Source organism: Pithys albifrons, chromosome 3, assembly GCF_047495875.1.
Source record: "Pithys albifrons albifrons isolate INPA30051 chromosome 3, PitAlb_v1, whole genome shotgun sequence".
Lineage (NCBI taxonomy): Eukaryota > Metazoa > Chordata > Aves > Passeriformes > Thamnophilidae > Pithys > Pithys albifrons.
In genome coordinates, this window is record NC_092460.1 from 43334856 (window position 1) to 43405336 (window position 70481).

A 70481-nucleotide genomic window follows, 5' to 3' on the forward strand; every position below is an offset into this window, starting at 1 on the left:
GCTTTTTATCCCTGGGAAGCTTCATTTATTTCCCCCCCACACACACATGTGCACAGGTGAACTTTTCACACGTGTGTGTACACCAAGCCAGACTTCTCTGTTTGGAAAACAAATATTAAACATTAAAAATGTAACTGTATTTTGTTTGTTTTTCAGTATTTTCAAACTGGAAGGCAATCACTGTCGGATGATGCCAGGGCTGGAAGGGAGCTGGGAGCCCACGGAACACACCGATGGGAGGGAGTGAGTGGCAGGACCCCCGTGCAGTGCCAGCACCGGCACAGAAACGTGGGGATGGGGCAGGTACCGGCCAGAGGGAATTACTGGGGGGTTCCTGTATTTCACGTGTGTTTAGGGTCTGTTCAGAGCCAGAGCTCGGCGCTGCCGTGAGGGCAGAGCCAGGCCGGGCACGGCGGGAGGAGCGGGGCCGCCTTTGGGGCCACTCGGGACACCTCCTGCCGCCTTGGGCGACCCTGGAGCCCCCTGTGCCGCCTCGGGGCCGGAACCGGGCCAAGGCCATGACGGGGGCGGTACCGGCGCGCGGCCAGGCCCTTACGGAGCTGTGGCGAGGCCGGGGCGGAGCTGGGCTGTGACGAAACAGGGCCGGGGCGGGGCTGGGCTGGGCTGTGACGGGACCCGGGCCGGGCCATGGCGGGGGCGGTACCGGAGCTCGGCTGGGCTGTGATGAGGCCGGGGCGGGGCTGGGCGGGGCTGTGACAGTGCCATGGCGGGGGCGGTACCGGAACTAGACCGGGGCCTCACGGGGCTGTGACGGGGCCGGGGCTGGCCATGACGTGTAGGGGCCGGGGCGGAGCTGGGCTGGGCTGGGCTGTGACAGGGGTTATGGCGGGGGCGGTACCGGAGCTGTGACGGGGCCGGGCCATGCCGGGGGCGGTACCGGAGCTGGGCTGGGCTGTGACGAGGCCGCGCCATGGCGGGGGCGGTGCCGGGGCTGGGCTGGGCTGTGATGAGGCCGGGCCATGGCGGCGCTGTCGCCGGCGCTGTCACCGGGCCGCTTGCAGGGCCTGCAGGCGCTGTCGCGACAGCTGCGAGAACCGCAGCGCAGGTAGCGGCGGGGAGGTCGGCGGTGGGAGCGCTGCGGGGACACTGCCCAGTGGCGGGCACTGGTGCCCGGGCATGCCGAGCCAGTTCAGTGGGTGAACGAGGCGGTCTGTGCTCCCCCGTGTGTGCACGTGGAGCTGCGTGCGCTGGGCCCGGGCTGTGCTGGCTGTGGGCGCACAGCCATGGAAGCACTTGGTTTCCTTTGGTGCCATTATTTCTGTTAACCCACACCTGCCCCGGCCAGCGCTGCCCGTGGGTGCACAACGATGGGAGCGTTTGGTTTCCTTTGGTGCCTTTATTTCTCTCAGCCCACACCTGCCCCGGGCTGTGCTGGCTGCACAGAGCGCAGTATTGATGCTCTGCTGCCAGTAAGATGTAGACAGGCAGAGCAGTGCAACAAGTCTCATAAAGAACTTAGAAAATAGGAACAGTGAGTAGAGACTAAGAGAGCCAGTTTTGTTTAATCTGGGAAAGAAAACATGCCAGGAGCAGAGATGGGAAATGTTCTCTCTAGACATGCCTGAGGGACTATGGATAGGATGTGTATGGACATGGTAGAGTTGGCAGTGTTTGGTTCATGGTGGACTCAGTGATCTTAAAGAGTCCTTTCCAACCTCAGTGATTGTGCAGTTGATTTATGAATGTGATCACTTAGGAAGAGGAGGTAGAATTTCTAATTGTGCACTTCTTTGAACACTTGAGTGAGCAGCAGAGCACAGGTAATACTGTATTGGCCACAAGTGTTTGATCAAGAAAGTTTTAAATTCTCCTGTAGGAAGAGTTTTCTGTGTGAGCATTATTTAATGCTACTTTGCATTTGATCTCATCTCACTTTCTTGTGTTTGATCTTGAGGACATGACAAGTCCCTGAATTTAGGACTCGAGGAGGTGCATCTGGATTTCCTTTTGCTGACCCTGGTCAGCAGTATTGGATGAGCAAATGGATCGACCTTCCCTCTAGCAATGCCATGAACACTCTGATGTGGCTGCTCTTTACCAGCATATGGTGTCAGATCTGAGTTAGCAACATGTGTCATGTGTTTACCTCATCTCCTTTCTGGACATGAAATCAGGGCTGCAGTTTGGAAATGTGCATCTTTATGTGCCAGACCATCTGCAGCCTCTATGGAGCAGCAGCAGCAGCTCTCTCACCTTGCCCTGTAGGTTTGTCTCTAAGGGCATGTGTGGGTAGTGCTGTTTCCCTGTGTCTGGTGCTCTGAGAAGTGCCCTGGTACATTGTTGGGTGGTTGTCTGGTGACGTGCAGAGAGGTGACTTTCTCCCTTTCCTTGGATTCACACACTTCAGAATGATAGTGAAGCAGCCACCAGCTTTCTCATGACCTCTCTTTGCCCCTCTGGGGATATCTGTGGCAGGCTGAAGCTTCCAGTACTTTATTCTTTGGAAACATCACTGGACAATGTTCTCAGGGGCACGATGGGATTGTTTGGATGTCATTCACAGGGCCAGGAGTTGGAGTTGATGGTCCTTGTGGGTCCCTTCCAACACAGCATATTCTGGACATCTAAACTGTGTTCATTAATTAAAGCATTCTCTTAAAGCAACTTGCAGTGTCGTGTATAAATGTGCCAGACATGTGCATTGGGGAGACTTTTTTCTTTTATTGAGATTCCAGAGAGCTGTTGAAAAATCATGGGGAATATTATGGCAACACAACTGTCCTACAGCCCTTTTTCTGAAGAGACTGGTAGGAGGACTGTGAGGTGTATTTTGGTCTTCCTGTTTGGAAGGCTTTGTATACTATGACTAGTTCAAGATTGTTGCAGAAACACCTCTGGGTTTACATTGCCAGAGGCTTTTTGGCAGCAGTGCATTTGTTCTTTTTCACCACAAATGTGTTTGTTTCAGAGAAACAACAGAAGAGAGCACATTTCGGGACCTGCTGGAAATCCTGAGCGGTGCCTGCCGTGCCCTCGAGCAGCAGAGCTGCCAGGAGGGGCCCTATGGGCTGGCAGGGCTGCACACCTGCCTGCAGCTGGTGGCTGAGAGCTTCAGGTGCCTGAGGAACGCCTGTGTGCAGTGTGCTAGGAACCAGCACCTCCTCAGGTACCCTCGGGGCCATAGGAACCCGGGGGAAACACCACATTCTGCTTTGGGGGCTTTTGTACACAGATTCTTGTTTTACACTGCTGTGTTTGTTGATTTATTGTGGCATTTTCTGCTTGATATAATCACTTGAAATCAAATATGCAAGAAACAAAAACAGCTGACCTGTTCATTGGTCAGAGTGTGGGCCCTGCTGAATAATGGAACAAAGCATTTGGGTCCTTAATATGAGTTGATTGTGCTAATTATATAAGCCTGTTGGAAGCCTGACTGTATAAATATCCTGGGTTTGCTCTTTATTTTTTTTTTGACAAGATAATGAATAAGTAAACAGTCTTAATCATCAGTTACAGGATTAGCGTGTCTTTTCAGGTACATTTAGATGTGTGTGGCTCTCATGGCAAAGGACAGTGTGTAGAACTGTGCATATTAACCCTGACCCACACCCAGGCAAACTGGTATTACTGGGGAATAAGCCAGTTTGGCTCCTTAGGCTGCTCAGCCTGCATATTTTTTGCCTCTGACTCTTGCAACACTGAAAGGATGTTTGGGGTACAACCAGCTGTAGTTGGTGCAAACCTGGTAGTCTGGCTGCTGTTTTTTAAAAGCCCAACAAAAGAGGAACAAACACCTCCAGAGAAAGCAGAGTTCTTACACAAGTAAAGCTGTTCAAATTACAGGGATAGCTTGCTAATTTTTAACATCAAAAAGAGAGGAAAGGGTACTTTGCTCTGAAGGTGCCCAGAACTGTTAGACTGCAGGCTGGTGCAGTAAACCCCTTTGCTTTGCTTCTGAGGGCAGTCATGTGGCTACTGATAGGCAGTAAAGTAGGAGAACCTGCTTTTTGTTTCAGAGATCCTGAAGAGGTGAAACGTTTGCTGTTAGCTTTGGTGAAAAGCTTTTTAATTTTGAGTATATTTCATATTGAACTAATTGTTATCTTTCTTTCTCAATTTAATAATAGGAACTTGGGTTTCATCTCTACATCTGTCCATTTGATCAAATTGATTCATGGAATGCAAAGCCAAGAAGAATTGTCACTGACTGGTAAGACTGGGGATGTTGTTACAGGTGTAGCCTCATTGCCAGGCATCTGGAGAACCAGCAGGGAATGTCACTGAGCAGAAAAACCAAGGAGGGGATGGAACCCAGTCATTTGTGTCATCTGCTTCAGGCTCCTCTTCCCAAGCAGAGGGTGGTGTGAAATCTGTTTTTCACTGTGAACATGAGGGTGGCATTGACCAGATGGCTTTTAACAGTAGAAGTTGTTGTGGGACTGTTACTCTGTGTAGCCATTCAGCAAATACCTTTGAGCTGGAACTCAGATTTGCTGTATGGACCCAGGAGAGGTGGCCCATTTGATACTGTGAGGAGCATGGCTCGTGTTCCACGTGTGTTAGTGCAACAGCACCAACATTCTAGACTAGCAGGTGTTGCTGATTCCTCCCTGAGGGATGTGATGAGGGTTGTTCTGAGTGGCAATGAAGCTGGAACCTGGAGCAGCAGCCCCTGCTGCAGGGTGTGCCTCAACTGAACAGTTCCATTTGACTGTGTGTCACTATTTGCGCTGTCAAGAGCGAAGCAAATTGCTGAATTGGGCTTAGATGGCACTGTTGAAACAAAAGAAACCCATGAAATTAGTAAATGGTACTGTATTTATTAACTGTAATTCTGCTTCATGGTTCTCTCATGTTTCATAGAGGGAATCAGCTCACAGGGCTAGAGTGGCATCTGTGTTTTGTTCTAGCAGATAATTAGGTGTAAGTGGAGTATTTCAAGTTGTTCATTTGGATGTGTGTCCTGTTTGCTCCCTCAAATGGCTGCTTGGATTGGATGGTTTATATCCTTTACTTTTTTTAAAATACCTTCATATTGCTTGCAAATACAGGGAGAAAGGCAGTGCTGTATTGCAGAGTGAGCAGTACTAAATAATGTTTCAGATCATGTTCCTGTGAGAAAATCCCAGAGCAAATCACTGCAGGGTGAGTAAATTTGAAGTTCCAACATTACTGTATTTATGAAGATGAGACTGAAAATTCTTTTTGCAGACTAAAAAACTGGTTTAATCTGTCTGTGGTATTTGCACCCTTATGCACTGTTAAGGCTGGTAAGTCTGAGTGGTCTGGTAATTTTTGTAGTAAAGTTCAGTGTAGTACAATTTGAAATGGATAAAACCAGAAATGAAATAAAGTATATATTGTGTGGCCACTACTGTGACCAGTGTGGTGGTTCTGAGGAAGGGGATGTGATCCAAGCAGCCAAAAAGGAGGTGTGATGCAAAGTAGTGTGACTAAAAACTCTTGCTAATATTTATTCAATTAAATCCAGAGTCCTTTGCATCTTCTCTGCTCGAAGAAGTACTTCAAAAATAGTTTGTCTTGGGCCCAGGTGTTACATACATGGTTAACTTGGCTCTTCAGTATATTTACTGACACAACTCTACTGTGAGTTTTCAGCACAGATCTTCCTTTTTTTCCTGTTTTTAATGGTACAAAAGGTTAGATAAATGTCTGTGTGCTGGTCATGTCCCTGTGCCAGTCAGCTGTGGACAAAGCTGTTCTTTAGAGAACATGGTAAGGCAGTGGGCCAGAGAACTGGAAGGCGAGTTAGAATGCATGTCCTAAAATAGCCCTTTAAGGCTTTAGAAAGGTTTAAAAATAAAGTTAATTCTTACATATGGCAGATAAAGATTGTCCACTCCCACCTGCAAGCCAGCCATCTCTGGAATAATGTTCTCCTTTGTTCTTCATACTTACACTGAAAAAATTCCAAATATTTTTAGGCCTTTCTTGTAAGGTGTTGCTACAGTGAGCTGCTTGTCCCCACTCTTTGTCCCAGCTTACTGCCAAGGTTGGTCTGAGTTGCATTCCACAGCCTGGCTTCTCTTCCCCTGATGGCTTACAGTGCATGGCAGGAATCTGTTCAGAGCAATTGGTATTTTCCTGCTTGGGGAAGGGACCCTGCTCTGAGATGCTGCACAGGGAAGGCCACGGCTGGATGAGTGCAGAGGGTTCATGGACTCAGGGAATGACTAACATGGCAAAGCCCTCCCAGTCCATGGAGCCCACCCTGTGCCCGATGCCCACCTTGGCAAAGCCCTGCCAGTCCATGGAGCCCACCCTGTGCCCGATGCCCACCTTGGCAAAGCCCTGCCAGTCCATGGAGCTCACCCTGTGCCCAATGCCCACCTTGGCAAAGCCCTGCCAGCCCATGGAGCCCACCCTGTGCCCGATGCCCACCTTGGCAAAGCCCTCCCAGTCCATGGAGCCCACCCTGTGCCCGATGCCTACCTTGGCAAAGCCCTGCCAGCCCATGGAGCCCACCCTGTGCCCGATGCCCACCTTGGCAAAACCATGCCAGCCCATGGAGCCCACCCTGTGCCTGATGCCCACCTTGGCAAAGCCCTCCCAGTCCATGGAGCCCACCCTGTGCCCGATGCCCACCTTGTCCCCCAGCCCAGAGCACTGAGTGCCATGGCCAGTCCTGCCTTGGGCACCTCCAGGGCTGGGCACTCCAACCCTCCCTGGGCACCCCCTGCCAGTGCCTGCCCACCCTTTCCAGGCAGCAATTCCTGCTGCTGTGCCCCCTGCCCCTGCCCAGCCTGAGGCCGTGCCCTCTCCTCCTGTCCATGTGCCCTGGGAGCAGATACTCTCAATTTTTTACTTTTAAGTTGTAGGGAAAAAATGAAGTCTCTGCAGAGTATAGATTTAATGGAACTTTCATAGTACTCTCACCACATGCGTTTTGTTTTAGTTATTTTTTTAACTATAAAAAGAAAAGTCTCATCATAACGACCTTTTTCTTTTCTCTGCTCTGGTACAAAGACAAAAAGCACTTGCCAGAGGAGCAGCTGATGAGGCTGCCAGGTGAACTTTATCTGAACTTAAGGCAGACCCAGCTCTCTTAAGAGCTGAGAAGTAGTTCAGTGTGTTTGGGATTGCAGCAGAGAAAGAAAATATCCTTGTCAGAAGCCCAAGTAGAAAATCTCCTTCACTTCATTGCATGTGTCTTGTGGGTTTAGGTTGGGTTTTTTCCTCTTTTTTTTGCTATGGCAAATCTTAAGCTTTCCAGCAGACCTTTGGGGAGGAATGTTGAAGTTTGTCAAGGTGATGGATCTTTAAATTCTAGAGTGAGAGATCTGCATTTAGGAATCACCACTGAAATCTGGAAAAAAGGAAAGTATAGGAAGTTGCAAGCAAAGGCAGGTGTGTTTTGCAGCAAGCCTGTGTTCTGTAGGCATGTCCTGTTTGATCCTCTCATTTATCCCCATTCCAGCTTGTACACCAGGACCTTTCATCTTTTTGTTTGTAAATAGGACATCTTGGACGTTTCAGCACCTCAAAATACTGCCCTTTCTGAGGAATGTGCTTTGAATTCCAACATAATTGCTTCAGACCAATTCATCTGCCAGAATGCTTGTCTGTCCTCTCCTGGACAGGCTCTGCATGGCCATGGCTGCCCTGTGAGACACTTGGCCCTGAAGGAGGGGTTTGTGCTCTCAGGGCAGCTCTGAGGTGGTGCCAGAGCGTCGCCCCAGCAGTGCAGGCTGTGGTGAAGCAGCACCAGGCTCAGGGGTTGGTGTTGCTGTGCCAACACCACGGCCCTGAGGTTTGCTGGGGTTTGAACCACCCAGGGTGAGCTGCACCAACATGTGCTAAGGAGGGAATCACACCGGATGACGCCGGAAATGTTTTAATACTGCTCTTATTATATAGTAACTTCAGCATGTTCTGGTGGGCTGTTCAGCAACATGGTTATCAGGTGTCTGACCCTGTTCTTGCCTCCTTTCTTGAGGGAGAGTGTCCCTGAGATGAGTTCAGTGGGTTAAAACTTGGGTGTAATAATGCCAAGGTCATGGCTTCAATCCCCTGTGTGGGCCATCGACTCGAGAGTTGGACTCGATGAGCCTTGTGGGTCCCTTCCAACCCAGAATAGTCTGGGATTCTGTGATGTGTGGGAAATACGGGTTTTCTTGTCTTAAACATATTTCAAGTACTACAAATTTCATGTTCTTACAGGAGAGCTATAAAAAGTGTGTCTTGCTTTGAGCCTCTTTTCATCCTGCCTTTTTTTCCCTCCACCTTGTTTTTCCCCATGTTTTTCTCTACTGCCCTTTTTTCCTACCCTTTTTTCCCCACCCTTCTTTCTCCTCCTTTTTCTCTTACCATTTTTCTCCACCATTTTCTATGTGTTTTTTTCTCATTCCCTTTTTACATGTTCTTTTTTCCCACCACTTTGTGGGTGGGGGGCCCCTCCGGCCATTTTGGGGGTGGGGGGCCCCTCCGGCCATTTTGGGGGGGCCCCCCCCCCCAGCCCCCCCATTTTGTGTGGGAGGGGCCCCCCCCCGGCCCGCCCATTTTGTGGGGGGGGGCCCCCCCGGCCCGCCCATTTTGTGTGTGGGGGGGGGGGCCCCCCCGGCCCGCCCATTTTGTGTGGGAGGGGGGCCCCCCCCCCCCCGGCCCGCCCATTTTGTGTGGGAGGGGGGGCCCCCCCCGGCCCGCCCATTTTGTGTGGGAGGGGGGGGCCCCCCCCGACCCGCCCATTTTGTGTGGGAGGGGGGGCCCCCCCCGGCCCGCCCATTTTGTGTGGGAGGGGGGGGGCCCCCCCCGACCCGCCCATTTTGTGTGGGAGGGGGGGGGCCCCCCCCCGGCCCGCCCATTTTGTGTGGGAGGGGGGGGGGCCCCCCCGGCCCGCCCATTTTGTGTGGGAGGGGGGGGGCCCCCCCCGGCCCGCCCATTTTGTGTGGGAGGGGGGGCCCCCCCCCCCGGCCCGCCCATTTTGTGTGGGAGGGGGGGGGCCCCCCCCCGGCCCGCCCATTTTGTGTGGGAGGGGGGGGGCCCCCCCCCGGCCCGCCCATTTTGTGTGGGAGGGGGGGGGCCCCCCCCCGGCCCGCCCATTTTGTGTGGGGGGGGGGGGGCCCCCCCCCCGGCCCGCCCATTTTGTGTGGGAGGGGGGCCCCCCCCCGGCCCGCCCATTTTGTGTGTGGGGGCCCCCCAGCCCAGCCATTTTATGGGGGCGCTCCTGCCCTCTGGCCATTTTGTGTGGGGACCCTCCCACTCTGGCCATTTTGTGTGGCCCCTCCAGCCATTCTGCAGGCCCTGCCATTTTCTCTCCTGCCTTTTTTCCTGTCTGTTTTTTTCCTTTCCGCCTTTTCTCTTTTTTCCCCTCTCAGCCTCCTTTTCCCTGTGTGGCCCAGCAGCATGAGCAGTGCCCTGGTCCAGCTCAGCCATGTTGTTCAGGTGCTCCAGCTGCCTTGGGCCTGACCAGCTCTCCTGCATATTCTGGTAATGAAACCCAGTTCCCCTCATCCCTGGTGCTTTGTCAGTTGCTCCTTTTCCAGGAGGCTCCATAAGTGTGTTTTAATCTATCAGTGCAGAAGAGACAGCAGTGAGTTTGTCCAAATAAAAATATCACTCCTCTGTAGACATAAAGATAAGAAAATAGCATGAGGGAGGGGTTGCTTCAGAAATAAGATCTAAGGGCCCTAGGCCTATATATAGGTTGAAGAGATTGTGTTTCTTGCAAAAGCCAGATGGGTGGGAGCGTTTCATGTTTGAGGCAGTAACAGCAGCTCTCCTGATGTCTGCGGAACATCCAGGACTGAAAACAGAAGGACACTGGGTTGCTTTGTAAGCTTTCGAAGGTTAAGATTTGCTGTGTTTCAAAACGAGCTGTAGTTCATGTAGTACTTGGAAATCACACTGGAGTTTTGTTACGAAAATGGATGGGCAGAGGAGATAGGAAGGTCTCACTAGCAGCGTTGGGTACCTTCTCCCTTCTAAAAAGTTGTAAATTCGAAGTCATTGTCAGAGGTTTACAGAAAAGGAGGTGTTTAAACAAATGTCCTTGTTTGTCTCATTAAAAGTCTGAATAAAACAGGGTTCAATTGTTATGTTTGCAAAATTATTCCTGAAAGCAAACATGGATAGATAGCAGTGAATTGACTGCAGTGATTTCTATTTCTTCAAGAGAGCCTGGCAGAAATCAAGCTTTGGTTCTGCCATCTCTCAGTAACCCGGAGGTGTTTCTGTGCCCTTTCCCAGTTCTGCATTCAGTCTCTGGCAGACTGGAAGTGCAGTGGGACACTAATCTGGGAGGTGGGAAGGGCAGGGAAGGGAGCTGGTCTCACACCTGCCAAGCACGCTGAGTTGGTTTTCCTGTGTCCTTCCTTGCTGGGCAGCCACATGTCCATACCCTCTGCCTGCCTCTGGTCAATATTGATCAATGTGTTTATTTTCTTCCCTAGAAGGCAGTGGCCACCACAGCACTCCTACTTTAGTCCCCCTAAAAAGCCTACTGTGGCAGTAGGAAAATGAGCTGGGAGTAAATACCGAGACCTTTTTGGAATGCATTGGAGTGGTACCTTTGCACAACCAGGTAGCTGGAAAAGCTGCACATTTAAGGCTTAATTAGTTTGAAAATCTGGGCATCTGCAGCTTATCTACTGGCATTAGAGTATAACTATTTCTCCCCATTCATTTTTGGTACTTTTCTGTGTACTTTATCATTTGAAATGCCTGGTCGTTCAGCAATGTGTTTCACATCAACAGGAAAGAGAAAGAGTGGTCAGTGTTGGAACCAGAATGCTCTTTAGTGAATGCCAATATTGACCAAAGGAGTCACTCTTTTATCTTTTGTGCTTCTTCTTCATGTCTTGTCCAGTAACTTTCATTCTTCTATTTTATTCTTTAAAAAAATTGCATTTTTGTGGTCTCTGCTTTTTGTAGTTCATTAATCCAGTTGCACTGAATGGTTTAATTTCCAAGTTACCACTAATGATATAAAAAATAAACATGCCTGGGAAGTGTGATGGGACACCCTTTGTAACTTTTGCCTGGACAGACATGGTAGTTTTGTGTTTGGGAGTTTCCTTTTGCTTACTGCTCCTGTCATTACAACTGGTTGTGTTTCAGCTTAAATAAACCAGGTGCTAATTTAAACAGACTTCTTTTGGCCATAGAAATAAGGGACACAGGAATAAGAGTTGCCAGTTTCCTATGTGTGCTCCTTGCTTTGTCTCTTAGGCTTTTTGTATGGGGGATTGGTGCCAACACTTTGCTGCCACTGTTAAAGTAAAAACTATAATTACATTGTCAAAATAATATTTATAGTATTTTCGGGGAATAATTGTGGGAGTGTGACGAATATATTATACTCATCAAACTTTTATGTAAACACAAGCATGAGTTTTTTATTTGAGTTATTGGTGTTGTTTTTGGCCTTTGTGTTTTTCCAATCTGTAAAAATAATATTGGGATTTTCATGGTCTCTGTAGCATTTGCAGACTGCGTGCCCTAACAATCAGTTGATACACTATCTGGTAGGAGTAAACTGCTGGTTGCACTTCTATTGGGATTTTGGTTTCATGTTTCCATAGCTTAAGAAAATCCTCTGGGTTTTTTTGAGTTTTGCTATCCCCTAATTACTATAGCTCAGGGCATTTTACTGCTTTGCCAAACAGGAAAGTTTTAAGTAATTGGTTTGTTCTTTTGTACCATTTGGGATTGTTCAGTTGGGGTGGGTTTTCTGTTCCTTTGTTTACTAATCTTTTATTTTATTTTCTTTAAATTTTACTGTGTTTTTAAACAAGTGTGAGCTCCTTAAGAGCGAGGTGAGCCTCTCCCTGCAGCATCTCCGATGGGAGGGAGCGCCAGGATTCCTGCCCCTTGGTGGGGGCAGTGCCAGGACACAGGTGCCCCAGGGCTGCCCTGCAGCTCTCAGTGTGCAGCTGCTGTCCCTGCTGTGCTCTGGTGGGTGTTGGCACAGCTTTCTGGGCTGCCTTCAGCACACCTGGAGCGAGGCTCACAGCCAGGGGAGAGCAGGATTGCAGCCCCAGCATGGCTGGGTCGCCATTGCACATCCTCCTCTGGCCAGTTTGCTGGGCTTATCCCTTAGTAGAATCATAGAATGGATTGCGTTGGAAGAGACCTCCGAGATCATCAAGTCCAACCCTTGGGCCAACTCCAGTCCCTTTTACCAGATCATGGCACTCAGTGCCACGGCCAATCTCAGTTTAAAAACCTCCAGGGATGGGGAATCCACCCCCTCTCTGAGCAGCCCATTTCAATGCCTGATTACTCTCTCTGGAAAGAATTTTTTTTCTGATCTCCAACTTCAATTTCCCCTGGCAGAGCTTGAGCCCGTGCCCCCTTGTCCTATTGCTGAGTGCGTGGGAGAAGAGACCAACCCCCACCTGGCCAGAACTTACCTTCAGGTAGTTCCAGACAGTGATGAGGTCACCTCTGAGCCTCCTCCAGGCTAAACACCCCCAGCTCCCTCAGCCTCTCCCCACAGCACTTGTGCTCCAGTCCCTTCTCCAGCCTCGTTGCTCTTCTCTGGCCCCGCTCCAGCCCCTCAATCTCTTGCCTGAACTGAGGGGCCCAGAACTGAACACAACCCTCAAGGTGTGGCCTCCCCAAGGCAGAGTCCAGGGGAAGGATCACTTCCCTGGGCCTGCTGGCCACGCTAGATTTGATCCAGGCCAGGATCCTATTGGCCTTCTTGGCCCCCTGGGCACACTGTTGGCTCCTGTTGAGCTTCCTGTCCCTCAGTCCCCCCAGGTCCCTTTCTGCCTGGCTGCTCTCCAGCCACTCTGTGCCCAGCCTGGAGCGCTGCAGGGGGTTGGGGTGGCCAAAGGGCAGGACCTGCACTTGGCCTTGTTGTACTTCATCCCATTGCAATCAGCCCGTCTCTCAAGTCTCTCCAGATCCCTCTCTGCAGAGCCCTCCTGCCTTCCAGCAGGTTGACACTCCCTCCCAATTTGGTGTCCCTCTCATTCTAAAACCTTTTCCTGGATCTGCTCTAAGTGTCCTGCTGTGTTTGAATCCCGTGGTTCTTGGTAGTGGTTTTTCCTTCTGCAGGCTCGATTCTCTACTTGAATCCCTTTGTTCCTGCAGGGACTGATTTAGAGTCACAGAATGGCCTGGGTTGGAAGGGACCAACTTCACCCCCTGCCACAGGCAGGGACACCTCCCACCAGCCCAGGCTGCTCCAAGCCCTGTCCAGCCTGGCCTGGGACACTCCCAGGGATGAGGCAGCCACAGCTTCTCTGCCCAACCTGTGCCAGGGCCTGTCCACCCTTCCCGGGGAAGGACTTCTCCCTAACATTTAATCTAAACTTATTTTGTCAGTTTGAAGCCATTCCGCCTTGTCCTGTCTCTCTCCATTAAAGCTGTGCTGAAGTATTTTACTTACTGTAGACTGTGTTAAAATGTTCTATTGCAGCACCTTGTCAAGGTAAAATTTGAACCACAGACCAGATCCTGCCTGGTGAGGTTCACCTGCCGGGTACTGATGGCACTGGGAGCAGGATTTGAGGCAGGGACTGAGAGGCTGCTGCTTTCCAGCAGTGTGGTGCGTGTTGTCCTGATGATCAAGGCTGGTTTGGTTGCTGTACTGGCAGGGATGTGTCAGTGTAAATGGCTTTGCTCCCTCTGGGACACAGACTAAGCTGAGGAACAGCCCCAAGGCAGAACAGTTAGCAGGTCGGGGGCTGCCCTGGGGGCTCCTGCTCTGTGGCTGCTGTAGCTTTTAGACACTGTAGAGCTGGTTGGGTTTTTCCTGCTCCTGCAATTTGGAGGCTTCCTAGTACAGCCTGCCAAGATGTTGCTGATTTATGCCACATGCACAGTGGTTTTCTAATGTGGACTGATACCCACTTGGAGCACAAAGGAAATAGGAGTTTGCTGATGTCTATTTAATTAGAATGGTTTCTAGTTGCTTTGGTTGAGGCTTGAAATGAACAGTAATGCCTGTATTTCTGTGGATCTCTAAATACAGTGTGCTGTAAGCCCTTCCCTTCCTTCCTTCCTTGCTCTGTACTGTCCCCTGTCAGCAAGAGTCATTATGAGGCAGGTTTCTGACCTGCATAAATATGTGTGAATCAAACCTTGCAGAAAAACTCTGTATTTAATATGCTATTTTTCCCAGCAGGGACATCAGGATCTCAAGATAAAGGTGGGAAAATGGGGTAGACAAGCCTAAAAGGTTCATGCCAAAAATGTTGTTGTATATTACTGGGGATATGCAAGTGAAAATATTGAATGTGAGTGTACTTGTCATTCTCTGTCCTTGCAAAAGGTCAATTTATTAGTTGGATACAGAATAGAAATGGTACAAGGGAGGGGGTAGGTCTGACACCCTTTCCACAGACTTACAGGAAAAGACCTTTTAGATTTTTGAGGGAAAATAGAAGCACTTAGGTGGAAGTTCAGCGGTCAGTGGAACAACATTCACAGTATGCCATCAAAAATAATTGGAGAAATTTGCTCATAATTTTAGTTAGTGTTTTATGTGTTAATAATTTCCTTTTTTCTCTTCGGGCCTGTACAAGGTCTTGTGTAGGAGTGTGTCATGGGGTCAGACACCACGGGTAATGCACAGTGGGTGGCTGGTCTGGTTGTTTTTCTTGGTTTCCTGGCATGGTTTAAGCCCAGGTTGAGACTCCCCAGTACTTCCAACCTGCTGATTGTGCTACAGCAGGCTCATAAAAGAGACACTGTGTGTTAGTTTGAGGCTCAGCTCTTGGGCTGGTTGAAGAACAGGATTTTAGGTGCTGCTGTGCGCAGGAAGCTTGTCCGTGCAGTTCCAGGGCTGCAGGCACTTGGCGTTGTTTTGTTTCACATGAAGGGGCATCCCAGGCATGTGTTCTTGCTGCTTGTGTGGATGGAACAGCAGTCCCATTTCATATGCCTTGGCATTTTATTAGATAATTTATTAAAGAAGTGAGCACACTTATGTTTGCTTTCTAAAAGTGAAACAATGCAATTAAAATAGGAGATAAAGAAAATGGTCCTATTACTGTATTTAATAAGCCTTGATGCTGTTTGAATGAGAGTCAGTGTGAACCTCATCTCCTCAGTGCTCTGTCAAACCAGCTCTTTGATAGTAAACACACAACCAATTTTTATTTAATCTCCTACTAGGAAACCTCATTAGAACGTAATTTGCATCAGAGGTTAATTTGATGCATGATCTGATGGTTTATTCCAGGTCCCTTTAATTCATCTGTAACTGCACATTTTTAATAGCATGGTGGGGTTTTTGCTTGCCTTTGAATCAAATTCCCCTGTTCAGTCAGAACACAGTGCTGATATTCTGCCTGGACATTTATATTCCAAGAGCAGAAGGACTGTGCAGTCAGGGCCTGGAGTGTTCTGATAATATTAGAGTTGGCTCTTCTGGAGGGAAAGGAAAAAAAAAATCCAGAGTCCCACTTTGTTGTGGACGTGGAGGACATGAGGATTGGGAGGAGAAACTTATTAAACACAACATTCCTGGTATTCCACAGGTGGTAAAAATGGGTTACTGGTCTGCACTGCAGCAAGTGCAGTAAGATCAGGGTGGAAATACAAGCAGTAGCTAGACATTCATTTTATTTACAGAAATAAAACACTGAGCTCTGTTTTAATGCCATTAAATGACAGAGCCCATATATGTATTGTACATTCAATTTGAGTAGTCTAGACAGACTGTTTTCCAAGGAAAATACATTTTCATCAGTATTTGTGGTATGATTCATGGTGGTGAAGAGGCAAATAACTCTTTTTATGATTGGAAGTTGCTTTAACTTGCAGCCACAAGAAAACAAGTCAATGACTGGACGAGAGTGGTGGAAACTCACATTTTGTAGTAATGGAGGCCTACACGTTGTGCTGAGTTGGAGGTTTTGTTCCCCAGGGTGGCAGTGTGGCACTCTGGGGTGTGTGCAAACCCCAGGGTGCTCTGCAGGCTCACAGGGGAGTGCAGGGTGTGCTGGGCTGTGCCCCAGTTCTGTGAGCCCCAGTGCCTGCCCCAGGGCAGGGGCACCCAGCCCTGCCCTCCCTGCCTGTCACTGGGGAGCACAACTTTAAATGACATGTGCAGGTTTGCAGGCCTTGTGGGTGCAGTCTGACAGGCCATGCTGTACAGCTCTGAGTGGGGTTGGTTTATATCTGTGTTATAGTTGCAGTAAGGGCAGAGGGTCACAGCTATCCTGTGCTGCCTGCCCAATACAAAGGATGGAAACCTCTTAGGCCTATTTTAAGCCTCTCCAGCTGCTGTCAAGGTTTTTCAAAGTGATCAGTGAGCAACTTGAAGGGAAGCCTTTCCTGTCCCAGCACCGGTAAGGAATTCCCCAAGGGAAGCAATACCCTGTTCCCAGGATTTCCCACCTCGTTGTTCTCTTCCAGCAGGGAAGTGTTTCCATAAGGTGTCCCCTGGTGTGCCTGTGCCTGTCCCTCAGGAGCTCCTGGGCCAGCAGGGTGGGCACCAGATGAGAGGGACAAGTGGCAGCACAGGGATGAGCAGGAAATAATAAAGCACTGCAGATGTGCAGGGAGAGAGCAGGAGTCATCACCACTAGAGGAGAATACAGCTCAGCATGCATTATGGAGGAGACATACGTGTTTGGGGCTTAAAAATACATATGGAGGGAAAAGGTACTATTCCCTAAGCCCCAGTGACCTCATTTTTGCCTTGCCTGCTGCTTGTTCCCAGGAGGATGTGTGGCCAGACCTCTGTAGGAAATCTGGCTGCCAGCTGGCACAGCACCTTTCCAGGAGACCTAATTATAGATCTGCAGAACCTGGCCATGTCAGCCACCTCCATCTGCAGCAGCCTGCTGTTGGTAATGTCTTTGAAGTTTAACCTTTAATTTGAAGTTTCTTTGCCAGCCTGTTCATGAGGGCCAGCCTATTGAAAGCTGTCAATAGGGCCAACAAAAGTGTTTTAATTTTGTGAAGTCTCTGGGTTCATGCTTTTCTTTTTTGTGAATTTACACCTTTTGGCTGCTCTAGGATATTAACTTGTGTGGTGAAATATCATCTCTTGTTTAAATCTGTATTGAGAGGAGGCTGGAATAAATCCTCTGTAGTAAGAGCAGAAATCTGCCTGATTAAATTCACTGTTAAAATTGGAGGAGAAGTAACTTGGAGTGCTGGCTTTGGGTTTTCTGGGGTAGAAGTTAGAAAGTATTGAACAGATCATCATATTCCCAAATGGTTTGTCCAGCTAAACAGAATGTCATGTCAGTAGCAAGGAGCTGTCAGTAAGTTCCTGTCATCACTAGTGGCCAGTGTTTAATAACTCAAGCAGGCCTGGTGTGTAATTCTAAAGGACTTAGTAAAATGGTTTGCATTAGAAGAGAAAATGCAAGTACTTATGTACAGGAGCAGAGAAATACTGCACCTAAAGCTTCATGAAGGTGATTCTGCGCCGTGTGTCTGTAACACTGAAATGTGTCATTTACATGTAACTTAACAGTGTTGCTTTGAATTCTTGCCAATATTAGTGTCTGTTTTTTTCAGCTCTTCGTTGTAGTCTCCAGTTCCTTGGAAACATTGCAGCAGGAAATGGAGATTCCCAGGATAGCCTCTGGAAGTGTGCTTTCCCAGACCTGTTACTGTAAGCAGGGTGTGGGGTTGGTGCTGGGGTCGGTGCTGTGGCTGTGCCTGATCCTTTGTGCATGGTGGCTGTGCCTTTGCACCACAGGGCTCTGAGAGAGAGCTCTGGGGGAAAGGGGGTGGTTGGGACCAAGTCCTGTGGGTGTTTTGTGTTGGTCAACCACAGGGGTCAGCAGCTTTAAAAACCTGCTTGCCCTAAACTAACCGTAAATTGATTTAATTTAGCAGGAGCTGGGAGAAAACTCTATTTGGAATGATGAGTTTCAAACATGGGCCTTGTTCCAGATGTGTTTTCAAGTAATTACATTCATTTCCAAGAACACATTATTTTACTGCTGCATCACATGGAATCTACAAAAGTTCTCGAATCTTTGTGTCTTCCACCAAAGCTCTTTTGTCCCACTCCAAAGCTCACCAGAATGTCTTCCTGGAGGTTTGATGTATGTGTAATGAAATATTACATAAACTGTTCTGTGCAGACACGGGACAGTGGAGTTGATGTGTTTGCCCAGATTTATCACAGTGAGCTGGTGACAAAGGCACTTCCATTTGATTGGATAGTCATTGTTCTGCGTGGGTGTTTGGAGCCCCTTTATCAGCATGGGGTGTAGAAACATCTTGTGACCAGAGAAGTAGTTTAATATCATTCCACCCAGTTCTTCTTTCCAGCTCTTCAGTTAATTCTAATTGGGCATTAAGTTGTTAAATTTCCTGTTGAGTTTGCCCTTCAGCTGAGCCCTGGGGTGTCTTTCCTTGCTGGTCACTTGTGTCCCCCTGAGGGTGACACCCTGGCTGTGTGTCAGGTGAGCCCTGGGCTGTTTGTCCCTGCTGGTCACTTGTGACCCTCTCATGCAGGGTGATCCCTGGCTGTGTGTCACCCAGCCCGGCGACCTGTGTGTGCAGGCCCGGCTGTAGCTGCTGTCCCTCTGTTACCCCGGGCAGTGTGTGCGGGCTCACCTGCAGCCGCTGTCCCTCTGCTCTCTCCGCAGGACGTGCCTGTCGCACGGTGACCAGCGGGTGGTGTCGCACACCTGCACGGTGCTGTTCAGCTGCCTGGCCCCGGGCAGGGTGCGGGCCCTGCTGCAGCCTGCCGGCCTGCCCGTGGCTCTGCGCGTCCTCGGGCTCTGCAGGGAGCAGCAACAGCCGGACTGGCCGTGCGTATCTCCGGGCTTGGGGTGGGTTAAAGAAAATGGAGATATTGACGGTACGGCTTGGCCATGGCTGGAGACACGCAGGGAGCTCATGTCCCAAAGCACGTGTCTACCGTGTATGAAAATGAGGCCATCTTTAGACAGGTAGCTTTGAATATTACCTGTTTCAGACACTTGTTACGTTTACATATGTTTCTAATATAAGAATGTTACATAATTTCAATTTAAACATACTCTCTTCTAGTCCTCTACCCAGTTTTCCACCCTCCTGCTGTGTTGATGTCAAGGTGCTTAACCGGCCTTCACTTACCAGTCTTTTATTCAAGCAAACCTCTAATTCTCCCTTATGTCAATTGTCTACACTTAAGGCACACCTAAGTCCTTTTTACTTTGCCTTCTAGTTACTTTTTGCAGTCACATAGTTAAACATTTTTATGCTATGATTTTTGTCCCTGTTTCAAGGTGTTGTGCTTTGCAGCTCTGCATGGACATGTCTGTCTGTGACACTGCTTTGTGGGGACATGGAGATCTACTTACAAATTGGCCACTTAGAGAAAATTTTCATCATAATTCCAGTGACTGGAGTGTTTTCTAAAATAAGACTACATTTTTTACTAAGGATATATAACAGAATTTTCAAACCATGGCCTGTTTTTCTTTTTTAATGTAATAGTGTTCTAGAATGCAAACTAATTTACATTTGTGTGCTGTTTGTGGAGATATTTCAAAGTTAGCACAGACAGGTCCTGCTGGAAGACTTGTTTGAATAATGAGCTACACCAAACCTGGGGATTTCTTTTCTTTTTCCTTGTTAACAGACCTATTGTCTAGTGCAACATGCCCTCATTTTTATACCAAAACAGAAGTGTTGTCTGTGAATCTTTATTTTCATACTGTAAGAGCACCTAATCAGTGGTTTTATTCTACTGAGCTTTTGTATTTTTTTGCTGACAGCCATTCTTGTAAATAATGTTATGCATTTAATAAATGTTCTGTCCTGCATGGCAAAGATACACATTCAGCTCATTGCTGCAGGATTTATTCCAAGGGATAAAATTGTATGGATGTTTTTGCATCATTCTTTTGAAGGTCATGTCTAAATTCAAAACTTAATTAGGAAGAATTACTGGTGTTTTAGTAGGTATTTGGAAAATCTCTAAGCAGAGTTAAAGTAATTGAATGAAAATCAAATGTTGTTTAATAGTTTGCGTTTGTACTGAAAAAATAACTTCAAATTTGTTTGTGGCTGGGCTATTTTATGACAATGTCAATTTGCTTAGGACATAAATAGTTTTCAGAAAGCAAACTGAATTTCAGGGTGACGAGACTTCTATTGCAAAAGTAACAAACCGAGTCTAATTCTGTCATCTGTCAATAAGGTAAAGGTTGGTTTGCAGATAATTATCCTGCTAATCCTTAATTTTCTATATGTGTTGAAGGGAGGCTGAAATGTGTTTTGACTGAGAGAGGGAAGCTGTGGTGGTAAATTTATGTTTTGGAGGCAGTTGCAGAGTTAAGTGCAACACGAAAGCCAATGCTGAGTGATCCAGTTCCCTGAACTCTCCAGTCTGAAGTGGATTCTGTGGGAGTTGTTAGGAAAACGTTTTGCCTGCACTGTGGGTGTGTGATGTGGGTGGAAAACTGTCTCTCTTCAGGGCAGTGTTGAGGTTAAAAGGGGTGAACGTGTATGCAAGGTAGAAGACCCTGATGAAGGAAAAGACAGGAGTGGAAAAGGATGATCCTGGCCCTGCCATAAGGCACTTGCAAAACGTTTGCCCTCTAATTCCTGTCAGAATTCTGAGTTCCTCATATAGGTAAAAGTGTTGGAATTTCTTCCAGCCCTTAAGAAAATTAAACAGTTTTGGTTTTCTTTCCTAGTGTTTTATTGGCTTGTAAAGTCTCAGCTCATTACCAGGTTGTCCAGTTGAAGGAAAGAGTGATGAGTTTGTAGTATGTTTCTTGGCATTTTGTGCAGTCTGAATTATAAATGGGAATCTTTCAGGAATGTTGGCTCTGTTTGCAAGTCAGCATGGGTCAGGGGCATTCACAAGTGCAAAATCTAGACCAAAAAATGCATTGCACCAGTGTAATCCCAAACACTGAACAGGTATTCAAACAGCCTTGCCTTGAAAGGAAAAAATCTTTGGTCTGAAGGGGCTGATTTTTCTGAGTCTTAGGAGTTCTAAAGTCTTTTTGTGATTTATCTTGTACCTATTTCCCCCATTTCCTGATCTTCGTTTGTTCTTCTAATACTGCATTTCCAGGGCAGGTAATGATATCAGTAACTTCCAGCTTGCTCTGCTCATGATCAGTTCTGGGGTTAGCACTCCCTCTAAAATGCTTTCTTGGACATGGGAAGTTTTTAAACCTCTTACTTCAGTTCTGTTGTTTCCACCCTTTTTAGATCTTTTTTTCTTTTCCCTTTTCTTTTAGTGTCAGTTCCCAAAAGCAGCAGAAGGCACCAGAGGTGTCGTGTGTCCTGCTGCAGTGTGCTGGAAAGCCTTGCCAAGCACTGCCACTGCAGCTGATGTGTCAATAAAAGCTGGTTTTTAATATATCCACAGCTGTGCCTCAGGCTCTGCAAAATCGTGGGGCCTTTACCAGGTGTTTTCTCTGTGTTCCCCCAGACTCCACTGTCGCTCCCTCTGGGATTTGCATTCAGCAGCAGCAAAGTCTGTCACACGACACAGTAGAGAAACAAGCACAGAATGCCACATGAGATCTATTTTAGAATCTTGAACCAGTAAACATATGTGTTTTGTAGAATAATTACAAAAAAGTAGTACAAACTTATAATTTATAAAATTAAAATTTATAAAATTATAATTTCTCCTAACAGAGACCAATGTGTATTCTAAAAGCTGTTTATTTTAGAAGTATTTGGTGTCTCCATTGGAGCTGAGAGTATCCCTTGTGTCATCAGTTTTTCCAAGTGTGTGCATGGGGCAGTGCAGCTAATCAGGAAGGGTGGAACAGATTGTATTTTTGATTCCTGAAGAGCAGGGAACAAAATTCTCCATTTTAAAGTAAGAGGCATCATGTGCCTTTTGGCTTCCAGAAGAGAGGTATTAAGAGTGTGGTCAGCTGTTTGGCATTGGTTTGTTCCTCCTCTTGCACAGTTTAGGATGTTCCTCCTCCTTCTCCTCCCCAGAAAGTCATTCCTTTTTTAATTCCGGGAAAGTTGGAGTGATGTTGCAGGTTTCCAAGTTCAACTGTGGTTTTAAATAGTACTGACAATTGGGAAAAGTTTCCTCAATTGTAGAGATCTGGGTAGCTTCTCCTTTCTATTTGCAGTAGTAGTGAATTGGCACAGATTTCCTCAGCCTTCCAAAGCCCAGCCTCACATCCCATGATCGTGTCACCTCTTTCTTCTTGAGCACACTGTGGGAGAGGAGCAGGAAGTTCTTTTAGCACAAAGGGCTATTAGCTATTGCTCATCATCTTCCACTCTTCTCTTGGTAGCTCTTCAGAAAAAGTGATTCCAGCTTCACATGTAAGTAAAAATACATCTGAGTGCCTTTCAGAGGTGTATCAAACTGAATGGGAGTGTCTTCTGAATGACTGTTGCCCATGCTGTGGCCTCTCTGCCAGAGCTGAGGTGACAGGTGGGCACTGCCATGGCCCGTGGGGAGGGCGCTGTCACTGTGGGAGTGGCTGTGGGTGCTGCAGGGACAGGCATAGCACACGGGACAGGGCCTGGGATGGCTGAGCCTTAAATGTGCTCCTTGTTCTTCCCTTGAGTGAGCAGTGCTGCTGGTGGAGTGGGTGAATGACCTTGTTTACTGAGGTGTTATGGCAGCACATGTTCCGTTTGTTAGTCATAACTTCATACTTGTAATTCATGTTGATAAAATATTTTTGATAGGGTTCCTTTCTTTTGCAAGGACAAAATATATCTCTGCTTCTAAAATATGCTCTGGTTCCAAACAATTCCTCATGAGCCTTAGTGCTTTTTCAGTATCTGAAAAGGCTTTGGAAGGTTAGCTCTCTGAATTTTCTACTTTTTTCCTTCAGAATTTGGGTCATTTGTTAATTTGTTTGCTAAATTGCAGTAAAACTATATCAGTTTACTTCTTACTAAATATTTTGGATAGTGGCATTATTGTAGAGTGATGAAAAATGCTTTTGGTTTTGAGATTGAAAGTTGCTGATCAAGTTGAGAATTGCCATGTCTTGTTCTTTGTACTGTAAAAGATTTGTGAGGGTTTTGTTCCTGGTTTTCTGAGGCTGAGGAGGCTGTTCTCTAATCTGGCTAATGGGATCAGATCAGCTTAGTGTGGAGCATGACAGTGATGGTGAGGCTGATTGCTCAGAGCCGGGATACCCGAGTGCAGATGCAGCTCAGACCACTTCTCCTTGGCTGCCTCTCAGCTGCAGTCTGGTACAATACAGCCCTTGTGCTGTTACAAAGCCTCTGAGCATCTCCTCCTGTATTTATCTGCCATGGAAGCACTGGCTGCTTTGGGATGTTAGCCAAGCAGTTTTTAAGAAGTCAAGAAAATTGGCCTATTTGACACTGTTCATTTGTTCCTGTGTTACACTTGCATAACAGCATCAATTTTCCCCATTTCCTTCACTAAATTACAGTGGTCCTCAGTTTATCCCAGTGGTTCTGCTGTGCGCCCCCAAAGAGGGTTTCAATGTCCTCCCAAAGCCTTTGTGTGCATCTGCCATGCCATGTTCAGTCAGTAACCCAAAACTGAACATCTTCATTGCAGGCTTGGGGATGGGCTTACTTTTCATCTTCTCTTCTCCTGCCCCAAACAAGAAACAGGAGAGTGAGGACTGAAGAGACTGGGTTGAATTTGCCCTGTCCTTGCTTGGCTGCCTCCAGAATCTCTGGACATGGTAGGAAGAGTTCAAAGTGCTTTCCTTAAGTCCTAATTCTTCTGTTAGCTCTTGGTGGTCTGTAAAATGTGCTTGTGCTCTTTTCTTCATGGTGGGGTAGTGCATGGAGGCGATCAGGTAAAACAGACATTTAAATACAGAAGCAGACACTTCATGGAATCCCAGAGTGGTTTGGGTGGGAAGAGACCTTAGAACTCACCCAGTGCCACCCCTGCCCTGGGCAGGGACACCTCCCACCAGCCCAGGGTGCTCCAAGCCCTGTCCAGCCTGGCCTGGGACACTCCCAGGGATGGGGCAGCCACAGGTGCTCATTTCTGAGGTGTTACATCATGTCCTGAAATCAGAAGGGTAAGAAGCAAAAACTTTAGTCTGAAATACTCCAAGCTGCTCCTCAAGCAGGAGGGTTCTAGTCCACAGAATGTGAAAAATGTGTGTGAGTAAAAACAGCAGTGCAGAGCCAAGGACTGACTAAACTGCAGCCCTTGCACTTTGCAACAGTGATCAGGGATGAGCTCCCTGGCAACATTACATCTTTTCCATGATAATTATCAAACACTTTTTCATTATGAGGAAAACGGTGAAGAAAATTTCCTCAAAATAATGCTAAACACGAAAATTGGGATTTTAATTCATAGTCCGTACTGCAGAAAAAAAAATGGGCTTCAGGCTGTCTGCTTAAATGCACTTTGACTCTCCTGAATTGCCAGCTGGAATTGTCAGTGTTCTGAGCAGTGTAATTTGAAGAGATAAATATTTTTACTTTGTTTTTTTGAGACAGAAAACTCAAATATGATAAAATACCTAAATGGAAGAGGGAAGATGCTGAAAGAAAAAGCAGAGCTTGATAATTTATTGCTCACTAAGCATGTACTTACTGTATTTTGCCTGTTAAGGTGCTGGAGTTCAAGCTGGGGTTGTCCCGTGCAGGTCCAGGAGTTGAGCTCAAGGATCCTTGTGTGTCTCTTCCAGCTCTGATTCTATTCCCACCTGCCTTGGAGAGCAAGGAGTTAGAATTGCTTCCCAGTTTAGGTCTCTGTTACACAAAGAGGGCGTTTTTCCAAAGTTGAGAAAAGTGTTTTCCTGCCTTGCATTTGACAAAGAAGTTTCCCTTTGCTTTGATGCTTTGTTAATTACTTTTTAAAACAAAGATAAATAAATTATTTGGGCACTTGTTTCACTGTTTGGGCTTCCAGATGGTGTTGTGATGAGAAGAATAATAGTTTTGGATCTTGACCTTTGGCTTTTTGCTGAAATGCATAAAGGATTGGATGAGTGTTTTCTTGTTTGAGTTGTGGTGTGCCTTTTGTCTAACTGGCTGAGGACTCTGCCCAGCTTTCCTTCAAGCTTGTGAGTGCAGGTGTGTGCTGAGCTGCTGGGAAATGGCCATTGCTGTGTTAGGAGCTGCAGAGCAGTGCACAGGTATCTGTGACAGGTGGTATCTGTCAGCAGGCCGGCCCCCAAACATGTCCCCTGTTCATCTACAGTAGAACTGACCAGCACTGTGTGCAATGAATGTCCATGCTGCTCTTGCAGCACCAGTAACACTTTGCTTTTTTCCCTCAGGTTCCTGATTGTTACAGAGCATTTGCTGCGATGTCCAGAGCTGGTAAAAGCCCTCTATGCCAAACTGAGCAATCAAGAAAGGTAACCCCAAAACCCAGTGTGGCTTTGAGTATTTAGCATTCCTTATAGAGTATCCTGTTCGCATGATTGAAAAACTGTGTGGTTTCAGAGTTGGCACAAAATCTCTAAATACATGTTTCTATGTCAGTAATGGTTTTAAATTGGTTGGTTAGCATTACAGCTTAGCCACAACTGGCAGTGATTTATGTAGGGTTGCAGAATCCAGGTTGGCGCCATTACTTGGTAAAGAAATCCTGCACACACAAAAAAGGACAGGATTTCATGTCTGGGGCTGGATTTCAGAGGAGCACCACACCCTGCAGGGTTTTACAGCTCCATTGGAAACATCCTCAGCTCTTCCTGCTTCTCTAGTAGTGACACATTAAAAGGAAGCCTTCACTGAAGCTGGAAGTGAGTGTGTGTAATACTGGTTAGCAGAGCCTACAAAAGCCTTGGTTACTTAATCTTTTAATATTTCCACTCTTGAAAAGCTTTAATGAACCTTCACCTTGAGGAAGCATAGCTGGTTTTCCTTCAAGTGTTTCAGTAAAGGTGTACTGAATTGATAGGAAATGTTATGGTGGGAAAATGCTCATTTACAATTGCTTTAGTAGAGAATTGGGGAAGATAAAAAAATTATTTTAAGACAATCAACTTTGGGAAACCTGGACTAGAATTCTACAGCTCCTCCAATGCTTGGACATCTTGTGGTGTGGTTTGTGTGTTCAGCATGGCTGCTTTGCTCCCCCTCTGCCCAGGGAGGCTGTAAGTGCCCCCTGCATGGGTTTTGCAGGTCAAAGAGAGAGCACTAAACAAACTGTGCCTTAATGTGTTTCCTTCTGGGGTTTGTTCCGTTTCCAGTGTTATTACAGTGAGGGTACAGGCACTGCTCGGAGAGTATAGGGGGAAACAAAAGGAATAGCAGGCAAAGAAAGTGTATGTGATAGGTTTGGACCATAGATAAAATACCACTAGTGTGGAGAGGTGAGATGGGAATGGTAAGGAGGGAAATGGTGCCTGCCTCCATAATTCAGGATGGCCAAATGGGAACAAATCTGAGCTGTGCTGGAGCTGGGGGCCCTCACCAGGTGATGGCAAAGACTGCTTTCAGTGAACGAGCTGGGTTTAAATCTCTTGGGGAATACCATGAAGGGCAATTTGTTTGCATGTTTTCATATTGCCCTTGAGTCAGTCGGGGCACATTCACTGCATTTATTATCAGTCCCAAGAGTTCTGCCAGTCAGGTAAATTCCATTCAGTTTTTCAAAGACATAATCACAGTGCAATGTGTTACGAATTTAATCCCGCCTAATTTACTGACAAACACATGGAAGTGGTGCAGAAAATAGTCCTTTTGTAGCTGAACCTGCCCTGGCATTTTCCTAGGTAGTTCATTTTAAAGAACAGCTTAAGGAATCCCAGGATACGCTGGGTTGGAAGGGACCCACAGGGCTCACTGAGTTCAGCCCTGCACAGGACCATCCCCAAGAGTCACAGCACCTGCCTGAGAGATGCGTGAAGAGAGAAACCCAGTTCAGATAAAAACATTCTGATTCTTGGGTTCCTTAGCAGATTTGACATTTCCTTGCACGTGTGTGCAGGTATTTGGCAGAAGTATTTAGAGAAAGCCTGCTTTGCTTTCATCCAAGTTAGCCTTGAGCATGGACAGTGTAAGTTAATGCCTTGATTGTCTTAATTACATTGTAAAATGTTCAGATTGAGTACATCTGGGTTGCCCCTTTCAAGAGGGGGTTTTACTTTAATTAACAGCAAGAAAAATGCAGTGGAATAGCTTCAGGTGTTTTTAGGATGCTGAACCATTGCAGCTGTAGGTTTGGTTTCTGGGGAGTGTCCTCAGTGAGGGATGGATGGAACTGTCCCCTGGAAGGGGGCATGGCAGTCCCCTGGGTGGCACTGTGTCTGCTCCTGGCAGTGCTCACGGGCACAGAGCAGCACTGAGTTAGAGTTGCTCACAAATTTACCATTTTTCATTTAATGCAATGCTTGCAAGTGTCATTTGAAGACAAAAGAAGTGGAAGTTTTGAGTAAGGACCTAATTTGTCTCATGGAACCTTTGCTGTCAGGAAGATATTTCAGCAAAGAGGAACCCCAGTCAGAGGAACAATGTCCCACATGTCTGGCACTTGGTTATAAACCGAGCACACTTCTGGGTGATCATAAAATCAATAGCATTTTGCACTGTTAATTTTAGGCTTAGTAAGACAGCATTTCATTTTGTTATAATGAGCTTCTGGATTTAAATTGCACTTGAATGCTGTGGTTTGTTTGCAGGCCATAGGAGAGAGAAGTTTGTGTTACTGATGATTGCAAATACTTTATCATAGCTGCTCTCAGTTCATGCCAGTTTAGTCAGCATTGAGAAGAACTGGTTTAAATTTGGCTGGGGAAAAAAAGCAAAATAGTCACAAATAAACTTCCTCAGTGGTGCCTAAAGACACAGGAAGATGACATGGCATGACTATTTCCAAATAGAAGTATAATCATAAATGTAGTGTACAGAATTATATTTTAGATACCGAACTGAATGTGACAAATTCAGCTGGTACCAACAGTGGTCATATTCTTATTTAGCTCCAGGCAAAGTAGGAACAAACCCTGTCATCTGAATCGCTAAAGAGTTGTGAGATCATCTGAAGGAAGTGGGCAAATTGCATTGTGTGGGAGAACTAGCTTGGAAAAGTTAGGGCGAGTCTTGGAAGAAAATGGAGAGACTCAATAGAAGAAAGGAATGTAAGGGAACTTGCACCCGAACAAAGCAGGTCCCTCTCAGGAAATTAGTGCCTGAATGGCAAGGCTTGCTTGAAATTCAGGGAAAGATGGGCATGTCCTGAACGACTGTGCCTGGAAGAAAACTCAGGAAAACGGTTTGACTTGAATGGCTAAAGAGAACAGAAAACTTTAAAAGCAGTTACATGCAGGTGATTTTTTAACGTCACTTCTGTTTCTCTGGAAGGATTATGGTTGTGGAAAGGGGCACCCAATTATATTGCAAGAGGAGGAGTCATGCAAAGCATTTCCCTCCTGGCAACCATTTAATGTGTTTAATGGAGTTTGTGGTGACCCTGCAGCTTGTTCACAGAAGGATTGCCTGTCACTTCCTCAGGGGTGTTGTGTGGATCACTGGTGCAGGAAAGGCTGAGCAGAGCCCAGCCAAGCAGAAGGTTCCTGTGCTCAGGAAGGCTGTGAGTGGGCTGTGTTCTTAGCTGGGCACAGCCTTGGCAGACTCTGAACTCAGTGCACACTGACCTGCCAAGCCCAGCCCTGCCTTGCCTGGGGGTGAAGGCACATCCAGGACTTGGGGTGTGTGTTCTGGGCCAAGGGGAAAGCCCTTGGGGACTGTGTGAGCCTGGAGGTGGGCAGGGGGGTGCCTGGGGGCACCTGCAGGGCAGGAGTAGGCACAGGCTGGGAGGGCGCTCAGCCTGCAGAGCCTGCCCTGGCCCAGAGGGGTGGGAGCCTTGCTGTGTGCCCTGCTGAAAAGGTTTTTGTGCTCCCTCAGATAATGGTTTGGTGCAGCTGTGCTGGTGACACCAAGGGCTGAGCAGAGCAAGCACTGAGTAGCTGTTTCATGATTAATAGAGCTGGGTTCTTGGAGGTTAATAAAGCACTGAACAAGCTTTTTCCACAGAAAAAGACAATTTCTCTTCTCCTCCTGACAACCTGCTTGGCAAATTTAAAAGAAAAATCATTTGAGCTATTCCACATGTTTCAATGTCAGTCCTTCCATCTGAATTGCAAAGAATGGAATTTCTTCAGTGAAAGAAAACCCTGAGGCTGCTCCTGAATGTGTTCAGTAGGCAGTGCCCTTTCAGGCTGAGAGTGGCAGTGGAGCCCACATGGAGCTGCAGGGCACCCTCTCCCTCCCCCAGGGACTGCCCCACTGAGAGCTCCCAGGAGGCCTGCCCTGACAGCCTCAAGGGACACTGCAGATCCAGTGACATGGGTGCTGATCAGAAAAGTTACCCAAGTACATTTTATAGAGCAGCTTCTTCATGTATCCTCTTCCTTGCTGGGTTAATAGGGAGAGTAATTCTTACTGAGTAGACAAGTAATTAACTTGGACTTGCTTAGTCCATTTAGTGGCAATTATTAAACTGTAACAGAGTGTGCATATGAATTTTTATTTTCCTTGTCTCAGAAGTGGTTTGGGGTCATGGGGGAGAGTTATTGAAGGACTGGGGAGAAGGCAAGGGCTGTGAAAAGCTTCTGTTTTCAAACAGGGACTGTCAGTCTGTGTTTTGCTGAATTTAACAAAAGCTTTTAAGAGCTGTTTTGATGGAAACTTTAGACATGGGCAATATGCAGTCACAGTAACATTGTGTTAGCAGACAAGGAAATAGAAATTCAAATAGACTTGAGAAAAATATTGACTGTCTGGCCAGATAGTATTAATTGAATGATGAATTAAGTTAATAGTGTGCTTAAGTAACCCAGCAGACAGAAACTGATTGCTGGTATTCCTGAGACTTCCTAATTTTTAAACACGCCTTCTGTTATTACCATGCTAATTGTTTGTAACATTTTCAACAAGTGTATCTGCTGATTCCCCTGATGTTTCTCCTGGGTCAGTGACTGGTTAACAGACTGTGTCTGGTTGCAGGATGACTCTGTTGGAGCTGATGCTGGCGGCAGTGAGCGAGGGCAGCTCTGCCAGCGGGGAGGAGCCGCAGGTGTGGGGGAGCCACGCTGCCTTCCTGGCAGGCTGTTTCCAGGAGAGCTGTGCAGCTGTGCTCGGCTTGGCTGCTGCTCCAGGGGCACAGCATGAGGTAGGACTGACTCCAGAGGGGACTCCCATTGCCACTGTTACCCAGGGGGCACTCGTTGTGTTCCCAGTTTATATGGGGAAGGCAGTGGGCAGAGTGCACAGTGGGGTCTGTAATGGGGGATGGCAGACAATGTGGTACTTGGAAATAAATGTCCCCCGTTGGTAAATATCTCAGAATTTAAAAATGCTCAGACTGTCACATGCTTGAATGTTTTATGATGATCTTACTACGGATCACTTCTCTAATTCATTTGGGCTGTGAACTGTAATTCCAGTTTATAAGAGCGTGTAGTGATAGGACAAGGGGAATGGCTTCAAACTGACAGGGAGTAGGTTTACATTAGGTATTAGAGAGAAATTATGTGCTATGAGGGTGGGCAGGCCCTGGCACAGGTTGCCCAGAGCAGCTGTTGCTGCCCCATCCTGGCAGTGTCCCAGGCCAGGTTGGACAGGGCTTGGAGCAGCCTGGGACAGTGGGAGGTGTCCCTGCCCATGGCAGGGGTGGGATGGGATGGGTTTTGAAGTCCTTCCCACCAAACCAGTCTGTGATTCTAACAAAACGAAGAGCCTTTAGTAAAACATAGAATTAGTTAATCACTGATTCTCACTGATTAATCATGCTTAGTTTTAGAGGTGTAATTAGTGTATTACCTTACAAGATATTTTAAAAGTTACAGCTCCATTCTTGCCAAGTGACCCCAGTGGTGTGTTGAAATTGTGTTGCCAAATACACACAAAGGCAGAATAATTTTATTAATACAAAATGACTGTGTAAATGTTTCATTTGTAGAAACTTAAGTAGGAGCATCATAAACAGTTTATTATCAAAGTGAAAAAACATTGCTCTTAAACACTTTTATATGATAATGTTAAACAGTGTTGTACTTGCTGATTTTTTTTGTTTGTTTAAGTAGACACAAAGATTCAAGTTGAGAGCTGTTATGAAAAGACAGTAAAAATCACTTTATGAGGAGGTGATAGTTGGATGTGTTAAAAAAAACCCAAACAGAAACCAACAACTACACAGAATTCTCTTCTTATCACAGCCTTCCCCCAACTGCTTTGTCCAAGTTACCTTAGAAAACTTGATTGGCTGCTTCTGGAAGAGGTACCAGCTTGGCAGTAACAGGACATGCACTGAGGCAAATTCCTTCTTTGTTTTTTGTTTTTCTTTTTTTTTTAATATCCTCCCCCCATTTTTTTAAATCATTTGTGGTTACTTTCCAAGTATTCTGTGGTTTTGCTTCTTAGAAAAACCCATTTGTTTGCACCCAGCAGAAGGAGGTCTCAGCTCTTGTAGCTTCCATCTTAAACCCATGAGAAGTTAACCATATGCTCTTCAGTGCTTAAACCAATATTTAAAACAGCTTTTCCCTCCTAAGCCTGACTTCAGCATCACTTTACTTGCACTAACTTACAGCCAGACTTGCAAAATAAAACCAAAACCCTTCCCTGGACTTGAAGTTCTTGTTTTATCTCTTTATAAGGAACATCTTTTCTGTGTCTCTCTCAAAAGATGTTTATTTTAAAACTATTATTTCCTTACTTGCTTTTCAGATTATATCCATATCAAGATGGCTCTCAGATTTCAAAATATTTGGGAGGTTTGAACTTCCAAAGGAAGTATTTTCCTTTACTGCCTTCCTTTTGTCCAGGTGGAGGGCAAAAAACTTGGTTTATGGCAGGGGAAGGAAACCCAACCAGAGATGTTGAAACAGTTTTCTGAATTTAACAGATTTCAAATGTAGATAAGAATTTAGGAGTTCTTTTGAGGTTTTCAAATCATCTGTTCCTCTCAAAAATTGTAAACAGCTGCTTACTGTCTGTGAAATACAGTTGGGGTGTTCTTACTTTGTAACAGGATAACGACTGATATATTTACAGTCTGGTTGTTGTGTGCTGTTGAAAGCAAGTTACTGAATAATTTAGGGCAAGATTTGCACCTTCCTATACCTGTGTGAGGAAAAAAGTGGAAACAGAAATACAGCTTTAGGACCTGGACCCTGTAGCAATTTGATGTCTTCAAGGAGCAAAGAATGGATATAATTGTAGTACTTAATTACTCAGCACTATTGTTAATGATTTGAATTACTTTATGTTGATTATATGGATTCAAAAATATACTGCTGGTAGGAAACCTCTTTGTCCTGAAGCACACAAGGCAGGACTAGTTCCTGTGACCTTTCCCTGAGCCCTTTGATGGCTCCTTGCAGTTTATGTACCACACCTTGAGAGGGATCCTCTTGCAGCCCCAGCCTGGCTCCTGAGCAGGTTGTGGTGTCCCAGATTCCACCCCGAGCTTTTAAGGCAGTTTCTGTAAGTGTTGGTTTGTCATTAGAAGCAGCATCAACATATTCTGTGAGGAAACAGTTCTCTGGCTGGAGGAATAATGCACAAATGAATGGTGTGTCTCGTAGCTCCCCAAAAAGCTGCATCTCTGCTCCCAGTGCTGTTTGCCCAAGAATAATGTCAATTCTCACAGCAGAGCTGATGTGACCACAGACCTTTGCAGGATTCCTGTGGGTAACAAATGGTATCTTGCAGGCAGTGTGTGTGTCTTTAAAGTGGGACACTCGGCAGAATGAACTCAAAGAAAACATTTATTCAGAAATAATTTTCTTAGCTAGCAATTTTCTGTAGTCCTGCTTTTGGAAGCTACTGTGTTTTTGTTAAAACCTTATCCCTTATGGCTCTGTTTTGGTTTCCCCATGGTTTTTCAGGCACATATAACACTGCAGAAGAGAAATTATTGCAGTGTAATACACTATTGTTATTTTAGCAGGCTGTCCTTATTTTACATGGATTTATCCTTGGCAGTTTGAGAGCTGCACAGACCCCGAGGTGCTGAGATGCTGTTCATCTCCTGGCTTTGTGTTTGTGATGCCCCTCCTCAGCCTGTTCAGCAATGCCCTTTCCATTGCAGGAAGCGCTGGTGGTGATTCGGCTGCTGGATGTGCTGTGTGCCCTGAGCTCCACCCCTGGGCAGCTGGAGCACCTGCAGGCCCTGCCTGGGCTGCTGTGCACGGCCATAGGTGAGCTGAGCTGAGCTGGGGACAACCCACACGGGGGCACTGCTGGGCTCTGCTGCCCCTGGGGCTCTGGGAAGGCAAACACGGCCCTCACAGCTGCTGGGAATCCCTGTTGGGCCTTTCACAGCATAAATCTATAGGTCATGGAGGTAATGTGCATTTTCCAGTATTTGATTTGTTCCTGGCAGATTCGTGCCTGGGCCCTTGCTGTGCTGACCTGGCTGAGGTGCCACAGTGTGCTGGTAGCACACAGTGCCAGGGGCAGCACAGCTGCTTCTCTGCCCTTCCACTGCTCAATGTGTGAAACAGTTCCCTCCATGCCTGTTCCCTTCTGTCCCCCAGATTTCTGAAAACTGAAACTGAGGTGTGGTTTGAATGGTACTAACCGAATTCAGTGACTTTTCAAGTGTGCAAGAAGCTGAAAGAAGGGAAGTAAAGAACCAGGAAATTCCAGAGAGGCTCTGTATAGCCAGGGAGGGATGAGGATGAGGGCACATGCCCTGCCCTCTGCTTTCCTAAATCTCAGCACCTTCTGAGTCTGAGGAATGCCACCATTTGGGGAGAAAATGGCAGAAGTTCGTGGATTGGGACGAGAAATGAGTAAAAACCAAAACCAAACCAATTGTTTTTAGCAATGTATTTGTGGTGCCAGAATCCTCAACAGCTTCCAGATCCTGATTCTTCAGCTGGAGATGGAGAGCAGCAGCTTTCAGACTTCATGTCTGAACTATGTCAGTGTGTAAAAAGTGTGCAAAAGTATCCCCTTGGGGTGGTCCTGCATGGCTGTACTGCCCCAAATGATGAAATAAAGCAGAATTTCCAAGTTCTTCTGACACAGGGCTGAGTATCTGAAGATGCGTTGGTTGACTTTGAGCTCAGCCATTACCAGTGAAGCTCTGTGCCAAGGGGTACTGATTTCCATGTGCTGATGATCTGCAATGGTTTTATTCCCTGCAGATACTCTGAGACTGACTCACCTTGCTGGGAAGGAAGCTGTGAATGTGTTCAGTGCCAACCAGGCTGTGACAGGGCAGGACGAGATCACACACCCCGCCATGGGTTTCAAGTCTCACCTCATCCGCCTCATTGGGAATCTGTGCTACAGAAACAAGGCCAACCAAGACAAGGTGAGACAAAGGGTTTCTGGCATGTAATCCGTGAGTATGGCTGACCTGAAATACAGTGTTGGCCTAGAAACAGAGGTTGGAATTGATTGTGTAAAGGAGGCAGATTGGTTTTAGTGTCTTTGAATTGCTATCACAATTATGCTGTTTTTTAATAACACTGCAGTGTTTGCTTGCCTGCCTTTTGCTTCAGCCCTACAGAATGCAAACCAGTGCCTAATTCCTTTGTGGGTTTCACTTTGGCCCTTTCTTTAAAAGGTCTGAGGCTAAATTTCAACTTGACATTGAAAGCAAATGGATGGGAATTGCTACATGAACTTTTTTATCTTTGAATTAGTCCCTCCCTTTTTCATGTCACTTTAAAAATGTAAGTTTGCTTCTATCAAATCACTTGGAACCCTTTATTTTATAATTCCTGCATGGAAAATCAGTTTTGTTGGCACCATGAGGACAAGGTTGAAATGGCAGAAAGCTTTAAATATGAGACTTTTTTCTTTGAGCGCTAAAAGATGTGACTTTGCTCCAGGATTTGTTAGACCAACTTAATTTCAGCAAGAGGAGCAGTGCCAAAAGTGTCTGTGTCTGACAAATTCTAAGAGCATGGCCTTCTAAATGGGGAATATGGAAATGATCTTCTGCTTGCCCATTCATATTAGAGTATATAATCCTAGTTTTTAATATTTCTGAGAAGTGTTATTAATCCTATTAATCACTCTTGCATAGCTCTCTCTATGACCTGTTTGATGTAATATGTGTTTGTGGAAGTGAAATACATTTTTGTAGAATATCCAATGATAGTGGAGGGGAGGGTGTTGCTTTCCTTCTGAAAGGGCTGATTTACTGCTTATTGTTCTCCTTTGCTGAGATTTCCAAAGGCCCCTGGAGCAATTACACAGGCTTAGTGTTTTCAGTGGAAGCTGGGTATTAACTTGCTATAAACTGCCTGAAAATGTTCCTGCCTTTGTAGTGTCTGAAAAATTGCTCAGGTTCCTGTGTGGGAGATCATGGAACACTGTTGGAGTGCCATTCAAGCTTCAGTGATGTCCTGGCTGCACCTTCCCTTTATTCTGTGCATTTAAACACACTGGTCATTTTTAAGGCAGTATAAGGGCGGCTGTGGCTGCCCCATCCCTGGGAGTGTCCCAGGCCAGGTTGGAGCACCCTGGGCGGGTGGGAGGTGTCCCTGCCATGGCAGGGCTGGCACTGGGTGGGCTTTGAGGTCCCTCCCACCCAAACCAGTCTGGGATGAGGATTAGCTTCATCCGGAGAAGATAAATTTTCTGTGTTCTTCATAGACTGAACTAAGTATTGAGTTGCTCTCTGGGGTTTGTCTGTGCTTCAGCACTACAGCCAGCTGTGGTTTGACATTAATCTCACCTATGACAAAAGGAGAAGGATTTAGAGTTTGGTCCCAGCAGTTACTGTTTTAGAGCACTGTTATGCAGATCAGTGAGTTCATATTGAAGTTGGCAACACATGCTGAACTTCTGTAGGGTAGATCATAATATTTACCTTCAAATCAATTTTTTCCTGTCCTTTTAGAAAATGAGGGATGCTATCAATAGAGCTGTTTAGGGCTTGCAGTTTTCCACAGAAGAGTTTCCAACTTCTCTGTCTTTCACCTTTCAGTCCAGCAAATTTAAGGTTGTGTATTTGGTTAAGGTTGTGTACTTGGCTTTGGAAATACTGGAGGGCTTTATTTGGAAATATTGAAGGGCTTTATCTCAGGCACTTGTTGACGTTTGTAGCTAAAAAAAAAAAAGAAGAATAAAAGTGTTTTGCCTGCAAACAAAAATTGAGAAGTTCCATGAAAATTAATAATACCTTGGTAAGTTCCCTTGAACTTGCATCTAACTTCTATTCCCTTGTTCTTGGGTGTCAATCCCTTGGTATTTTGCAGCCATGTCTGTTGAGTTGTCTCAGCTCTGTCTGAATTTTTTAAAAACTTTTCTGATTTTTATGACTGCATTTATTTTGGTGCAAATGTCACCAACTGAAGCGTTCCCTCCAGCTCTGTCCTTGGGAAGTCTGGTTTTCTCTGGAAGAGTTGCTGTGCCTGGGTAGGTTTCCTTTAATAAAGTTTTAGTAACATGGTGTACATCTATTTAATGTAATGAAACTGTCTTGAAACAAGAACTCTTTCTAGTTCTCAGTTAGAACCTGCAGCCTTGCCTTGATATGCACAGACCTGTAATCCAATTAGTGATCTGTTGCAAGAAAGAAACTAACAATAAACCAAACCCCAACATTTAAAATTTTATAAACAGTTGGCTTAGTGCTGAGTGTATATATGCCCATGCCTTGTTTTATACAGTAATATTTTCAGGTAAATTGACCATAGGAAAGGTTGCATTTATTATGGAGCTCTTGAAAGCAATTTGAACAACACCTTTACAAATTTAAAGACTTAGAATTTTGTTTATTGTGGATCTGTGAGTTCAGCCAGAAGCTGGGAATTTTACTTTGTTGTTATTACCAGACTACAAGCCATTTAGCAACAAACACTCAGAAAAGCCTCTGGTAGTTGTAATTTAGAGGTCCATTAAGCAGCTTCTCTGCAGCCTCCTTGTATACAGAGTCATGTCCCATCTCGCTCAGGAGCCTGAGGCACTGGCAGCTCAGCAGGAAACTCAGTGCATACCTGAGTTCCTGTGGATGCTGCACACTGAATATATGGCTTTTATAGACATATAAATCACATCATCAGCAGGCTTGTTTGCTAAATGTAAAGTTGATCTTAATCTCAGCAAGGTGGCTAAATTTGTCTTAGTAAGAAAATCTGATCCTGTGCAAAGGTTGTGCTTGGTGGGTCATGAAAAGAAAATGTGTGTTCTTAGAATCTCAGGTAAGTGCAGACAATAATTGCTCAGCTTTCTGTAGGTCTGGGTTGTCATAAAGAAGCACTGTCAGTGTCCCAGTGCAGGGATTTCTGTGCTCCCTGCATGTGACAACTGCCCTTGTCACTGCTGTCACCTCAATGTCATGGGCTGCACTTCTGATGAGCCCCTTTGTGGCCTGGCAGTTTGGGGCTTCCCAAAACTATCATGGAAAATGTGAGGACAACTTCATGCCTCCAGAATCGCCCTGTATAGGGCTTGTCAGTGGAAAAACTCCCCAGCAGTCGTTTTTATCTGCGGTTACATTAGCAAAAGGGGTGGAAAGTGTCAAAAATCATGGGCAGTCATTAAAAGATCAGCATTTCAGGTTTGCTAATGGCAAATCCTGGAATCACTGAGGGTTTGATCCTGATGGTATAAAAGCTGTAAGAAAGACCTCAAACCAAAGTAAAACCTCTCTGCTCTGCAGTGTGAGGAACAAGAAATGCCTGAATAGTTTGTATGCACAGGGATCTCCCCCACTTCTTAGCTGAGCTGCTCAGAGAGTCAGCCTCAGGATGGTTAGGGTTACAGCTCTGAAAGTCTCCAGTTTTCTTCTAATTTTTTGTTTCAGCATGTGAGAAATTATTTAGTCTGCCTGGGAAATTCTGATTTCAGGAGAATATCTTCTTCAGACAAAGTTGTGATAAATGAGAGTTTTATTCATAAAATGTGTGACACTTGTTGTCTCAGTAAAATTATTGCTGAAGTACTTTGTGGCATTATTTCAGTTATGAGAAATTAATTTCCAGCAGAATCATAGAATAGATCATGAGTTGGAAGGGAGCCACAAGGATCATGGAGTCCATCTCCTGGATCTGACTTGCGAACAACGCAAAACTGAACCAAAATTTATTCTGTTCATTTTATAGTCAGTCCTGCATGAAAAAGGCATTTTACACTCCTTTCCTGGAACACTTTGTTTTACTGTGCTTTAACCTACTGAAAAATGGAGTTATCATCAAGGCTGGTTTTATACATAGCAGGTAACAGAGTGCATGTCCTTTACACATGTACTAGAGAATCAGTGGTTGGTTCTTTGACCTGAAATCTTGGCAGCTGTGCCTGCAGGACACTGTGGGAGCTGAGAGCTGTGTGCTGTTCCCAATCTTCCAACTGCAAACTCTCTCCTGTTCTCTCCTCCCACCCTGCCTTGGCCCTGAGGTGTGGGGGGATATAAACATACTCAATAACTTACTCTTTAGATCTTAAAAAGTTTCACTGCTAAAGTCTCTTCACAGTTGCAGTAGGAGACTGAGGAATTACAGGAACTGCCTGTGTTTGGTGGCTGTGGGACTTTGCCCTCAGTCTGGGGCTGTCAGAGGGTCAGGGCTGCTTTATTGAGCTGCAGGATTTCACCTGCAGGAATTCAGGAGCCACTGGCACAAATCCCTGCACCACTGGAAATCATCCTAAGTGTTCTCACACACATTGTCTTCAGCATCTGAGCATTTGCCACAGATGAAATTACATGTCTGACATGAATTTTTTTTCTTTTTTAAATTCTTGTTTTAAAGTGAAACAAAATGGGAATGTTAAGTACTTCTGGACATGACAAAAGTCCTCATGAGAGTGTGGAACATCTGACTGGCATTTATTGGTGCTTGCTGAGCTCACAGATTTGCAGTAAGAGCTGCAGCCCTTGATGCTGGGAGCGGAGGCAGTTTGGGAGCACAGGGTGATGTGTGAGACGTGTGGTCTCTGAGCGTTTGTGTGCAGAAAAAGGGGATCCAAACAGGGTGTGAGTTGGGATTGCTTTGGCTCCTTGTCATTCCCACTGGCTCCAGCTGGGCAGGGTTCTAGGGAGCAGCAGGGCAGGGCAGATGTGTGCAGGGGACAGTGAGGGGAGTACCAGAAATGGCAGGAGGAAAGAGCAGAGAGTGGGACTGAGTCACGGGCTGCATGCTGAGCTTTGGCTGGAACTGTGAGATCATCTGGAGAACACCAATGAGGAAACGTCAACAGGAAAGGTCTGGGGTAATCTAGTTTTGTGTCAGTGTCAATGATTTCCAGGATTGGGGTTTTTTATTGGAATGCCTGGAATTTTGTTCCAGATGAAAAGCTATCCCACTGCAATAGAAAATGTGAAACTGAAAAAAAAATAAGAACAAACGAACAAAACCCAAAACAAAAACGCCCACCCAAAAATCACAAGCCACTACACACAACCAACAAAACAAAGTCCCTTGTTTTAATTGAGATTTTCATAAAATACTTCCTAAAGCTTGACAGGGAAGACAAAAATACCATGCCCACCAAAACAGTGGCAGCTTGCCAGAGTGAGCTGGAACTTCTATTGCAGTGGTGATTACAGTATCTGAAAGGAATTGTGTGACTCAGTCAACTTTTGTCCCTATATTTTTCAGAACTTTAAAGTAGTTTGAAGTCTGGTTCTCACTCTGCTTTGGAACAAATACAGTTTTGGAATTTTGCTGATCTTGTACATGTTGTGTTTAGTCACCATGCTAATTCTTACCCTTAATTTCCTTTAGCTTTCTTTTTGTTTTGGTGAAAGAAAGAGCTTGGTGCTCTCAGCTGTGCCACAGAGCTGGCAGCCTGACAAAGAGACAGGGAAGCAGCCAAGTCCCTAAAAATGTGCAGTTTGCCTGGTTTGTTGCTCCCAGAAACCTCTTAAGTTCCATAATGTGAATTGAAATTGAATACTCTGGAGCTAAACATGATTGGAGACAGACTTTTTGTCTGGTAGGAAACTGCTGATCTGTAATGAGTGTTATCTGGAGGTTTTCCATGGCAATGGTTCCTGCTTGTTCCTGGGGTTTGACTCATTTCTGGACTACGAGTTTCCTGCCCCAGACCTCTTTCTAACCTAGAAATTGTCTTCCTCTTTCTCTGTGCTTATCAGGGGTGATTAAAGAGAAGAGCACGTGTTAGCCTGGAGTGCTCAAACTGTGACCAGTCCTCTGCTGTCTCTGAGACTGCACTGCCTTTGGCTTATCTGTAGTGTGGCCAAACTCACCTTCTAAGAAACAGGAGTATTTCTGTGGCTGAAACAGAGACCTTTTCGTGCTGCTTCATTAATTGAAGGCTGAAAATCGGTCACATTCTGGTGGAAGAGTCGTTTGTGTTCTAGCTCTTGTTATCTGAAGGCACAAATGTTCTTTTTGTACAATAGTACTCTTAGGAGAGTAGGTAATCTTTCTAATTCCTGAAGTGTTAATTACTCTGTGGAGGGGTTATTTTTGCAGGATTACTTATTTATTTTTCCCTTTCTGGCTGTGCAGTTGCCAGGCCTGGGGATTGTAGTTGCATTTTACCCGGAGCAGATTGAGCAGCAAGCACTGTCAGGCTCAGAGAATTTGCATCCTTCCCCCTGAGCTTGGCCCTTGCTGCTAGGAGGAAACACTCAGTAAATAGTCTGCAGTGTAAATTCTGTTTCTGGGCTCTCCTGTGAATGATTGTGTTAATGATAATTACTTCTGTGTACTTCATGAGGAAATACTGGGAGATTATCAGAAGTTCTGTTCAGACAGATACCCTTCACTTTGCTATATTTTATATATTGATCAATAAAGTGAGTTCTGTAAAATAAAGTAGAAAATTGAGTTTTGGTCCATATTTTGTCATTGGTTATCAAGAGAAAAAGCACAGCTTTTTGCTCAGGGCTGACATGTCCCAAACCATCTGAATGAAACCTTATATTATCATTCCTTGGCCATGAGAGCAGGGGGCATGTATGGTCTGTGCTCGCTGCTTCCATAAACTTGTGTTTAATATTTGTAAAGCACCTCTGCCTACGTGGGCTTCTGTTTAATGTCATTAATTCATTTACTGTTAAGTAATTGAAATAGATTATTAAATCCCAGGTACAAAGGATGAGAAAAAATGAGCAGCCACTTTGTCACAGGAGGGAGGTGTTTTCATTTCAGCGTAATATACCTGAATTTCTCTACCTGCAATGCTACTCACCTCCAATATCTTTCAAAAGCAAGTTGAGTAATCAAATGGGACAGCAGTATAAAATGTGTTGTGAAGCTTTTCATTTTTAACTGTATGCCTGCCTTGGAATGCTGGACATTGTGTTTGTACCTTTTTAGAAACCAATTTCAGGAACTGCCATCAGGGCAGAAGTTTTGTACTGACTGGACTGAAGCAACTGGAGATCATCAGCACAGAGCTCGATGTTTTTAATTTTAAATTTATCTTAAGTAGCCTTGCAGCTTCATTTTTCATTTCAGGGTAGCACAGAGTAAAGTGTTACAGCTCTTCATAACAAAAGGCCCTTGTAGTTTTGTTGCAGCCCACCGGGTGTATTTCCATGTTAGTGCCAGCAGTGTTGTCAGTGATGTGAATGGAGAACAGACTGTGAGTGTGAGCCCTTCTGTTTGCAGACAGACCCCACAGCTCTGCTGTTCCTGGTTTGTACACCAGGGTATCACTGGGGCTGTGCTTTGCTGCTGCTGTTCCCTCTTAACTTCGAAGGAATCTCATCATATTCAGCAGCAACTTTCTGAAGCATGTGTGCATTTTAATTAAAATTTTGCTTTCCCCAAATACTTTGTTAACCAAATGTCTGATTTGAGCGAACTGGAGCAGATCATTGCATACTTTGTTTCAGCTGGCAGCACTTGGATGGATTTGCACTGCTCAGCATTTCCCTGGTGGGCAATCAGAGGTTGCACTGCAGGCACGTGGGGTTTGGTGCAACCTGAACATCAAAGCCCAACAATTCCCAGCACGTGCAGCTGCTGTCACTGAGAGGTCACTGCTGGCCCAGCTTTGAAGTGTGACACCCTGCATGGCCTCTGGAGAAAGCACAAGCACTTGGTGCAGAGAATGGGTATTTTTAGCCCTGTGTTATTAACTGTATTCCATGCAGGTGATGTGCATGTCAGCACAGATGTGGAACCTTGGGGGTAAGACCCAGCAGTGCTCTTTGCTTTTTGTACATGTCAGTCCTGCCTCCTGTGTGTCCATCTCTGCCACTGCTGCTGGCTCAGGTTGTACCTTGAGACACTTCACGAAGATTTTCTGGAAAGAAACCTGTAAGAGGGGTGTGCTCAATTTGTCTCTGAGTTCAGTTTTACTGATCCATAGGCTGTTTGGGGTTTCACATCTAAACCTCCTCCTGCTCAACTTTCTTCTCTAACCACAGAACTTTTCAGAAAGCTGGTGATCCTCCTGTGTCAGTTTTGGGGTTTGTTGTTTTCCTTGGTGCATAAAACTGCATTTGTTTGGGCCAAAAAAGGTCAAAGAGAGAATCCCATCATCAAGCTGTGGCTTAAATTCCTTTAGGCAAAGGAAACCAGTTCTTGGTTTGAGATTAAATTTTAAGGAATTATGGAGTTTACGATTTAGATAAATGTAATTTGGCTGCCACAGGATGGTTGAGGTTGGAAGGGACTTCTGGAGGGACCTCTTGTCCAACCCCTGCTTAAATACAGATCATGTTGCCCAGAACTATGTCCAGGTGGCTTAAAGCATATAAATAATACATGGGTATAAGAATATAAACAATTAATCCTCATGCTCTCAAGGTTTTTTAAAAGTACTTTTGTAATTTAAAAAAAAGCTCATACGTGCTAAGAAGACATTTTCAAGGTTGAAATTCTGCAGATAATTTTGAACAGTTTAAATCACAGCACTTTCTAAAGCTACAGATTTGCATGCATGATGTTACAGTGTACCTTAGAAGTCTACATAAGTTTCTTATGGAATATGCTTTCCTTAGGATAATCCTGCTCCTTATTTATTGTTACCATCAGCTTGTCCCAAGTTCTTGGTAGTGTTGGGATTCATTGCAATTTATGAATTCCCATGTGTAGAATGTTCAGGAAACAAAAATGCCAGTTCTTCTCTTTGCTGGCTTGCTGATAACATCAGAAACACCTTCTCAAAAAAGAGGATCATCAGTGGCTGTCACTTGGTACCAGGAGTGTTCCTGGGCACACACAGGTACTTCATAGTTCCTGAAAGGTGCAGGACACGTGGCCTCGTGAGCCTGTGTGTGTGGGGAGATGTATTTTCCAACTTGTGTTTCCTGTTTTTTCCCTCAGCAGTTTGCCGTGGTTCCTCCCTCTGGGGGCAGGCACTGGCTGTCAGTGGGCACAGCCTGTCTGGCTTCCTGTGAGCAGCAGCACAGAGAACACCTCAGTCAAACACGGGCTAAATGAGGGCAGAACATGAAATAATGTCTGCTTGTTGTGCTGCTTTTGATAACTGCTGACAGCACCAGTTTCACTGTGCAGCTCATGTTAGAATGTTTAATATTTTTGATGAAACAAACATCCCTTTTTACATATTTCTTGCTTGAAATGCTGTTTGTGTTGTTGAGACATCTGTTGAATGAAGCTTTTGTTTTTATGTAGGTGTTTGAGTTGGATGCTATCCCCTTGATTCTGGACAACTGCAGCATCGATGACAACAATCCCTGTATCCTTCACAAAGAGTGGTGTTTATTGAGTAACTCAGGAGTAAAAGAAAGGTGTGGGTTTCCCATATTGGGCCAGCCCTCCTTTACTGGGTGCCCAAGTGTGACTGGCCTGAAGCTCTAGTGAAATGGCTCAGAGTGAGCAAAGGCATAAACAGGCTGTCATGGACTGGGTACCTAGCAAGCTGAATTGTGGTCATACTCTGTTTCCTAAGATAATAAATGTTCCTGGTTTGCAAATGTCAATCAGAGCTGTGACAGGAATCAGAATTCACTCTGGTCTTTGTGTCACATCTTGGAGCTTTTGCTTCCACTGGAATCTCTTCAGGAGACTGAAATAGCACCCCATCAGTACTCAGTGCTTAACAATGGGGATCTGGGGGGTTATTCTAAGCACAGAGTCAAGGCTAACAAGCTGTTATGGAAATGTGTATAACTGAGAGAATCAGTGGTGCAAATTACTGAAACATTGGGGAGGCTACAATATAAACAGCGTTGTGCTTCATATTATTTTTTTCCTGAGGTTTAAGAGCAGAGGCTTTCCAAGACAGATTGCTGCTAGAGGGAATAACTTTATATTGAAGATAAACAGTTGTTAAGCAGAATTACCCATCTCTTCCAGCACTGCACAGGGATCCTGCCAGTGTGTTCAGGCAGGGATTTTCTGCCTCTGATCATCAGCTCTATGTAAGCTTCTGAGAAGTAGGTCTGGAAATCAAATGCCTTTCCTGTGTAAAGTCATGTCAGCTTTCTTACACTGAACACTTGAAAAAGGTTTTTAAAATTAATTGAAAAGAAAAAGTTCACTTTTTAACAAGTATAAAAAACAACACAAAAAAAAGAACTTATGACAATGTTACATATTCTCTCATATGCTGTAGAACATCAACTACATACAAATATATCTTAAAATAATATAGGTGATAGCACAGTGCTAACAAGCTGTGTGGAGGAGCAAGGAGTGTTAAGTATCATCTGAATTACTCACCTGGTTGCTTTCTGTGCAGGAGTTCTCTGTTCTTCCCTGCTGGGCCTTGGAGCCCTGGCAGTGTGGCCCTGGGTGCTGCTCTGAGCAGAACTGTGCTCCAGAGTGCAGCTCTGGTGACAAGCACTGCTGGGGGAGCTGGGAAGAGCAGGCAAAGTTCCCTTCCCCTGAGCCGAACAGCAGCCCTGAGGAAACCCAGTGGGGAGCTTTGGTCCCAAGTGGCTGCTTTGCTGGAGAGCACAGCTGTGCAACCACTTCTGGAGTATCTTTCTAGGATTAATCCTTCATTTTAGCTGTTAGTAAAGGAGGATAAAGTTTGAGGCCTTCAAAGGGTAGAGTTCTAATTTATGATCTTGAATGCAGTGAAAGTAAAATGCCATGGGAGCCTTTACTGCATTTTGAGCAGTGTGAAACTTGTTACACCTTTTGGTACAGGCTGACTTTCTATGGCTGCACCATGAACTTCTTATTAGGGGATAAAACTTTGTTTCCTTGGCTTTTAAAGACATAATACCTCTTAATGTGAGCTTTCACCAACAATCCATATGGCAGAGTGGGCAGAGCGGGGACTGACAGGGTTTGCTGCCTCAGCTCCTGGAGTGCAGCTCCTGCCTGCTGCTCCCTGCAGTGTTTTGGTCTCTTACTGTTCCAGGTGCTGCCCTGCTGCTCTGCTGCCTCTAGTATTCCTCACCTACTGCCTTCCCAGTGGGTCCTGCACAGGGAAGACAAGAGGAGTTTGCAGTTTAGATCTGGTTCTCCTTTCATCTGCTTTGCAGCATATTCTGTGCTTCTGGACACCACATACCAGGCCGTTAGCAGCACGTGGGTGCCCGACTCCATTGCATAATAATTGCAACATATCTGGAGAGATTTGGCTGTTTCTTTGCTCTCTCTGCACCCCAGTCCTGCCTGACACGAAGCCCAGAACCACACGCTGGGTCAGGCTGGAAGGGCTCACACCTGGTGCCACCTCCTGCTCCAGCAGGGCCATCCCAGAGCACACGACACAGAGTTGTGTCCAGAGGGCTCTGCAATATCCCCAGGGAGGAGACTCCACACCCTCCCTGGGCAGCCTGGTCAGAGCTGGGGCACTGCCCAGCAAAGCAGTTCTTACTCCTGCCCAGTTGGCCCTCGCTGGGCATCAGTTCCTGCCTGTTCCTCTGTGCCAGGGCTGGTTCCCCCGAGCAGAGCAGAGCCTGGTCCAAGCTCTGCCCCTCCCTGGGCATCAGTTCCTACCCGTTTCTCTGTGCCAGGGCTGGTTCCCCACAGCAGAGCAGAGCCTGGTCCAAGCTCTGTCCCTCCCTGGGCATCAGTTCCTACCCGTTTCTCTGTGCCAGGGCTGGTTCCCCACAGCAGAGCAGAGCCTGGGCCGAGCTCTGCCCCTCCCTGGGGCACTGCCAACCATGGGCAGGTCTCCTTTCAAGGCTGAACAGGCCCAGTTGTCCCTTGCTCCCAGGATTGATGCTCCAGTGCATTTTGTGATGCTTACCAAGCAGAGTAGTGGTCTCTTGAGTGCTGAGAGCCTGCCTGCCCCAAGGGACATATCCCAACACTGTGAGCCACAGTGAATGTGCTCCTGGGATAAAGCTGATCAACAAAGGCTCATCCAAAATCCTTTTATACAAGAACTTCTTAGATTTGTTACAACATCTTTGTAGATGCTCATTTTTGTTGGCTCTGTATTTGCTTCATGGTCACCCAAGGTGTCATTGTGTTTTCTACATTTCACTAACAAAGTTCTCCCTCCAAATTACACATACAAAACTTTCTAATGACAAAACTGTAACTTTGGTGGTAAAAGAGATAAGATTTTTTTCCTGGATGGAGAAAAAATAGTTTCCCTAAAGTATGCAATGGATCAGGAGAAGCTGGACTGCCATGTTAGATGTTAAAGGAGTTCTTTATTACCTTAGAGAGGAAAATTCTTTAATAATTCTTTTTATTTGTAGCATATGGAAGAATGCTGCAAGAGGAAGTGGTCTGCTCTTATCCTAAAATAAATGCCTGTGTAAACCTGTCATTACCTTCAAATTGCACGCTGTGTGATCCTGACCATCTCTGTGACAGGCATGGAACTGCCAGGGAGTGTGGGACTCCCAGAGTTCAGGTTTGCATTGCTCTGGTTAGTTGTTCAGATTCAGCTTTCAGTGCCCAGTCTGGCAGAGCTGTCACCTTGTCTGATTGCACCTCAGACCGGTAACTTTTACAGTTATACCAACAAATAGTGGTTTTCCTTCACAATATTTCATGAGCAAGAGTGAACAAAGCAGTAGCAGACACCAAGATGATTATGGACAGTTCAGAAGAACTGTGCTGTACCTCTGTAATTATTGAAATTGGTGTTTTAAATTTGCACCTGCTCCAGCTTTGCATGTTTCCCAGTCATCTGAGAAAGGTGCTGGGTGTTCAACAGGGAGCTGTGAGGCTTTTAGCGCAGGACAGGTAAGCAGGGTGAGACTGGGGAGAGGCACCTCATTATACACCTGACAAGTTAAACTGCAGAGGAGACTGAATAGAACCTTTTCCATCTCCTTTAAATCTTCCACCTGGGACTGGCTGTATCCTAATCACAACTGTCCCCCTGTGTTTAAAACAGGTCAGGGTGTTTCAAATTGCAAGTGAATTTGTTTGCCCTTAGATGAAGAAGAGGTTCTTTCAGGAGCTCAGGTTTTAGTTTTGAAAATTCAGTTTCATATTCTGCTTCAGAAAAGCTGGGAATGTTGTGCTTTCCCTTTGTAGCCCGTGTTTAAGAACAAATAAATTAAACCTGCCACAGGATAGCAGGGTGGGTTGGAGATGTCTATCTGGGTAATGCCAGTAAAAAATTTACTCCAAATCCTGCTTTTCCAGTTATTTGAAGAAAATATCTCCTGCTGTGAGGATATATGCTTATATATGTATAGGGGTGTGTGTATACACACATACATGTTTTTTATACATATATAAGTAAACACCTAATTAGCTGTATTTTAGGAGTGAGAGTGTTCAGCATTTGTGAAAGGAAAACCTGTTGTTGCTGTGAAATATCCATACGCAGATGCCGTAGTCTGAATGGTGTATGAAAACATAAGATAACTCTCAGATGCTCCTTCCCAAAGCTGCCTCTGTTATATTCAGTCTGAAAGTCATCTGAGAGGTAGATTGAAAATACTTTTGCCTTGATGGCAGCAGCAAGTGTAATTGTGGTTCATGAAACTGGCCGCGGCTGCAGGAAATCAAGTTGCTCTGGTCTACAACAATGGCAGTTTGTTTTTGGGAGATGCCAGCAGGGACTTCTGGGGGAGCTGACAGACCTTTATTTCTGAGTTAGAGTGCAGCCTAAACCAGGCCACATGCTGCAAAAAAGCCTTGCTGCTGAGTGGAAGCCACTGGAGAGCAAAAATAGGAGTGTGAGTTGAGTCTTCCGAGTGACCCATGGTAGAGCTGAGTATTTTCACGTACATGTGGCTGTCCCGTGTGTGTTGCCAAAGAATACAGCAGAGTCACATCAGTAGTGTTGCCTTTCTTTGGAAAGCTCCCTTCAGGCACTGCCAGTGCTTTAAGCAGCTTGATGTGACCTATTTGATTCTGTATTTTCACAAGCATACAGAAATCATGTGATTTAGTAGCGATGAATCTGTAAAGGGCACAGAGGACTGATGACAGCAGCAATAAACTCATCATGCCCAGTCAGGTTCTGCCCACCTGGAGGATCTCTGGGGTCCCTTCCAACCCAGGCCATTCTGTGGTCCTGTGGCATTGCCCTTTTCCTTGTCACTTTGGCACTTGCTTTGCTGCACAAGTATGTTTGAAGTTAGCTAGTTTGAAGTCTGCCTGGGTGAAAGGGCAGTGTGTGCTCTGCAGTGGGCTTTGATTCTGCATTGGTGCTGCTGCTGCAGCCCTGACCCTTGGGTGACAGCACTGCCAGCACCTTCCCTTCTATCAGCCAGCACTGAGGTGTCACTGTGGCTGTAACAGCCATGGCACACTGTGGGTTTCTGGTTAGCCAGCAGAGCTTGAGGTCAGCAGTGGAAGGATGGGGTCTGTCAGCACAGATTAAGAGCATAAAGCTGTCGGTGGGGCCAAAGGCAAAGCAAAATGTCAGCTGGATGGGAGGCAGCTCTGCCTGTTCCCACTGGCACAGCCTGCCCAGGGAAGCCGTGGCTGCCCCATCCCTGGGAGTGTGCAGGGCCAGGCTGAAGCAACCTGGGACAGTGGAAGGTGTTCCTGTCCCTGGGTGAGCCTTAAGGTCCCTCCCCACCCAGGGCAGTCTGTGATTCTGTTCTGATTCTACCACAGATGGAGCCAGGAAAGCCAGAGAAGTGACTGCACTGCCACGCTCCGGTGCAGACTGATCGACTCCTGTGTGCTGAGAACTCACCTTTAGAGAGAGAGGAGGATCCTGCTCTGGGCATGGGCACAGAGCTGACTCCCTGTCAGTGTCTCTATGAGGGGCAGAGGAGAGGCTGGCACAGGGACAGGGGTGGGTATTCACTGAGCAGCAGCAGCCGGAGAGGGGCTCATTTCACCTGATTAATCAGACCAGATCCCGCCCTCTTCCTGCAGGTTGCTGTGAATTCCTTGGAGCCCAGCACAGCCCAGAAGGGAATCAATCCCGCAGTGCTGGATCAGGGTGGGGTGTTTTGGGCTTCAGTAATGGACCTGCTTCTTCAGGGATTCCCAAGAGGTTTCAACCTTTGTGTTATTTCTCCTGGGGAGAGGGGAAAACCACCGCTATTTCCAAACACTGCCTGTGGTGGCAGTTGGGAAGGTCCCCTGTCTGTGGCTGTCAGTGTGGGTTTTACACTCTTGGAAGAAGCCTAACAGGTTATCCAGTGGTGTTGGTGCAGCAGATTAATGGGTCCCAGGGGTCTGGAGTCCACTCCAGGTAGGTTTTTTCAGTGTAGTGTCTGAAGTGTTCTCAGTGGGGTTGTGACAGAGCTCCAAAGGCAGAGGAGCTGGGCACAAGCTCCCTGTTGGAAAGGGCACAGGAGGAGCCATTTGTGTAACCCAGCCTTGGTTCAGGTCACACCTGAGACTGGCTGCTCATCTGAAGGGTGGGGATAACATAACTGCCATGTCTGAGCCCATTGTTATCTCTTCTGGGTGCTGCAAACTCCTCAGGGCAAAACTCAGTGAAAGGTGAAGAACCAATAAAAAGCCTGCTGTGTTAAGCATAATATTTAGTAGATCTAAATTCTAACTCAAAGACTGTATCTCAAAGTATGTATTGCCAGAAACTTCATTTTAGGATGGAAACAAAAATGTGGGGTTCTTTTGTGAGAGGTTCTACACCCACTGCCCTTCAGCAATCCACACTGTGTTCCACAAAAGCAACTTTTCTCCTGTCAAATGCAACTTTCTCCTCATATGAGAAAGACTTAAGGCCACAGAAGGAATGCAGTGTAATGCAGTACAGAAAAAGGTACTCCAAGAAATTAAAGCCCTTTTTGTCTTCCAGAAGTGACACTTTGGGCATTTACCACACTTTGTGTTTGGACATTGACAATTCCTAATGGTGTATTTCAGGTTGCAGGTTCTATAATTTCTAAAATACATTTTTAGAGCATCTGTAGGATGATTAAAATACTGAAAATACTTTAAAAATATTGAAATTCAGAGTTTAGAGGGAGTGGGGTTAATAATTTCCCTGAGAGTTTATAAAAGACTAAAGGAGATTTGCAGAGATGTGATTATGAATCTGTTCTTCAGTATCTCACTCCTGCCCAGCTCAGTGAGTGACAACAACCATCAGGCAGAAATGTGGGATGTTCAGGGTCCCTACAGCTGGGGGAGTGTAACAGAGCTGGACAGAATGCAAGAGGCTCTTTCAAATGTTACATCCTAGTATTTCTAATCCCTTGAGAGGAGTAATCCCTGTAGGCACCAATTCATGCATGTAAAAGTGAGGAATTAAAGTTAAGAACTCTATTTCTAAACCAAATATTGTCATATTTGTCCTCTGCCCTAATCCTCTTGGTGGACTTAAATCCATGACAGACTTGAATTCTTGAAAGTCTTTAGTTACCAGGGGCATCCAAAAAAAAAAAAGAAATGAAGAAAATATATACTATTTCACAGCTTTTATAGCTCAAACAGCTTGCTTGGTTTTTCTACAAACTTTCTTTTGACAATTTCCCCTCTGGGCTGAGACAGAGCACTAGAAATTTGAGAGGCAAAGGTTTTTGTTTGTTTTTTTTAAGTAAAGCTTGGAGTGGTTCAGAAATATTGTTGGGAATGGAATGCCTTCTACAACCACCTCATCATATTTCAGTCTGTGTTCTTGCCATTTTCCTTGTGCATGCCTGCAGAGAGGGTTGGGATGCCAGCTGGCCAGTGCTATGCTCTGGCATCCTGCTGTCACCCATTTGGGTCACTGTTATGGGGACAGTTTTACCTTCAGCTGGTGAGTGCCTTGTCCTGTGCAGCTCCTTCCTGAGCCCAGAATTGTTTGCCCTCACTGCTCAGGTCTTTGGTTTACCTGTTCCTTTGGTTTCCAGGTGGTTTCCCAAACCTGACCTTTGCCATCACTCGGGATCTCTTTGCAGTCCCTTCCACTGACGCTGGGGATTTGTTCCTGTCTCTGGGTGTGGAGATTTCCTGCAGGAGCTGCAGCCATGTCCTGAAATCCTAGATGGAATTGTGGGTAATGGCTGTTTTGCTAACTACATAGTTGGGTATAATTGAGTTGCATCTTTCAAAACACCCATTTTTTCAACCATTGTTATTTTTGGGTGCACACTGGACATCATTTGGTGTCTGTGAGGATGGAACTGGAGTTTCATTTACCTTCATTGTTTTGATTATTTGTCATAAAGTGACATTTGAGATCAGCAGCAGCAGCAGGGGGGGAGTTATTCAGAGACCCTGAATCAGTGAAATACTCAAGTGTTGTGCTGAAAGATGAGTTGGCATACAGAGCCTTGTGCAGTCTCTATAAAGGGATGGATCTCTAGAGATTATAAACAGAAAAAGAGCTCCAGTCCAAGTTGTGGCAGCTCCACTCATCATCCACCTCAGAGTGCTGAGCTGTAATTAGCATGGCCACATCCCAGGTGTGAACGGGGCTGGGTTTTTAAGTGCAGTGCCAAATCCTTGAAGCATTATTTGACCTCTATAATTTCCATTTTAAAGCATTTTAGAGAAGCTGTCTATCTCCATATGCATGCATATAAATGCACATGAATATATTTTGGTGTGAAGGTGCAGCCTTTTTCCTTCCATGTCCCAGGAAATTTGAAAGGACCCCCCCCAGCCTGCCCAGAATGTAATAGGTTTGTGGACACAGGTACCACCCCCTGTGCTCAGTGTTTGGGGCAGGGTTTAGTAGTAATTTGATACAGGAGTTTCAACTTAATGGAGTTTTTGCTTTTTTTTTCTGTACCTGCGAAGAGAAGATAAGCTGAGGCACTTTTATCAGTGGGTTTATAACATAACAGTCTCCTAACTCTGGTACCTCTTGGGCACAACTAACAGATTTAGTTGTCATGATCTCTTAAAATGGGATTAGTGTAAAAGAAGGGACTGTAAGAGCAGAGTACTTGAACTGTGGAGCACTAACTTGAGATTGATCAAGAGTGTGATTCTTTCTGTTTTAAAACCAGATGATTTATAGTTGCTCATAAATTACGGGTTTCTATTAAAAATGTAAGTCATAATTTAAAAAAAGATTGGCAGTCTAAGCAGCACAAATGAATGTGTCATATTCATGGTTTTAAGCTAGTATTACAAGACTGAGTACAGGGAAAAGGAAAACAAACTAGAGGTTATGGCTTAATTTTTTTTGGAAGTTCTGTAAGTTTTGCCATAAAAGACATTACAGCAAAAATAGCCTGACAGAGCTAAACATGTCCTATGGCTTTTGTAGCTCTGGAGTGCCTGACCCAAATGTTGTGCTGGAGTTCATGGTATGCTGAGGTGTTTTGGCACTGGGTTTTGGAGTCCCACAGAGCATGAAAGGCAGCACATGGGATACAGAGGAGATGTTTAGCTGGCAGGCATTAAAGGCTGGCAGCAGTCTGGGTGTGCAGTGCTGCCCAGTGTGCCTGGTGTGAACTGCTCAGCAGCAATCCCAGGGGGCTGGGCAGAGAGAGAGAGCCCACCAGCACCTGGAACGGCTGCAGCACTGGGGGGAGGCTGGAATTGGAGCCTGGGAGGTCAGACTGAGCCTCCTGCTTTGCCCTGGCTGGCAAGGTGAGCACAGGATGGCCCCGAGAGCTTGGGCTGTGCTGCTGGAGCATGGCTGGCATTGGGAGCTGCCCTGCACCTGGAGCAGCTCCTGGAACACCTTGGGCAGGGTTTGCTGCCCAGCTCTTGGGCCTGCGCTTCAAAGGGGGTGCTGCAAAACACAAGGGGAGGGAAGAGACACAGGAATTAGACAGAGCTTGGAATTGCTCCCTTGGTTTCTTCAGTTCATGCAAAAGATGTTTTGCCAAGTGCCTTGGTTGTGATGTGGGAATTTGTTTTTTAAATCTATAATGAAAATCAGTGTTTAGAAACAATTCTAAACAAATCCAAACCAGAAATAAATCAGAGGCTGTAATGAGTGAGATATTTGCCCCCAGGATAGGTTACTTAGGGACACGGTGAAATACCCTGGTCAACACTGAAGGGCTTTCAGAAAAAGGCATGGAAATATCTTGTACATGAAACAGAATTGACAGGCCTAATTTGCAGAGGGGCTGACCTTGGGTCATCTGTGTGTGTGCAGAAGTGTTAGGCAAAGGAGGCTTAATTGTCCATTCTGGCCTTCAAAGGACATTTATTGGCCGTAGGCACTTGAACAGGTGAGCTCTCCTGAGAGCCACAGGTGAGGTTTGACACTGCTGTGCTGGCTGTGCTGAGCGTGTCAGTCCCTGCAGCCCAGTAGGCACTCCTGGAGAGGATTCCTCTCTGCAGGGCATGGGAGGGACGGCAGAGGCTGAGCTGACACGGGGAGCAGAGAGCTGGGGCTGCTCTGCCACGGGGAGGCACAGCTGCTGCTGTCAGAGCTGAGTGGGGCTTGAGAATGGGAAAGGTGTTTAATGGACAGGTATTTTCTGCTGTGGGTGTTTCCTGTAGGCTGTGGATGACAGAGGATATTGCTTTGGTACTGCGGGTGTTTGGGTGACTTTAAACTGAGGGGAGGGAAGGCCAGGCCACGGGAGGGGAGAGAAGAACAGGCCTCAGGTGAGGGGAGGGAAGAGGCCAGGCCAGGCCTCAGGTGAGGGGAGGGAAGAGGCCAGGCCAGGCCTCAGGTGAGGGGAGGGAAGAGGCCAGGCCAGGCCTCAGGTGAGGGGAGGGAAGAGGCCAGGCCAGGCCTCAGGTGAGGGGAGGGAAGAGGCCAGGCCAGGCCTCAGGTGAGGGGAGGGAAGAGGCCAGGCCAGGCCTCAGGTGAGGGGAGGGAAGAGGCCAGGCCAGGCCTCAGGTGAGGGGAGGGAAGAGGCCAGGCCAGGCCTCAGGTGAGGGGAGGGAAGAGGCCAGGCCAGGCCTCAGGTGAGGGGAGGGAAGAGGCCAGGCCAGGCCTCAGGTGAGGGGAGGGAAGAGGCCAGGCCAGGCCTCAGGTGAGGGGAGGGAAGAGGCCAGGCCAGGCCTCAGGTGAGGGGAGGGAAGAGGCCAGGCCAGGCCTCAGGTGAGGGGAGGGAAGAGGCCAGGCCAGGCCTCAGGTGAGGGGAGGGAAGAGGCCAGGCCAGGCCTCAGGTGAGGGGAGGGAAGAGGCCAGGCCAGGCCTCAGGTGAGGGGAGGGAAGAGGCCAGGCCAGGCCTCAGGTGAGGGGAGGGAAGAGGCCAGGCCAGGCCTCAGGTGAGGGGAGGGAAGAGGCCAGGCCAGGCCTCAGGTGAGGGGAGGGAAGAGGCCAGGCCAGGCCTCAGGTGAGGGGAGGGAAGAGGCCAGGCCAGGCCTCAGGTGAGGGGAGGGAAGAGGCCAGGCCAGGCCTCAGGTGAGGGGAGGGAAGAGGCCAGGCCAGGCCTCAGGTGAGGGGAGGGAAGAGGCCAGGCCAGGCCTCAGGTGAGGGGAGGGAAGAGGCCAGGCCAGGCCTCAGGTGAGGGGAGGGAAGAGGCCAGGCCAGGCCTCAGGTGAGGGGAGGGAAGAGGCCAGGCCAGGCCTCAGGTGAGGGGAGGGAAGAGGCCAGGCCAGGCCTCAGGTGAGGGGAGGGAAGAGGCCAGGCCAGGCCTCAGGTGAGGGGAGGGAAGAGGCCAGGCCAGGCCTCAGGTGAGGGGAGGGAAGAGGCCAGGCCAGGCCTCAGGTGAGGGGAGGGAAGGCCAGGCCAGGCCCCAGGGGAGGGGAGGAAGGCCAGGCCAGGCCGTGCCGGGGTCCCGGCACGCTCTCGGCGAGGCTCTGCTGCCACGCTGTGGTGGGGATGGAGCCCTGTCTGGCAGCGCACGGTGCAGCCCCGAGAGAGCCCCTGCACCAGGTGAGAGGGACCTGCAGCACACAGGAAGCTCTGCTTTGCCCTCCCCAGTGTACAGACCTTACTGACGGGTGTGAGCAGCAGTGAAAGCCCCTCCTGCATCCAGGGCTGCCACTGTCCCTGGAGGCTCCTGGTTCCATGGGCTGGGCTGTGTTGGCTCTGCCAGGGCAGGGCAGGGAGGAGGGACAGGCCCAGGTTATTCAATGTGCCCATTTCTGGCTCTGGAACCCAGAACAGGGTGGCTGCAGCCAGAGGTGGTAAGAACTGCCATGCAATGAAAGAAATACAGGCAACTGCAATATTGTAGACTTTTTAATTCTACCTTCTGGGCAGAATATTTGAAGTTTGTATAGGCTGAATTCTTGATGTTTTGTGATGCTGATAATTCAATGTCAGGTATGAATAGAGTCCAAAGCATTGATTCTAAAAATGTAAATTAGTGTCTTGAAAATAAATAAATAAATAAATAAGAGCTTTAGTTCTTTACGTTTTCTGTTACTGCATTTCTGGTAATGTCTTTAAGCACAAGTAAAAGTCACAATAAAGAGTCACATAATTAATTATGAAAAACTGACTGTGGTGCAGGAAATGGTCTAACTTACAAAAAAAAAGTCCTTACACTACGTTATGTAATAAATCAAACCCTCTACCAGGACTGTTGTATTTAAAGATTCCTCAGTATTAATAACTGTGAAGAGGACTTAGGAAGACAGATGTGTGTGTCATTGTCCTTGTCATCACTCTTCAGTATCCTGTATTAGTTGATGGTAATACTTAACTTGTAGAACGTGCCTTTTCCAAGCAATGTGCTTCCGAGGTTCCTTTGCAGTCAGTGGCAACACGTGCACAGCATTTAGTGGCATGGAGTTTCATGGCTTCCAGACAGTACCATTTTTCATCCCTTTGGGCTGATTTTCTCTGCCTCTCTTCCTTTTTCTCTGTGTTCTCCCCAGCCTGACAATGGAAGTTACAACCCAGAGGAGTTGAGATTACTTTAAATTTTAATTTGTGGAATGAAGCTGTTATATGATTATAGAAGACAGGGCAGGTTGGTTCAGTTTTGTTATTGTCTGTATTCGGTGAAAATAGCATAGGAATCCCCCACAGAAGGGTTCTGCAAAAGGGTTGCTGTAAATGCATAGAAGGGTTTGCTTCCAGCCCCTAAACACAGATAGTCTGGTGGTGAGGCTTCTGTAGAAGAAAATGAATTGGTTTGTTCCTTTTGTGTGCTCTCTTTGCTGTGACAGAATATCATCTTCACTTGTCTGTAATGTTAATTTATTTGAGAGTGCAGTGCACCCTTTTGGAAAAGTGCAGCCAAGTCTATGCAGTGAGATCTGCTGCACTTGCTGTGGATGTTCCCTTTGGTGCAGTTTCACAACAAACAGGCTCATGCTCCCATTTGTAGTAACTATGGCAACTTCAGAAGTTCTCTTTTAAAGCTGAGCATACAATGAAGTGCTTAAAGTGTTGGTAGGATTAGAGGCTCTCGAATATGTTTAATTTTCTTCCTGTGTCTTTGGAGAGGAGCAAGAGGGTAATGTGAGTATTAGCTGGCCCTGGCTTTAATCTCTGCTGACACCCCTCAGAACCCTGCCCAGGCTCAGCCTCCCCAGCGTGGAACAAGGCCATGAATATTCATGGCCGGCACAATGGGCAACCCACACAGAAGGGAGGTTTATGAAGGAGGGAAAGTGTTACTGAAACCGTGTTGCAGCTTCAGCTACAGTAGTCAGTAATGATAAATGCCAGAGTGGTGATAAGTTCATAAGCTAAAGGGAGGTGGTTTAGCTGTTCTGTAAGCATGGGTGGGTCTGGTAATGGGGAAACAGCGTTTCTGTCGGGTTTGGCAGTGGGTCTGGGTTGAAGGGCATAAAGGTGATGGTGACAGGATGATTCTCAAGGCCAATGCAACCAACATTTTGGAGACTACTTTTTTCTCTGTGTGGCCCTTTGAGGGTGAGAACTGTCACTCTCTGAATTTGCTGTTACTATTGTAGCAGGCATTCTTCTCTAAGTGCTGTGTTTTATGCAGAGCTGTGTTTTAGGAGCACAAGGAAGGTCAGCTTCTCATCCCAGCAGCACAGCCAGGGAGGGTGGTGGCCTGTTGCTCACAGTCCACTGGAAGAACTTCCATGTTGCTTCTTGGTACTGGGGAAATGCCCTAAATCGGGCCTGGGAAAGACCTGCAGGGTGTCCTCTTTGGTTTGTACCTTGTGTGCTTTGCTGTTCTGAAATCTGTTCTCACCAATGGTGCTGCTGACTGACAGTCTGCTTGTACATGGTTTGATTTCTTGGGCATTTTATTGTTGTTTTATATCTTCAAATATCCTCTTCAGTGGAAATACTTAGTTTATGTAACTGTGATGTAGCTTGACACTTGTCTTTCCACTTAACTATACCAGTGGTGCACTGACAGAAGAGAATACATTGATATTCTCTGTCATGTTCACCTGTTAAGGCTTTGATATGATGCAGAAGTTTCTTTTGGTCTCAATTTCCTCTGTCATTACCTCACACTGCAATTTCTTGAACCAAGAAAGTGTGCAGCATGTTTCCTGACAAAGTCTAAAGAGCTCTGTTAGGAAAAAACGTTAAAAAGCCTTGTAGTTATTAGTGCTTTGTCATTGTTGAGTTTTCAATTCTGGACTTCTGGAATGTGAAAATAAATATAAACTGCTGTTAAAAGGCAGGGAGCTGTTTCAGTGGCCAGTGCAATGCAGGGCTGTTCCCTGCTCGGTATGTCCAGGCTGCTGTTCATCCAAACCCTTGTGTCTCTGTTGAGGATGTGCAAGAATAGATGGTGTAAGATGGTTTAAATCAAGTTCCTCTCCTCTGTTGTGTTGTCTGAGGTTCCCATTTTCCCCAGCTGAGGAGTTTTTCCCCGCATTCACCCCCCGGCAAATGCCACAAGAACACCATCTTATCTGTGTGCTCAGACACTTCTCCAACCCAAAAGACGTCAAGGAGATGAGTAAATTATTCATATTCTTCTGCTGGATGTGAAGCTACATGCAGTAAATAATTGGTGCCCTGCAGGTAAACCACTTGTGTGATTCAGAAAGGCTCCTCTCTGAATGGTGGCTGGGAGAGATGATATCATAGCAGCCCTTCAGCTGCAAGGGGGACCAGCAGCTCTGACACCTCTTGAAGTGAGCACTGTACTGGGAAAATGCCTGGCTGATAATCCTGGGAATGTAAATCCTTTGTCTGCAGCCCTGACATGTGGCTTAGGCCTGGCCCCAGGGACCACCCTGGGAGGTGCAGGAGCTGCAGCTCATGCCCGTTTCATGTCAGTAGAAGCTCCCTGCGGTGCCCCGGGGCCTGCCCTGCTGGCAGGGTGTGGGAGCCCCAGGCACAACGGGCCCAGCCTCACTGGCATCACAAGCTACAGAATTTGAAATGTCTCTGCCCTTATTTGTGCCATTTGCAGATATTAACCTAGATAGTTTCTCTTTTTTTTCATCTCTTCAACTTCTGCAGTGAAAGTAATAGTTGTCTTTCCTGGAGATGATTTGCAGCTTATTTTGTTTGCCAGTGCTTGAAAGTGTAGTGTGTTGGGATCATAAACAAGTCACTGATTTTTTATTTAATCCCACTAGGCAGATGACTGGAATATTTCTATTGACTGTAATTTTGGTGTGAAACCATATTTCCTTTTATTTCCTGCAGTTCATTTGTATTTTTGTTGGGTTTTCTTTCTAACTCAAACACTAGTAAACCTGCCTGAAGTTAATGGGCATACCTCATTTAAAATTGTTACCTCATATGCAGGTATTTGCAGGTTCAGTGTCAACACCTGCAAATGTGTTATCTTTTCAAACCATTGATTCCTACTGGGTTTGGGGTTTGAGGAACTGGGGGAGGGCACAGGGAGGGAAATGCAGGAATAAATCACAGTCCTTGACTTTGGTGCCCAGTTGTGAGCCAGTGGGCAGTGCTGGCCATCCGGAACGTGACGGAGCAGAACGAGCGGAACCAGGCACTGATTGCGGGGCTGGAGGACCAGGGGCTGGCCCAGAGCTCTGCCCTGCACAGCCTGGGCCTGGAGATGGAGAGGCAGGAGGGCAGGGTGCTCCTGAAAGCCGCCAGGACAGAGCCCTCCTGAGCCCAACGCTGCCCACAGGCACACCAGGGAAAGAACATGTCTCTGATAAAGTTTCTCCCTGCTCAGCCAATCAAGATGGCTTCAGCTGCAGCTCCACGCTGCTGGAAGTGGTACATTCATTGTCAGAAAAACGATGGTTGTGTCTCACTGTTGTAAACAAAAGGACAGCTCTGTGTTGTCTGAACATTGATTGAGGTCACCCTGTGAAACACGGTCCTTCTTGTCCATGGGTTGGGGTTTCATTGCTTCTTGTTTTGTTAGTAGGAAGATGTCATAGGTGCAGTGCTGAGTTGTTATAATTTTCTGAGCCTGGAGATAACAAAGACTCTACAAGCAAAGAGCTGCTTTGCAGGCTGCCTTCTGCATGTGCAAGGTGTGCTGAGTCAGGGCTAAACAGTCGGAGTTGCTCCTTTTCAATCTTGGGACCTCAATATCCCTGTTAGGATTGATGGAATGTTGGATGTACATAAATATTTAGTAAATTAAAGACAACATGCCTTCTGTCTATTTAAGTTATTGGTAAACAGTCTTTTCTACCTTGGTACCTTTCAGTCTTGCTGACAAGTGTATTAAAACCAAAGCTGAAGCTGTTGTGGCAACAGATGCTGCATTCCTTTGCACTGGGGCATGTCTCTGTTTTGGAGACTTGGGTGTTTGTTTGAATTTTATTTGTTCCTTTGGAGGGTAAGTCAGCCCACTTTATTTTGCACTTCTCATGGGTTGTCTGAACTCTGCCAGACTGCTGAAGAGGTAGTTTCTCACTGTGATTAATTCTAGCAGTTTCTTTTCCCCCCTCTGCCTTTCCAAAACATTGACAAAACTCATTTCCAGTTAATTAATTCAAGAGAGGCAGAAGAATGGAAGGCCCTGCCTCTTCATTTTGGGTACCCTCCTATATTGTTGCTGGACCCTGCCACTGTGGAATGTGGCATGAATGGGGTGGGGGAGCAGGGGGGCAAGGCCGGGGTGGGGGGCACCGTTAACCCTGTGTGTGCCAGAGCTTGCCGGGAAGGCAGGAATTGTCACCCTCCCTCCATGCAGGAGCCCAACAGGAATTCCAGCTCAGTGTTGCTGGGGCTGTGCAGTGTTACTGCCATTTCATTACCTGCAGGGATCTCAGCTCAGGGGTTTCAGAAGAGTCACCTTGTTGGTATTTAATCCCACCATATATGGAAAGGCAAGTTTATGTCCTTAAACTCCACGTACCTGTGACAGACCCTCAGCCATGTGCATCAGCTTTTGCTCCTCCAATTCAGTGTTTCGAGTTAAAAATGGGGAAAACCATGTTACTTTGAACTGTCAGAAATCCACAGTAGTTCTTAAAAGGGATGGTGGGTATGGCTGGGATGGTTTCAGGGGCACTGCAGGATCTCTTGTCTGCCCTGGTGGGACACTGGAACTGACCCAGGGGGGTTTAGTTGGGTTTGAAGGCAGGGATCCAAGGCTGCTGCCTTCAGTCCTTTATCACAGGTAAAGGGTGCCTAAAAAAGGATAATGGCAGTAGGAACAAAGACACTCACTCTGGGTGCTTTTAGTGACTTTGTACTTGAAAAACAAATGGGGAGAAAAGTGTTCTTTGTGTTAGCAAAGAGTAAACATGGGTATAAACATATATATATATCTATATATATATATATATAATAAGTGCTTTATTTGCTTTTTAATAATATTTTGGCAGGAACATTTTGTTGGGTATTAAAACTGTTGTGTTGAAGTGCTGGCTTATAAAGTCACATCTTACACAGGCAGGTGCCTTTTCCTGGCTGCTTCGGAAAGGAATTGGTTATGGATCTTCTGGAGCATGATGTGGTTTCTCTGATTTCCTGAAGCCTTAATTCTGGTGTTTAGGCCAGAATTCATTTAACAGTGTCATTACTGTGTCACATCAGATTTACAGCTGGGTTTGTAGGGTTTTAAACCTTATCTCTTAACATGATGAAAGATTCATACTTCTCACCTCTGAGTGGGGGGAAAAAAAGAATTCTGCTGTTATGTGTAAGAAAAGGGTTATTCAGAAGGCTACATCATTCAGCTTTAAAAGGAAGGAATTAAACTTTTGCTAACAAAGGACTGTCAAATATAACACCATCTGCAATCAAGTGAAGCTGTTTTCAGTTGAGTAATTACAAAGCTTCAAACATTTTTATTTTAGTGCCACTACTTAGGAATTTTGTGCTAGGTGGTTTAATAAAGTGAGGAAAAAATATATAGAATTATCCTGAACAGAAAATTAACTTTCCATGTAAGGAAAAAAATGCAAAGAATTTCCTTTTATTTAGGGTGAGAAAGAGTTAAAATCCTGTTCACAAAGCAAATCCAGGGAGAACTTTGGTTGTGGCAAAAGCAGTGGGAGTCCCTCTTTCCTTTTAAGCAGTTGGGAATCCCCAGGGAGGGTTGTTTTAACTTGATTGCTGTGTGCCCACCAATGGAATATGCACAAACCCATAAATATAAGCCCAGTAATAACAAACACAAATAAATAAAAGGGTTTTGTGTGTTTCAGTGCATAATGAAGTAATAGCTGTGTTTCTAAAAGGGCAGCATTGGGCTCTCAGAGTGGAGAACATGCTGATTACTGTATTGTGAGGGGCTGGCTTTTGATTTTCCAGGATGGATTAATCCTCAGAACACAACAGGTCCCCTGCCCTCCCCCAGTGGAGTCCCAGTCTCCAATAGACTGGTTTTATATGCCTGGGGATTAATACAGCACAGCAATCAGTCATAAAGAGCAAGCTTTAGTGGGTTTGTAAAGGGGCAGAACAGGCAGATCAAGTCTTGTGACCATCTCATTGCTTTTGAGTGCTTTCCAACAATAGGGATCGGATTTTTTTTTAAGGTCTATTCGTTATTAAAAGGGAATAGGGAGTTGGTTATTCATCACAAGTGGATAGGGTTTGGAAGAGTTTTCTTGCAAATTGTGAGAAATAAGCTGAAATGTTTGCAAAGCTCTGACTTTTTATTGCTTCTAATAATTTAGGTTTGTCTTGCCTGAAGTGCCTGTAACACATATTTTTACATACAAGCAGCAAAAAGCAAAATCGCAGGCAGTTAATGCCATTGTCACAATCTCTATTGAACAGCTGGGTTTGTATTTTGAGGCTGGGGCAGGTGTTTCTGTAGCAAAACTTCAAAAAATCTCCCCTTGATTTGCAAATGAGAAAGTACTAAAAATGTGAGACTGTACCCAAAATTCCCTTCAATCTTTGCACCAAGCCTGGGCTGTTCCTTTGGGTTGGAATTCACTGTGTGCTTAGGGCAGCCTTGTTTGTACTGAATGGGGTGAATTTGTGAAGGACTGCAGAGGAGTGCATCCCTGGGAGTGTCCAGGGCTGGGCTGGATGGGTTTGGAGCAACCTGGGACAGTGGAAGGTGTCCCTGTCCCTGGGTAAGCCTTAAGGTCCCTCCCCACCCAGGGCAGTCTGTGATTCTGTTCTGATTCTACCACAGATGGAGCCAGGAAAGCCAGAGAAGTGACTGCACTGCCACGCTCCAGTGCAGACTGATCGACTCCTGTGTGCTGAGAATTCACCTTTAGAGAGAGAGGAGGATCCTGCTCTGGGCATGGGCACAGAGCTGGCTCCCTGTCAGTGTCTCTATGAGGGGCAGAGGAGAGGCTGGCACAGGGACAGGGGTGGGTATTCACTGAGCAGCAGCAGCCGGAGAGGGGCTGGGTGGTTTGAGGTCCCGTCCAGCGCAGCCGGTTCTGTGCTGCTCCGATCCCTGCACTGCACTCCCCTGCAGCCCCGGAGCATCCCAAGCCCATCCCATCCCCATCCCCGGGATGCCACAGCACACCCTGCGCTGCTGTCCAGGGTCCTGACGAGCTGCCCACGCTCTGCCAGCGCCCTGGCCCTGCCACGGTCCGGCTCCCAGCGTGGGTGGCGTGGCCAAGGCAGAGCCATTCCAGGGGAAACTTGTCAGGCCTCGGCTCAGTTGTTTTGGAACTTTCTCTCCCAGTGTTTTATGGTAACATCCAGTGATTTATGAGGGGGAGAAACTGGCATTGGATTTTGGGGATGTCAGTAGGATCCCTAGATAAATTTTTAAAAAACTTAACTATTTCCAGTATTAATGAAAGTGATGCATTTTCCTCTGGCAAAATCCAACCCTAATTGGGCCATATTTTAAGCTGTGAAAAACCTTAGTTTATACATTGAAAGTAGTCTTGAGCTACGGTACTTTCTGATTTCATGTTGGAGTCCCGAGCCCAGTGTCTCTGCAGGGCTTTCCCTACACTCAGGGGTGTGGCGCTGGCAGGAGGAGTCAGGGACTGAGGGATTCCCAGCACTTGTCTCAGAGCTGCCTGCTGGTGTCCCTCTGGCATAGCTGGGAACTGCCCAGCCTGAAGAAGGCAGCAGCAAATGGAAATAGATCTGGGGGGGCAGAGAGGGGAGGGGTTTGGGTCTCCTGAAGGTGGAGTACACATTCTCAGTCAAAGGAGGGAGTATGGTTAGTTTGCAGCATTCCTCCTGTTCTCTGGACAGTTGCACAAGCTTCCAGTCCAAAAGGTATGTTCTAGGAAGAGCCTCCCCTCTCCAGACTGAGAGAAAAGAGGTATCTACTTTCAGCCCACATATAGTTCAGGCAGGATTGGCTCTGTACTGCTTTTAATTGCCTTATATAATCATGGAAGCATTCAGGTTGGGAAAAGACCTCCAAGATCATCAAGTCCTTATTGGAATCATGGATGCTCTGCAGTCATGCTCAGAATTTTCTGCAGCTTTACAGCTTCCTTTAGAATATAATTCAGGAAAAAAACAGTTCTATATTTAAATAGGAAACAGGAAATGTGCAAATGAATTAAAGAATTCTGGTTTTGTATGGCTTCTCATAGGAGGTGGAGACAAAGGGAAGCCTGGAGCATTTAGAATGAACCTGCTTTTTGCCGTCCAGCTGCCCTCAGCTCAGAGGCACAGCTGCTGCTGCACTGGGAATGACAGGGAGATGGCACAGAGCCTCCTGAGCAAGGCACTCTGTAACTTGCACTTGGCAGTGTTTAAACTCCAGGTGACTTCCACAACACACTTATGCTCAACTCTAAAGTTTCTTTTCATTTTTTAGCACAAGCAAACAGAAATTTAGAGGCAAAATCACAGAAAAGGGATTGTCATCTGATTTTTTCTTTTTGTCATTCAGGAATTGTTTCAGCCTGTTTGTCCACTTGCAGAACTGCTATGCAATGCATCTAGTTGATCCAGTCTAAACCTACTGCGTGTCAGCTTGAAGCCATTTCCCCTTGGCTTGTCCATACTCCTGTAAACAGTCTCTATCTAAGTCCAGGTTGTCAGTGAAGAAAAAGTTAAAAGAAAAAAGAAGTTAAACCAAGACTTGCAGATCAAGGCACTGAGGCAGGGGAGAAGTAGCTTATTACTTTGGGGGGATTTTAAAAGAAAAAGAAACCACAATCAGTCTGAAATTGTTGATAAACCATTTAAAAAATCCTCTTTTCCCAGACATGGAATGTAGAGCAGGTGGTATTTCTGTTCCCTACCCCCTTTATTCTGCACCAGGTGCCCCTTCCGCACATCACACACTGTTCCTATTTTTTGCTTAGAAGTGATTATATTGAACAAGGGGATTATATGAACAAGGGGGGGAAAAGGCAGTATTGCATGTGAGATAAATGGGAAAATATTGATAAGGAAATAATGGATGAAAATGCTGAGCTACTTTCTGGGGACAAAAAGCATCCTTAGTGAGTAATACCGTGAGAAGTGTTGTCCTTGGTGTGAAATCCCCCCGGCTGGGCCAGCAGGCTTGAGCATGTCACTCCTGCCCCTCACTGAGGGTAAAGGGAGTGCATAGCAGTGATACAAATGAGCAGTGGCATTGAAACTGCAGCATATTCCTTGTCATCCTAAACATTTGTGTATCATCCAGGCATTGGCTTTGCTCTGTTTTCTGTGCCTTCTCAACTCTTGTGTACAGAAGTTGTTGATTACCACATGTAGTCAGACCTTGGCACCTCCTCTCGGCTGCTCTCTAAGCCAACATTAGATTTACCTTAATAAGTGGATTTTAGCCCCATGTCTTATGAAGTGGTGCAATTCCAGTCTCTGCCCTAAGCTCATGTCTGTGTGATGCTACCAGGGTGTGTCTGAAATGTCTTCCTCAGTTTTGTTTTTCTCATTGCCTGCCAGGGCTTTATTCTGAATTACAGCCATCTGTTGTGAGCCTGCACTCCATGGGTTAATGTGTGTTTTGATATTAGGACAAGCTTTTTCATTATGTTCTCCCTGTTTCCCCCTTCTCCTACCACCCCAGTTTGGAGCTTTGAGCTTTCTAGTTGAGCTGTTTGGTGGCCACAAACAGGTGCAGGTCTTACAGAGGGGCTCATTCTGCGGTTCCCACTGGTGCGCATGGCCTCCTGAACTCCCCTTTGCTGCCTCCTTCCCCCTCAGTCATTTTTATGAATGACAGCTTTTCAGCACCCTGGGAACAGCTTGTTGGGAAAGCACTCTTGGTGGGGTGCATCCAATCCTACACATTTCTGGAGGGAGTTATGAAAGGGCTGGCTCTGTGCTGCAGGTATGACGTGTGTGGGGAAATCTGCTCTTAATAATGCCGGGGGCTCTCACCACAGGTGCTGCTCAATTAAAATCCACTCTGTTTGAAAACTGTGGGCTTGTTTAACTGAGCCCCTGGGGAGAGTTGTCAGTGGGTTGGTGACCCTCTGGGGCCGCACTGAACACACCAGCTCCTGGGGGACCAGAGGGCAGGGTCGCTCCTCCAACCAGCCCACGCCTGAGGAGCCCTGGGTGGAGTCCCTGGGACGGGGCATTTCCAGCGTGGGGCCTGTTTAATCCATCCTTTAGTGTTTGTTTTGTTCCTGCTCCCCTTCTCAGCCCCTCCCCACAAGTCCTTTCATCATCTTCCTCATAATGATTTAGCTCTTTAGAAAATACAAAGGTGAAAGGAATTTTTTTTTTCTAAGAATAGTCTCTCTTTAGTATTCTAGAGATATTTGCAAGGAATTAATTGGAATGGCAAAGCAGGGTGTGGGCAGGGGGAACCTCTTCTATATTTTGGGGGTGGGGGGGAAGTTGGAAGTGTTAGAATCACAATTATTTTCTTCTTTTTTCCTTTATTTTCTTTTTAAACACAAAGGAAAGTGTACTTTTGAGTGAGCTGATGTTTCCCCTGCCCTCTCAGATGTGTATTTTTAGCAATTTGAGCACATGTAATGCCCTCAGCTCTTGCTTACCAGAGCACTTTGAACTAAGTATAGTGGGTGGATGGGATGACTCAGGGCACTGGTAATTGAGCGCGGAGCCTTTTCACCTCTCAGTCCCCAGTCTGAGTGCAGCCCGAGCTGGAGAGACCTCGTGGTTACCCTCAGATGGCTGTTTAGTGGCCTGTCTGAAGTGAGCTGGTGGTCCCAGTCCATCTCTTGGCCCAGGTCTGCCACATCACAGCAACCACAGCCGTGGGGGCCAATTCTGAGCCAGCTGGCAGTGCCGGCAGGGCCCCCTCGCCCCCCGTGAGGCTCCAGGTGGGTCTCAGAGCTCAGCCGGGAGCCTGGCAGCACAGGCTGGGGCAGGGCTCCAGGGGCTGGCAGGGCTTTGCCAAGGTGGGCATCGGGCACAGGGTGGGCTCCATGGGCTGGGAGGGCTTTGTCAAGGTGGGCATCGGGCACAGGGTGGGCTCCATGGGCTGGGAGGGCTTTGCCAAGGTGGGCATCGGGCACAGGGTGGGCTCCATGGACTGGGAGGGCTTTGCCAACACTAATGGTTCCATGGTTCTATGATTTCAGCCCCTTTATTTGATAATAGCAGCCACACTCGTGGTGGCTCTCAGTTCCCAAAGTTTCCATACCACCCCATCATTTTTCAGTCCTCTTTCTGAAGTGGTTTTACATTTTATGCCTGAAGAAGTTTTTTTTCTGAAACTAACCCAAAATGTAATTTTCAAAGTGTGAGGATGAAGTAGATAATTCTGACATTTCAAAATGCCTTATAGCAGGTTCTGGGCTGATGCACAAATCTGTGGCAATCCATTTGCAAGATCATGATGTTTTTCACATATAAAAAACCCAGTTGAAGTAAACATGCTCTTATTTAAACATCTAAACTGTTTACTGTAATATTTGAATATAAATTTTTGAACTGTAGGCACTTCTTTCTGAAAATGGGGAATTCACTATCTGTACTCCAAATTCCATTCAGGGAAACAACAGTAACACAGTTCTAATCCAAGTAGTGTTTTCCCTCCCAGGTACTGAACTAAGCCCCTTAGAAACGCATTTCTGATGTTTTTTGCCCCTGACTTTTAATGTTAACAGTGAGTTCTGTAAAAATAAACATTCCCTCAGAGTATTGGCAGCCCAAACAGAGAAGCTGAAAGTGAAGGTAACAATAGCGACCTTTTGAGGTTTTTTCTTTAACTTGAAAGAAATGACTGAAGTGAAGAGAACAAATAGAAATAACGTAGGTTTTTGAGCTGTGGATTCCTGGTGTTGGTAAAAGGGAGGGGAAGAATCTGTGTAACAGAAGATTGAAGTATTGCCTGCAAAGGAGGACAGGGCTTGCAGCTGTTGGAATCAGTGCACACCAAGTAACTAGTTGGGCTGATTCCCTCATTTCTGGTCAGTCACTGAAGTGATTAGGTCAGGCTGCACTGGGAGGGGATGGATTCTCTTCTGCCATCAGGAAGGTACAAGGAGGCAGCTGGGAGAGCAGCTCTGGCTGGGAGAGCAGCACAGCTGGAGGTGCAGGGAAGCCTGGCTCAGGCCATTCTCCTACCTTTGGGCCAAGCTCAGGGAATGAACACCTTGGGAGAATCCCACACTGGCTGGTGTCTTGAGCAGCCCAGAAAAGAGGCAAAAATCATTGCTGTTTGCAAGTGTGGGGAAGTGGGCAAAGCCAGGGAGGTGTTGGAAGTGATTTGCCTCAGCTGTGAACAAGATGTGTCCCTTCCCAGGAGCTGGCAGTGGCAGAGTGTTCCCTCTTAGAGCTGCGGCAGGAGGGAGGACTGCACAGCTCTGCCCTGAAACTGTGTCCTGGAATGTGTGTCCATAGTGAAGGTGCTGAAGTCTGGAGGAGATAAGTCTTCTGAAGAATGATGGTTTTATGGAGCAGGTCACGCTCTGCTCTCGCCAAGGAAGGGGATGGAAGGAACTGAAGTGGAAAGAGTTGGCACGGTCAGTGTGCCTGTTGTCACCAGAGTGGCAGGAAGGAGGCCTCCAAACAAACCAGAGCCGGGAATGAGGCAATCTCCATTTCTTCCTGCTCACATCAAATTCCTGTGCCAGGCATGTCCAAATAAGGGTGAAGAACTGAGCGCTGCAACCGCAAGATGACAGTGCAAGGCTGTAAAACCAGACTCCCTTTGCCTTCTACTGAAAATAATCCATGTCCAGCCATGAATCAAAGTGCCTCTGTAACCTGCCACGCTCCAAAATAGACTGACAGGAACATACACAAATCCTCCTGGAAAAGTAAATGAGGAGCAAAGCTTTAGCTGGCAATTACGGAGCGAGAACCAAGTTGCACGGTTGAGTCAACGTGATTTCAGTCATGGGCTGCTTGTTCATCTCCAGGGAAAAGATGCCACCATGTGTCTCCTGAGCAAGCACAAGGCACACAGAAATCACATGGCAAAAGTAGTTTTTATGTTATGGGAACAGTAGAAACAAACAAACAAACAAAGAGGACAAGGGACCAAATTTCCTGGCTAATATGAGTTAATCTGAGGTCAGTGGAGCTTCACTAATGTGCACCAGCAAAGCATCTGCCCCTGTCCCCCTCCCCTCAGACCCTTCCCCTTTAGCTCCCAGTGTTCCAGCAGTGCTGAGCCAGGGAGGAGCTGCTGAGACCCTCACTGAAGTGAAGATGAAGCTGCTGTGCTGCTGAGGGAAGGGAGGAGAGGCAGTTTGAGCGTGTAAGATTTGGGCAGTGCTGTCAGGGCGGGAGCAGTTCCAAGTCAGCCAGGACTGGAGCCCAGTTGTGCTTTGTAGAAACTTCTGAATATTCGGGAAAGCTTTCAGTGTTGTTTTGATTCCAAAAGCTGTCTGGTGGCCTAAATGTCCATACCCACCAATTAAACCAATAAATTCAGAGGCCAGGCTTTAAAGTTCAGAGCTTCAGATGCTGCCACTGGTGCATTATTCATGGGTTTGGTTTTTCCCTTTGATATCTCTCTATGGTGTGATCTGTATAGCAGAAAAGAACCCACATCTGTCTGTTTACACCACCCTGGAAATTCCTGTGGGCAACCAAGAAAGTCAACCACAAATAACTGCTGGGCTACCAACAAACAGAGTATCTGGAGCGCCTCCACCCACCTGCCATTGGGCAGGCTGCTAAAGCTCACTGGAAATGAGAAAAACCTGATCAGGGTGGGAGGAAGAAGGAGAGAGAGGGATGGGGGAGAGGACTAGTTTGAAAGACTAACCTGAAATTAGCAGAACTGCTCTAGGATTTTTTTTTGTAGAGTACAGTAGGTCACACATGGGCCCTGAGCTGAGCATATTGTCATCTCCTGGAATTCAGTCCTTGGACTCGTTATGGGGCTGGACCTTTTAAAGTGAGCAGATTCTTCTGAGCTGTGTCTTGTGGAGAGGTGGACAGGAAACATTCTGTAAACCATGTGGAAAATTCATGAGCAGTTTTCTGGTGGGATGCTGAGAGAGGCTGTACACCCTGGGTTTGCCCAAGCTGGTGGGGCCTCTGGTCATTCTCACCTCAACTGCAGGGTCTCTATACATTATTCTGCACCTTGCTGGTGAGGGTTACAATTTCCACTGGTTTGGAAAGCTGCTCAGTGCTTCCAGTGATGAATTCCCAACCAAGACCTTCACTTCCACAGGTGGGGTTTTTTATATCCATATACCTGAACTGAAGTGTTTGGGTAACATTCTCAAAGTCAGTGGAAGTAGTTCTGTGCTTGAAATCAGGCATCCCCCAAGCTGGTTCCCACCCTGTGGCCTTTGCATCCTTCAGAGGTATGGAAATTGCTCTGATTTATTAAACTGATGCTACACTTGATTGGCAGTGTCCAGTGAGCTTTGCCTGTTATTGACCTCACACTGCTGTTCAATCACTGGATGTTTCACTTTAACCCGATACATGATTAAAAAAGTAAAGCCAAGGTGCAGGTGGTACAAGGGTTTCATTGTGAATTAATAGTTTTTCAGTCAGGTGTTGCACCTATTTTTGAGCCTTTAATTCTTGGTGAGGTAATTTCTCCCCAGTGCAGATCATGTCATGTGCTGGACTGTTTCACACTGATGTTCACTTGTCCCTTGGACATTTGTTCCTCTCAGAGCTTTTATTTTCTGAATCTGGGGAATAGTTTTCCCCCTTCTAGTTGTGTTCAATTTTGTGAGAAATACTTTTTTTTGTTAAATTTTGAAAAGTAGCATGTTATAATCATTTTCTTTGAGGAGACATTGACACTTGGTAGGATCCTAACTGTCCACATCCTGGACTTCTTAAAAAATAATAATTAGAAAAAAATTGAAACCTTTTCTTTAATGTAAATTTTTTTCTTCATATTTCTTTTAAATTTGGAACTTGAAAATATGATTTTTTTTTCTTTAACTACTAAACCTTTTATTTATGGCACCTGAAAGCCTAACCAGTTGTTGGGTTGGGGTGCCCTTTTGGCTCTTGATGCCTGTCCCTTGTTCTTTTATCCTCATTGCAGGTGGCCACATCTCCTCCATTCTGTGCAAACTCGAGGCAGTGCTGGG

The 70481-nt window shown here is 46.3% G+C and overlaps 1 protein-coding gene across 2 annotated transcripts; it reads left to right on the top strand.

Annotated features, from left to right (window-relative positions):
- The first annotated feature begins 949 nt into the window (after nucleotides 1-949).
- On the top strand, nucleotides 950-59388 carry ATXN10 (ataxin 10). Of its 2 annotated transcripts, XM_071551497.1 has the most exons (11): nucleotides 950-1066; nucleotides 2930-3127; nucleotides 4092-4174; nucleotides 17413-17509; nucleotides 18498-18662; nucleotides 25071-25151; nucleotides 29749-29914; nucleotides 32837-32945; nucleotides 33900-34069; nucleotides 43269-43332; nucleotides 58602-59388. In XM_071551497.1, exons 1-11 carry the CDS (start codon nucleotides 981-983, stop codon nucleotides 58787-58789), a joined length of 1407 nt encoding a protein of 468 aa, XP_071407598.1. In that variant the 5' UTR covers nucleotides 950-980; the 3' UTR covers nucleotides 58790-59388. The 2 variants fall into 2 exon arrangements, with proteins under 2 accessions (XP_071407598.1, XP_071407599.1); XM_071551498.1 differs by lacking the exon at nucleotides 2930-3127.
- Nucleotides 59389-70481: the final 11093 nt, after the last annotated feature.

Bases quoted from the DNA above. Each gene is read 5' to 3' on its own strand.
- ATXN10 (XM_071551497.1), top strand. From the start codon at position 981: ATGGCGGCGCTGTCGCCGGCGCTGTCACCGGGCCGCTTGCAGGGCCTG. The intron at 3,128-4,091 runs GTACCCTCGGGG...ATTTAATAATAG, and splicing joins AGGAACCAGCACCTCCTCAG to GAACTTGGGTTTCATCTCTA. The intron at 34,070-43,268 runs GTGAGACAAAGG...GTTTTTATGTAG, and splicing joins ACAAGGCCAACCAAGACAAG to GTGTTTGAGTTGGATGCTAT.